At 43.6% G+C, this 72,089-nt stretch overlaps 3 protein-coding genes across 3 annotated transcripts in view; 1 reads left to right on the top strand and 2 right to left on the bottom strand.

The window, feature by feature from the left end:
- Positions 1–13,757: 13,757 nt before the first annotated feature.
- znf330 (zinc finger protein 330) lies at positions 13,758–25,085 on the bottom strand. The gene is made up of 10 exons (XM_041843244.2): positions 24,985–25,085; positions 24,406–24,551; positions 24,262–24,281; positions 24,013–24,083; positions 23,717–23,793; positions 23,126–23,252; positions 22,879–22,983; positions 22,587–22,633; positions 14,713–14,830; positions 13,758–14,394 (listed from the first exon to the last, which is right to left on the bottom strand). The coding sequence occupies exons 2-10, from the start codon at positions 24,523–24,525 to the stop codon at positions 14,123–14,125; spliced, it is 957 nt and encodes a 318-aa protein (XP_041699178.2). The 5' UTR covers positions 24,526–24,551; positions 24,985–25,085; the 3' UTR covers positions 13,758–14,122.
- A 7,592-nt stretch (positions 25,086–32,677) lies between these two features.
- rnf150a (ring finger protein 150a) lies at positions 32,678–51,991 on the bottom strand. Its single transcript, XM_041843242.2, has 7 exons — positions 51,263–51,991; positions 41,345–41,595; positions 39,423–39,494; positions 38,880–38,962; positions 38,489–38,585; positions 38,131–38,356; positions 32,678–34,029 (listed from the first exon to the last, which is right to left on the bottom strand). Exons 1-7 carry the CDS (start codon positions 51,714–51,716, stop codon positions 33,911–33,913), a joined length of 1,302 nt encoding a protein of 433 aa, XP_041699176.1. The 5' UTR covers positions 51,717–51,991; the 3' UTR covers positions 32,678–33,910.
- Positions 51,992–65,840: 13,849 nt separating this feature from the next.
- tbc1d9 (TBC1 domain family, member 9 (with GRAM domain)) overlaps positions 65,841–72,089 on the top strand; it is a 37,651-nt gene continuing 31,402 nt past the window's right edge. Inside the window, exon 1 of the mRNA XM_041843241.2 lies at positions 65,841–66,669. Coding sequence (XP_041699175.2) covers positions 66,549–66,669 — 121 coding nt within the window. The 5' untranslated portion in view covers positions 65,841–66,548. The remainder of the gene's footprint in view (positions 66,670–72,089) is intronic.

The following is a 72,089-nucleotide window of genomic DNA, read 5'->3' as shown; positions in this document are numbered from 1 at the left end:
GCCAGTGGCCGTTGTTCCCTTCTCCCTGAGTGCTGCGTGCTTGGAAGCACCTCTCACACACATGGCTCTCCATCACGTGATCAGGTCTTTCTCACAGGCTACAAGTGAAGACAGACACTTTGGGGGACGCAACTGCTTGCGTCCTTATCCAATTCCGAGGTGCATATTGAAGATATTGGAAGAACTGTCCACATTTACTTTTCGTCAGCCGACAAGATGTGTAGGCCTAACGAACAGCAAAAGCAGTAGCCTATGTCAATCTACTATCCCCCATAGTACAAAAGTTGACCTATTCTATTCTGTACAATAAATAAATATTTCAAACATAGATCACAAATTAATACAACCACTAGCATCAAAAAAACGTTTTTAAGCAATGAGGCTGAGGCCAAACAGATCAGAAAGTTTAGCTTAAAATGTAATAAACTATTATGCTATTTCTTCACATTATAAGCGTGAAGCGTGAATGTTCCATTAGCGGGAAAACACCATTATCAAAAGTGACCACAATTGCGATTATGCATGTGATGCTTATATTATAAAGGTGCATTTTTATGGTGAAAATTATCTTCCCAAACTTGAAACTCACGCGCTGCTTATGTATGCCAGTTAGGCTCTACACCCCTTGTAAAGCAGATTCATGTGCTTAATTTTAAGAAGTTATTTGGCCACTTTAGTTGTGATACAAACCTTATCAAAACATATAGACCTATGGGCTAGGCTACATGAGGTGTGCGACTATGATTAGAAAAAAAATCGCCCAAAAAAGGCATTGTTTCTTGCCTTACGCAGGGCATCATTCACAAGTGATAATATATCATTCACAAGTGATAGGCTAATATTGTCTTGATTTAATCTTGTCTTTACATATACTAAATAATATACAGTACCAGTCAAAAGTTTGGACACATTGTAGAATAATAGTGAAGACATCAAAATTATGTGGTCCTCTGTAGCTCAGCTGGTAGAGCACGGCGCTTGTAACGCCAGGGTAGTGGGTTCGATCCCCGGGACCACCCATACACAAAAAAAATATAATGTATGCACGCATGACTGTAAGTCGCTTTGGATAAAAGTGTATGCTAAATGGCATATATTATTATATGAAATAACACATATGAAATCATGTACCAACCAAAAAAGTGTTAAATAAATTAAAATATATTTTATATTTGAGATTCTTCAAAGTAGCCACCCTTTGCCTTGATGACAGCTTTGCACACTCTTGGCATTCTCTGTCAACCAGCTTCATGAGGTAGTCACCTGGAATGCATTTCAAAGTTAATTTGTGGAATTTCTTTCCTTAATGCGTTTGAGCCAATCAGTTGTGTTGTGACAAGATACAGGTGGTATACAGAAGATAGCCCTATTTGGTAAAAGACCAAGTCCATATTATGGCAAGAACAGCTCAAAAAAGCAAAGAGAAACGACAGTCCATCATTACTTTAAGACATGAATGTCAGTCAATCCGGAAAATTTCAAGAACTTTGTAAGTTACTTCAAGTGTAGTCGCAAAAACCATCAAGCGCTATGATGAAACTGGCTCTCATGAGGACCGCCACAGGAAAGGAAGACCCAGTTACCTCTGCTGCAGAGGATGAGTTCATTAGAGTTAACTGCACCTCAGATTGCAGCCCAAATAAATGCTTCACAGAGTTCAAGTAACAGACACATCTCAACATCAACTGTTCAGATGAGATTGCGTGAATCAGGCCTTCATGGTCGAATTGCTGCAAAGAAACCACTACTGAAGGACACCAATAAGAAGAGACTTGCTTGGGCCAAGAAACACGAGCAATGGACATTAGGCCGGTGAAAATCTGTCCTTTGGTCTGATGAGTCCAAATTTGAGATTTTTGGTTCCAACCGCCGTGTGGATGATCTCCGCATATGTGTTATTTCATAGTATTGATGTCTTCACTATTATTATGTAGAAAATAGTAAAAATAAAGAAAAAACATTTTATGAGTAGGTGTGTCCAAACTTTTGACTGGTACTGTATGTGTGAAATTTGTTTTGATTTAGAATTAACAATTATCATGCACCTGTCTCGAAACAGGGACAGGGGGAAAAATACATGTAATCTATGCACTTAAATAGCAAATGGAGGACGCTTTTCCTGTGGTTCATTTTCATGTCAGCCAGGTCGGCTATAATCCTGTTGTAAAGATAAGCAATGTCCTTAATATTAGGAAAGTTGAGAAATAAATATAGTATGCCTAGCCTATAGAAAGCTGATGGGATCCTCTTTTTAATAGAGGCCATCACTCTGTTTTCTCTCGCAATTGCATAGCCTATAGAAATGTTGCGCAACATGAGCTCATGGGCTCTCATGAAGTGTTTGATTAGATTCTTGATTACATTTGCATTGATGTCAGAGTGATTAGAGGGACAATAGAGTGCTGAGTACCAGGCAGTTAGCAAGTTTGGTAGGCTACTAATGACCATCAGCAGCATCAGAGCTTGGAGAAGCCTAATTACCGTGACTAAACGGTCATGTGGAATTTGACTGCCTTCATGAATCGTGACCGCAGGTGTGGCGGAAATACGGTCACTGCAACAGCCCTAGGAAACCCCATATCACCCAATACCCCTCCCTATGACCATATCCTCCTCCTTCCTTAGGCTGATGGTATCTGTGCCCTGTTGATTGACACTATGCCCCCAGATGCAGAGAAGAGGGATCAACAGCTCAGCTCATCAAACTGTCCAATCTCTGGAGGGGCCAACAGACATTGCTCAATCTGTGCTTGATTGGGCCCATGTGCCACCCAGCCAAAATGGACTAATGCATAAATCCTTTAGCTATTGTATTTTAACATTGTGTGTATTTTATACAAGTTTGCAGGTTATGATATTACTGCTTTGCAACTCTCAGACAAATCTGTAATCATATCCTGTAATCGTGTCCCTCTGGGCTACAATGTTAAACATCAAACTCAATTATCTTATACGCTGAGGTGAACTGATGGACAGTGGCCCAGCAGCAGTCGGTATGTAACGACCAAGCTTTAACTTCCTGACTGATGTCTTGAGATGTTGCTTCAATATATCCACATAATTTTCCTTCCTCATGATGCAATCTACATTTTTAGAAGTGCACCAGTCCCTCCTGCAGCAAAGCACCCCCACAGCATGATGCTGCCACCCCCGTGCTTCACAGTTGGGATGGTGTTCTTCGGCTTGAAAATCCCCCCCTTTTCCTCCAAACATGACGATGGTCATTATGGCCAAACAGTTCTATTTTTGTTTCATCAGACCAGAGGACATTTCTCCAAAAAGTACGATCTTTGTCCCCATGTGCAGTTGCAAACTGTAGTCTGGCTTTTTTATGGCGGTTTTGGAGCAGTGGCTTCTTCCTTGCTGAGCAGCCTTTCAGGTTACGTCCATATAGGACTCGTTTTACTGTGGATATAGATAATTTTGTACCTGTTTCCTGCAGCATCTTCACAGGGTCCTTTGCTGTTGTTCTGGGACTGATTTGCACCAAAGTATGTTCATCTCTAGGAGACAGAACGCGTCTCCTTCCTGAGCGGTATGACGGCTGCGTGGTCCATTGGTGTTTATACTTGTGGACGTCTACCATTTTTTTTATGAGGTCTTGGCTGATTTATTTTGGTTTTCCCATGATGTCAAGCAAAGAGGCACTAAGTTTGAAGGTAGGCCTTGAAATACATCCACAGGTACACCTCCAATTGACTCAAATGATGTCAATTAGCCTATCAGAAGCTTCTAAAGCCATGACATCATTTTCTGGAATTTTCCAAGCTGTTTAAAGGCACAGTCAATTTAGTGTATGTAAACTTCTGACCCACTGGAATTGTGATACAGTGAATTATAAGTGAAATAATCTGCCTGTAAACCATTGTTGGAAAAATTACTTGTGTCATGCACAAAGTAGATGTCCTAACCGACTTGCCGACTTGTGGTTGAAAAACAAGTTTTAATGACTACAACCTAAGTGTATGTAAACTTCCGACTTCATCTGTATATAGAGAGAAGCACATCATAGACTATATGTTTTATGTGAGGATGCGGGATGTTTTGATTTTTTCTCTCCATTTAATTTCATTACATTTCTTACATAGTTGTTCTTAGTTAAAATATTCCTTTTGACATAAATATTGTTTGAAACGATCTTACTCTGATTAAGCAATTTTTGATTTGTGGAATAGCAGGACATAAAGTAGATCATTGTGTACTCATGTTGAAGAGACAGGTTGACCAGATCTGGCGGGGGTTAGAGAGGATGGTCCCCATGTAGTCACAGAAAACCGTCTATCAGACACCTAATATTGGTTTGACGTCACTCACAATGTCCATGGCTATACATAATGTTGTTGTGAGCGTCTTATACAATCCTGGTGGAGTTGATAAACCAATAGTACAAAAAACTCACTGTTTATTATCTATACATAGTCACTTTACCCCAACCTACATGTACAAATGACCTTGACTAACCTGTACCCCCACACATTGACTCGGTACCAGTACCCCCTGTATATAGCCTCTGTATTGATATTTTGTGTTATTTTTTATTTTATTTTTTACTTTAGTTTATTTAGTAAATCTTTTCTTAACTCTATCTTGAACTGTATTGTTGATTAAGGGCTTGTAAGTAATTTCACGGTACTATACCTGTTGTATTCGGCGCATGTGACAAACAAAATCTGATTTGATTTGAAATGTTCTTCATGTTTCCAGTGGTTGTGTGAGGGTTGTGTGGTGTTGCTTTGTGCCTGCAGATGTCCCCTCCCCCACTAATCCAGATCCACGACCCCGCTCTTAGCTCTCGCATACGTCCATGCTCCTGCACGCGCTTGGCTCAGGCTGTGGTCGGCTGAGCTCCAGTGCTAGTGAGCATGTACTAATGGGCTCCTGAAACCAGAACTAGCAAGATGTCAGCCCCCACGAATCGGCATGGTAGATTTCGTTGAAAATAACGGTTGACCATTTTGGTGGCTGCCTCTAGTTCTTATTTTAGCTCAATGAGAGCTACACTGCCAATAAATCAATCAGGAACATCACTTGCAGCTTGGGTCAAAGCAGACAGGCCTTATGGGGAGTGGAGTTTTTATTCAATCAGATCCGCATGGCGGTGTCGGAGGTGGAGCTGTCAAATCCACAAGCGGCTCCTGGCATTACACCTAAAGTGGACATTGCCATTGGCTGCACGGAGTTGCATTAAGAGCAATCCCATGCAGAAATCCCTGAACACTGGAATATGAGATGTAATCTACACCTCGATTAGTCTGATAGAAATCCTCATTTAGTTTAAAGCCCCCGTGGTCTTTGTAAATTTACATTAAAATCATCACTGTATGTCTAATAAATCACTGTGTGTGTTTATTTAAGAAAAATAACCCAACATTTATTTTTTATAATTTATTTCCCTGAGCCTCCTTTGGCCTTTGAAATGTTCAGTCTGGTTGTGTGGGCATTAGGAAACAAATTTGAAGATACAGTGCCTTGCAAAAGTATTCATCCCCCTTGGCGTTACTCCTATTTTGTTACATTACAACCTGTAATTTAAATTGATTTTTATTTGAATTTCATGTAATGGACATACACAAAATAGACCAAATTGTTTCAAAAAATTCTCTAAAATAAATAACGGAAAGGCGGTGCGTGCATATGTATTCACCCCCTTTGCTATGAAGCCCCTAAATAAGATCTGGTGCAACCTATTATCTTCAGAAGTCACATAATTAGTTAAATAAAGTCCACCTGTGTGCAATCTAAGTGTCACATGATCTCAGTATATATACACCTGCTCTGAAAGGCCCAAGAGTCTGCAACATCACTAAGCAAGGGGCACCACCAAGAAAGCGGCACCATGAAGACCAAGGAGCTCTCCAAACAGGTCAGGGACAACGTTGTGGAGAAGTACAGATCAGGGTTGGGTTATAAAAAAATATCAGAAACTTTTAACATCCCACAGAGCACCATTAAATCCATTAATACAAAATTGAAAGAATATGGCACCACAACAAACCTGCCAAAACTAGAGATAGGTAGCAATGGTAAACGTTCATTAAGATGGCAGAATTTAGATATGACATCATTGTTTTAGCACTATCCACACTGACTTTTATTTTTTTAAATATGGCGTTTCTAGAGTGTTGAAAGTTTCCAAGAGCATCATTGGGAAAATGAAAAACAGATGGAACTACCCTGACTCTGCCTAAAGCTGACCAAACTGGGCAAGAAGGACCGTGGTCAGGGAGGTAACCAAGAACCCAATGACCACTCTGACAGAACTACAGAGTTCCTTAGCTGAGATGGGAGAACCTGCCAGAAGGACAAAAGTCTCTACAGCACTTTACCAATCTGGGCTTTATGGGAGGGTGGCCTACTCCTGAGAAAAAGGCACATGAAAGACTGATCATAAGGCAAAAGATTCTATGGCCTGATGAGACAAAAATTAAACTCTTTGGCTTGAATGCAAAGCGCTACGTCTGGAAAAGTCTAACACCATCCCTACCGTGGAGCATGGTGGTGGCAGCATCATGCTATGGGGATGCTTTTCGGCAGCAGGGACTGGGAGACTGGTACGGATAGAGGGAACAATGAATGGAGCCAAATACAGGCAAATCTGCTTCAGAGTGCAAATGACCTCAGACTCAGCGAAGATTTACTTTCCAACAGGACAATGATCCCAAGCATACAGCTAAAGCAACACTGGAATGGCTTCAGAACAAGAATGTGAGTCATCAAGTGGCCCAGCCAAAGCCCAGAATAGAATCTCATTGCCATTCGTATAACTTAACAGAGCTTGAGAAAGTCTGAAAGGAAGAATGTGGAAAAAAATCCCCAAATCCAAATGTGGAAAACTGATACAGACATACCCAAAATGACTCAAAGACGTAATTGCCGCCAAAGGTGCTTCTACAAAGTATTGATTCAGGGGTGTGAATCCTTATGTAAATGAGAGATCTGTATTTCATTTTCAATACCTTTGCTAAAATTTCAAGAAACATTTTCTCTGTCATTATGGGGTACTGTGTGTAGATGGGTTAGGAAAAAAATCAATTGAATCCATTTTGAATTCAGACTGTAATAACGAAACGTGGAATAAGTCAAAGGCTATGAATACTTTCTGAAGGCACTGAATACTCTGCTAATGACCATAGAAAAAGAGTAATGTCATTGATCATAACCTATTGCTAAATAAACGTAGGCGTTATGGATTTGCATCCTCTGCCTTATTATGGATTGAGAGTTACCTTTCAAATGAACACAAAGGGTTTGTGTTAATGGCATCCTCTCTCATGCAAATTAAGTTGAGTGTGGTGTACCGCAGGGCAGCCGGCTAGGGACATTGTTTACTGTTTTTACAAATGACCTTCCACTGACCTTGAACAAAGCCTATGTGTCTATGTACGCTGACGACTCAACAGTATACACGTCTGCTGCAACAGTAAAATAAATTACTGAGACACTTAACATAGAGCTCCAGTCAGTTGTAGAATGGGTAACTAGTAATAGGCTGGTGCTAAATATCTCAAACTAAAAGCATAATTTTAGGGTCAAATCACTCGCTCAACGCTAAACCTCATTTAGATCTATTATTGAATAATGTCGCTATTGAGTAAGTTGAGGAGACTAAAATGCTACGTGTAACCCTAGACAGCGAGCTTTCATGGTCAAAACATATAGACTCAACTGTTGCTAAAATGGGAAGAGGTCTGTCCATGATAGGGTGTTGCTCTGCCTTCTTGACATCTCAGTCAACCAGACAGGTCCTACAGGCACCAGTTTTGTTGCACCTGGACTACTGCCCAGCTGTGTGGTCATGTGCGGCAAAGAACGACATAGTTGTCCAGAACAAAGAAGCACGTATCGCACTTAGATGTCTGTTCAAGCAGTTGGCACACAGTTCGGACACTCATCGGTACAACACAAGACATGCAACCAGGGGTCTCTTCACAGTCCCGAGGTCCAGAACAGAGGCTTGGAAACGCATAGTATTAAATAGAGCCATGACTACATGCTAGGGCTGTTATGGTGACTGCCACACCTGCAGTCACCAGTCATGATGGCTGTCAAATTCCACGTGACTGTTTAGTCATGGTAATTAGGCTTCTCTAAGCTCTGATGCTGCTGATGGTCATTAGTAGCCTACCAAACTTGCTAACTGCCTCTTACTCTATTGTCCCTCTAATCACTCTGACATCAATGCAAATGTCATCAAAAATCACATCAAACACATAATCAAAACAGACTATCATACTTTTAAAACTCACCTCACTGTGATGATCAATTTAAAGAAAGAAGTTCAACAGCAGGTTGAAACAGTGTAAACGAAATGGACAGCGCTTTCTAAGGTGATGATTAAATCAAAACACCATATGCATATTAGTTTATGCCATTATACAATACCGCATATTATGCATGGCAGAAAAACTGATTTAAGATGCATTTGATACATAATTGGTCTAGCCTTTGAGTGTGGACTGTATTATTATGCATACTGGATGGACTGGTTACCTTATGCTACGCTCCAAAATGTATATCCATGAGTCTGGGAGAGAACATATAGCCCTAGGCAATGTTGTTGGTTCATTGGTTGTGCAGGTCTGCTTACAGTTAGCCTACAATTAGTGAATTTGTGTTTGATTTTGAATAGCCTAGTAATAGGGAATGTTTTACATTTCATATTTAAATTGAGTGACATATTACCTTTAGCTATGCAGAATATTTCATCACCGTGCAGAAGGGCTGTCAACAGTTAAGTGAAATGAGAAAACATGTTACTATCAATGATTGCCGAACAGATTTTAACTTTTCACAAATTAAGCACTGCGTAGCTGCAGGAACAAGGTTGGAGAGCCCATGGCATACTGTCGGGCAGCGAGAGCACACTCCTCAAACAGTGGTTGATGCGTGGAGTGAAATAACTGCTCTTGTATTGATTTCTCAGCTGCTCATATTACGCTCTGCTATAAAACCGAAGTAGCTTACAAAACGGACTCAATTCCCTAATTGAGTGCATACAGATCACATGCCTTTTTCCCCCTGCCATTTGATAATGGCCCATTCTAAATCGAAACTAACTTTACCTATTAGTAAAGACAAGATTAAATTGAGATTGTCTGATGGGTGAAAATCACTTCGTGAGAGAACAGCTGTGCAGCCTGAGGCAAGAAACAGAGCGCAAGCTTTTTGGCTTTTTTGCTTCTTTCTCAAATCGTCATAGCCTATAGTCACACCATGCAGCTCATTCGTAAAATATTCAGACCCCTTGACTTTTTCCACATTTTGTTACGTTACAGCCTTATTGTAAAATGGATAAAATTGTTTTCCCCCCCTCATCAATCTACACACAAAACCCCATAATGACAAAGCGAAAACAGGTTTTCCGAAATTTTTGCAAATGTATTACAAATCAATCTTGGTTTCATCAGACCAGAGAATCTTGTTTCTCATGGTCTGAGAGTCCTTTAGGTGCCTTTTGGCAAACTCCAAGTGGGCTGTCATGTGCCTTTTACTGAGGAGTGGCTTCCGTCTGGCCACTCTACCATAAAGACCTGATTTGTGGAGTGCTGCAGAGATTTTTGTCCTTCTGGAAGGTTCTCCCATCTCCATAGAGGAACAATGGAGTTTTGTTAGAGTGACCATCGTGTTCTTGGTCACCTCCCTGACCAAGGCCCTTCTCCCCCGATTGCTCAGTTTGGCCGGGCGGCGAGCTCTAGGAAGAGTCTTGGTGGTTCCAAACTTGGAGGCCACTGTGTTCTTGGGGGACCTTCAATGCTGCAGACATTTTTTGGTATCCTTCCCCAGATCTGTGCCTCGACACAATCCTGGCGCTCAACGGACAATTCCTTCGACCTCATGGCTTGGTTTTTGCTCTGACATCCACTGTCAACTGTGGAACCTTACATAGACAGGTGTGTGCCTTTCCAAATCATGTCCAATCAATGTAATTTACCACAGGTGGCCTCCAATCAAGTTGTAGAAACATCTCAAGGATGATAAATGGAAACAGGATGCACCTGAGCTCAATTTCGAGTCTCATAGCAAAGGGTCTGAATACTTATGTAAATAAGGTATTTCTGTTTTTTTTAAACAGAAATGTCTAAAAACCTGTTTTCAGTGTCATGATGGGGTATTGTGTGTCAAGATTGAGGAAAAAGGTGTATTTAATCAATTTTAGATTAAGGCTGTAACGTAACAAAATGTGGCAAAAGTCAAGGGGTCGGAATACTTTCCGAATGCACTGTATATGTTTTGATTTCTAAGACATTCTAAGGTTTGTATCATTCACAACTAAAGTTGCCAAATAACTTTAAATTTAACATATAGGACCTGTTTCAAGTGATCCATTTTATTCTCAATTTTGCCAAGTCGTAAGCGCACTCGCTCCATAATGGGAAAAATATCCTTTCTATTTTTTTCAGCTAAGTTCAATTATATTCTTCTTACTATAAAATCATATTAAATAGAATAATGACACAGGACTTATCGCAAGCAAGCAAGTTTATTTATATAGCACAATTCATACATCGAAGCAATTCAATGTGCTTTACAAAGATATTTATCAAAAATAATGAAAACATCATAATAAAAATACAATAAGATACAAAGATTAAAAATTAAAACATAGGAAGCTATAAGGCTAAACAGTGTGGTTAAGTTTAAGTGCTCAGTCGTAGGCACGTGAAAATAAGTGTTTTTAACCTGGATTTAAAAATGGATACGTTTGGGGCACATCTAAGATCTTCTGGTAGTTTGTTCCAGTTGTGTACAGCATCAGTGCTAAACGCAGCTTCTCCATGTTTAGTTTGGGCTCTGGGCTCTACTAGCTGACCTGTGTTCATGGATCTAAGAGCCCTGCTCGGTTTATATTCTTCAAACATATCAGACATGTACTCGGGTCCTAAACCAAAGATTTATAAACTAAAAGCACCACTTTGAAATCAATTCTGTAACTGACTGGAAGCCAATGTAAAGATTTAAGAACCGGAGTGATGTGCTCCGTTCTCTTGGTCCTGGTTAACATTCTAGCAGCTGCATTCTGAATGAGCTGCAGCTTTTTTTTTTACAGATATAAGCATATCTTGTCAGCTAAATGAACAAGCCTACAGTCTTTGGCAAGGAGCATAGCCAGATAACATAGGGCAGGTCAACTCATATTCTGTTCTTCTGAAATACATTTTCTTCATATCATAATATGTATTTGTATTTGCTCTGGATAAGAGCGTCTGCTAAATGACGTAAAATGTAAATGTAAATGTATTTATACCTGACTAAAATACATAATGGTTTTATTTTGATGGTGTGTATATATATATATATATATATATAGACAGGTGTGTGCCTGTATATATATATATATATATACTTTTTTTTCTTTTTTCTAGTAAATCAATTTATGTAGATGTTCCAAAGGCGCACATCAGCGGCTTGTATGTGTGGAGGCCTGGAGATGCTAAATGTGTTTATGGTAATTTAGGTCAATTACCGTGAGACAGGCAGTCTTTTGCATGACAATAACTGGCTGACAAAATGTCATGACCGCAACTACTCTCTGCCACCCCAGGTAACTCAAGCTAGCAATAAAACCAGTTTTTTTTAAAAACTGATAAAATAACACCTTCCTGCACAAAGGGGACTTTGAAGAGACACAGCCATTTTATATATATATATATTGTATTGTAATTTGCACTGTACTATGTATTAGACCTAGATATTGTGTGTATGTACTGATATGTAGGCTGTGTGACGTTTTAAAATGTATGCATTTCAGTCCTTGACTAATAATGTTCTGGACTATACATTATGTCATGTTTCATGTAGACCTCAGTAAGAGTAGCTGATGCTTTTGCAGCGGCTAATGGGGATCCTAATATATACCAAATGTACGATACAGTGAACTTAGCAAAATGTGGAATTTGTGGTAAGTGCATGGGGGCCGCCATCTTGATGCACCTCCACTAATCATCTAATGTCACATAATAGTTTGCAGTGGAATGTGGAGATATCGTCACCATCAGGATCATCATATACAGTATCTTAAACCCATCATACTGAGGTAAAGCCACGACCTGCAATCTTGAGTCTGCGAAGCGCCAGTACTGAAATCCTCCAATCATGGCACGCTATATGTCCGACCCCAACCGTATTGTGCTCAGATATTTTATTTTCAAACATTAATTTAAACTGGATTTAAAAAATATATATCTATAATCCCCAAATATACGTTTGGATAAATTGAAATAAATCTCCATAAACAAGACAGATTAATAATCTCTTTATTTGAGTTCTTAGGCAATAACAAAATAGACCATTAGTCTTCAAACAATTTGTCGTAGATAGATTATCCTGATTATTATTGATATGACCACAGACCTCTAGAACATTCCCACAGTTCTGGATGCAACAGCTTGACCTGCAGTAGCAGTGCATGGGTAAAATCACTGAGGAAGCCAAGCCAAGCCAGTCAAAAAAGCCATATTAAAACCTGTTGTGATAATTGCATTGTTTGCTCTATAACCCATTCGTTCATACGCCACCGTGATATACAATAAGGCTGTGACAACAAAAAGGCAACAGTCACACAGTGGCGGAATAAATTCAACTACACATACGTTTGTTTCATCACAAAACCGGAGAGCAACATCTGTTCGGTGAAGTCCACAAAGCAAATATTGCACGTAACAAACAGTTCTATCACCTGCAGCATGGTCAAGCAAGGTAATGTTTGACAGTTTATTAAACAACTACTGATTTAGAACCAGGAAGTTACCGCAAGTCAGCACAAAGACAACAGGAGCACTGCCACAGCTATTCCAGCACCATTTCAACTTAAACATTTAAACATCATCATTTAATACACTGAAAACAAACTTAACAGATAACAAAAAATATTTAGTCCAATCAATGTTGCTAAATATCATGTGGCTGTCCATACTGATTTCTGTGTGTGTGTGTGCGTGCGCAAGTAAAACAACACATTTTGACTCACCCACTTGTAGACTAGTTGAACGTCAATGCCATCCTCATCTTTTCCATGTTGGCAAAACGGTCTATGGCTCTGTCATACAGTACACTTTTAGTTGTTGTTGTCATAGGCTACCTAGCGAAAATGCTTGCTAGCCTAACTTCCTCGCATGGGCAACAATGAAGCAGCTAATTTAGCTAGCTAGTTAACGTGAGCCTACATCTAGGCTACATATTGAACTTCAATCATCTCAGGTCATTGGCACAACATTAATTTATGGTTAGATCAGAATCGCTGTCATAATCATTGGCCTGTATAGAGAATTAAGTCAAAACCACAAATCCAAATCCCCATCTCCATCCATGGCTTAGGAAAGGGACAATTTAGCAAGCTAATTACTGCAGGACATCAACACAAGCAGACCAGAAACAGACATGTTTTTCTGAAAATGACGTTTTTCTTAGAAAGTGATTTGATTGGTATGAAGCCAAATCCAAACTGGCCTCCCTTGGGGGGCGTTTTGCTGCACCTGGACAACCCACAGTTGAGCTCAGCTCAACGCTGATTGGCAATTTATTTAATTTGTTTTTTTATCAAGGGAGGCCAAACGCTTGCTTGCATCAATCAATCAAATGCTACGGCGGCAACATGTCATACTCTTTTGGTCCAGACAGCATCAGATACATGGGCTACACATACTGAGAAAGAGGGGTGCTGTTTCCCTCGCTCAGATGATTTCTATGGTGAGATTCTGCCCCTTAGGAATTGACAGAAAATTATGAAAACACAGAGAGACGAAAGATAAATAATTGTATAATTGTTCATTTTTTATTGGTCAAATATTTGGGGAAGCCTGGCTTCCCTCGGCATCCATGAATACACGCCACTGTTGACCTGTCTGATAAGTTACATTATTTCAGCCTAAAACTTTAAAAGGATATTTCACCATTGTTAGGCAAGAGCCATACAGAAGTTCTGGATTACCGACCGTCTTTTTTCAATGCGCTAATGTCCAAGTACAGAAACAATCAAGCAGTTCACATATGGTGATGAACTATCACTTTAAACATCTTATTACAGTGTACTGCAATGCATTGCACACAACTCCTTGTATATATCTAGTCCCCTCTCCTTTGGGAAGCGGAGAGGTGGAGAGACATGATGGGAACCAACCTCCTTCTAGGGGACTGCTTCAGTCACGGGGGTCCCTTCAATTTTAAGACCGGCCAGAGAGTCAGCTACCTCTTCCTCCTCCTCCTCATCATCCTCCTCTTCCTCATCATCCTCCTCTTCCTCATCATCATCTCCATCAACGTCCTCCTGGTCTCCCTCCCCTCCTCCGGAGGACGACACGTTCTTCCAGTAGGAGTCGTAGCCAGACGCCCCATAACCTCCATAGCCGTAGCTATCCTCGTCAGCACCACTCTGTCGGCCAAACTTCGTCGTACGGGCTGCAGGGCGAATACAGGAATACAGATATGAGCTGAGAATCTTGAGTATTAATACCGATCCGGTGAGTGCACATACACAACAATAAAAGGTGTTGAATGTGGCGGGATAGAGGTTTAAGATCTGACATCTGCTACAAGAAAATATTACGAAAACAAGTGATTTGTAACTATACACAAATTATATTCAATAAAAAAAAAATAAAAGGTGATTACAGTATACATACAACTGCACTGCACTTAGTTTTCCTCTTTATGACTGAAAAAGTTTAAATCCACGATTGACTTAAGCACTGATTAGATGCTAGATGGTGGACTCACTGGACATGCTGAGGTCCTTAGTCTCCTGGGTCTCATGGCCACACTTGGGGCAGGGAGGATTTTTACCCTTGTCCTGTTTGAACACCTTACTCTTCACATGGTCGTCACAGAAACAGGCCTGCGGAGGGAGAGACACAGTTCACCACAAATGGGCCTGGTTACTATAGGTTACAGTCATGCGTCAAATCCAGGAAATGTATTCCCTGTACCACTGGTAAATGTAACTAGAGGGAATACAGCCATGACCAGGTTAGGAGATTATTATATTTTAGCTAACCCTAACCCTTTTTCTAACCTTAACCTGATTCTCCTAACCTGCTGCGTAAGTTCTCCTAACCTGTTCGAAAAAGTAACCTCTGGTCGTAGCTGTATTCCACCCAGTCAGAAGCCTGTTAAATGGGTACTTATTTACTGTAAAATCTACTGAATCTACACATTTCCCTCTGAATTAACACCCTTGTCTTTCTTGCACTAACACTCACTTCTCTTTTCTTACTAGCAGTGACTTTGCTGAAAGCTGCTTTATTGAGGAAAAGTTTTACTTACTACGACTGTGATATGTGGTTCTCTCACCTAGTTACCTTAAGATGAATGCACTAACTGCAATGTTGGGCGTACACTACACGACTTTCAAAACCCTAACAACGCTGAGCTGCTAGCATTAAAACAACCGTCTTTCCTGTCGTTTTTTTGTCTTGCCAAAGTAGTGGGGCGCACACTAAACAATCTGGCACAGACACTTCATGATTCTTTACCTGGTCGTGAGGATTCTTGATACCACGCTGTCTCGCCAAAACAATGTGATTTAGATTGTTAACGTAGCTAGCTACAACGAGCTGTGGCTCAAAGCAGCCTCATAAACGTTCAGGCAGACATTCACATTTGCCATACAGAGTTGAAATATCTTGCCAATACATTTAGGATTGAATAACGTTGCATGTGAACTTCAGAGCTGTAACAAGTTTACCTTTAGGCTTTGGTTAAAGGCAAGTACAAACGCATACTACTAGTAGTAGTCCTGGCTCCTGCACGAGAGAGTACACATTCTGGGTGATGTGAATCAAGGTCATGATCTTGGCCTTCTTCTCTGGCGAGCTCTCATTGGCTATCGCTGATCGCCGTTCTCAAAACTGGTCGTTGCACATATCACACTACAAGAGCATTGCAGATTTTGTGCCAATAAAATCAAACACGGGATTGGTAGCCCTCAGATTGCGTCTCTGACGTGCTCACATTAAATGAGCTTCGGTGACGGCTGCGAGTAGGCAACGACGTGGGGATTTTGTCTCAGATCTCAAAAACGTGTCTGGGGCAGCTAAATCAGGGACAGAAATCGTGTAGTGTACGCACGGCTTAAATCGCTCTGGATAAGAGCGTCTGCTAAATGACTCAAATGTAAATCTCTCAGTCAATGTGTATAGAGAGGCATTTTGAACAGCGGTAACATAAACACAACTAAAAAGTACACTGGTGTTTCAATATGCTTTGTGTTGTTGTCAAACAAAGATGCAGTGCATTCGGAAAGTATTCAGACCCCTTGCCCTTTTTGTTACGTTACAGCCTTATTCTTAAATGGATAAAAAAATAATATATATATCCTCATCAATCTACACACAATACTCCATAATGCCAAAGTGAAAACAGATACCTTATTTACATAGGTATTCAGACCCTTTGCTATGAGATTTGAAATTGAGCTCAGGTGCATCCTGTTTCCATTGATCATCCTTGATGTTTCTACAACGTGATTGGAGTCCACCTGTGATAAATTCAATTGATTAATTTTATACACGTCTATATAGGTCCCACAGTTGGTGCATGTGACAACAAGCATGATCGAAGTCCAAGCTCTGAGATTTTCGAGGCACAGATGTGGGGAAGGGTACCAAAATATTTCTGCATCATTGAAGGTACCCAAGAACACAGTGGCCTCCATCATTCTTAAATGGAAGAAGCTTGGAACCACCAAGACTCTTCCTAGAGCTGGCCACCCAGCCAAACTGAGCAATTGGGGGAGACGGGCCTTGGTCAGGGAGGTGACCAAGAACCTTATGGTCACTCTGACAAAGCTCCAGAGTTCATCTGTGGAGATGGGAAAACCTTCCAGAAAGACAACCATCTTTGCAGCACTCCACCAATCAGGCCTTTATGGTAGAGTGGCCAGACGGAAGCCACTCCTCAGTAAAAGGCACATGACAGCCCGCTTGGAGTTTGCCAAAGGGCACCTAAAGGACTCTCAGACCATGAGAAACAAGATTCTCTGGTCTGATGAAACCAAGATTGAACTCTTTGGCCTGAATGCCAAGCGTCACGTCTGGAGGAAACCTGGCACCATCCCTACGGTGAAGCATGGTGGTGGCAGCATCATGTGTGGGGATGTTTTTCAGCGGCAGGGACTGGGAGACTAGTCAGGATCGAGGGAAAGATGAACGGATCAAAGTACAGAGAGATCCTTGATGAAAACCTGCTCCAGAGCGCTCAGGACCTCAGACTGGGGCGACAGTTCACCTTCCAACAGGACAACGACCCTAAGCACACAGCCAAGACAACGCAGGAGTGGCTTCGGGACAAATCTCTGAATGTCCTTGAGTGGCCCAGCCAGAGTCCGGACTTGAACCAGATCGAACATCTCTGGAAAGACCTGAAAATAGGTGTGCAGTGACGCTCCCCATCCAACCTGACAGAGCTTGAGAGGATCTGCAGAGAAGAATGGGAGAAACTCCCCAAATACAGGTGTGCCAAGCTTGTAGCGTCATACCCAAGAAGACTCGAGTCTATAATCGCTTTACTGAGTAAAGGGTCTGAATACTTATGTAAATGTGATATTTCCGTTTTTTTATTTTAATACATATGCAAAAATGTCTACCTGTTTTTGCTTTGTCATTATGGGGTAGTGTCTAGATTGAGGGGGGAAAAAACTTTTTAATCAATTTTAGAATAAGGCTGTAGCGTAACAAAATGTGGAAAAAGTCAAGGGGTCTGAATACTTTCCCGAATGCACTGTACATAGTTAAGCAAACTTTACTATGCATGTTGTTAACCAGCACATCAAGTACATGAAGACTAAGTAACAATTGGTTTCCGTTTCCCATGCAACATCAATGAGTAACATCAATATTGCTACATGTTTTTGTTTTTTTTATACAACAAAGGCGGATTCCACCTAACTTAGTCTTGTAGTCCACATCTGCAATAAACTTGAATGTGAACTGAATGTTTGTTTAATGCCTATTCACACAATTTACATTCACACAGACTTTCAGGTGTGTAGGTCTTCGGATGGCCCTACCAGACCTTGTTTGGGGAGTGTTGATTACATCTGGAGATGCTTGACCTGAGATGTTTGGATCTTCTTGTTGAGGTGCAGCTTCCACCTCTAGGTTGTGTTCCGCACCCTGCTGGGCGTCAGCTGGTGCTCTGTTTATTGGCTCTATTTCTCTGCTCTTTTCCCAGGGACGCTTTGGTGCTTTGTGTGGCCTCAGCGTCCCTTTCCGCTGCTTCACACCCCATGCAGTGCAGGTGCTACATTGTTCTATGTATGTTCTGAGTTGTGCATTCATGCCCGGCCAGTAGACACACTCGGGAGTTCTTCTCAGACATCCCTCGATTCCTATGTGTGAGGATTGGATTCTCTGCATTCTCTGACCTGAGGGCAGCAGGCACAACGACTCGCTCACCTCTGAATATAACTCAATTTTGCACACTCAGCTCATCTCTGTTGTGAAAATACATGGCTACCTCCAAGGGTACATGTTCTTTCACTTCAGGTCACCCCTGCAGGATCACATTTTTCAGTGTCTGGAGCTCCCGGCCCAGCTTAGTGGCTCTGGATGGCCTTTAGTCTCTCGCTTGACACAGGCAGGTAGTGTATCGTGTTGATTGATTCCACCTCGACCTCCACAGGGCCTCTATTTTCTTGTTCTGCGAGGTACGTCCTGCTCAGGGTGTCGGCCAGCACCCAGGAACGTATTGGAGACTGACCTTGTAGTTTTGGAGTCTCATGATCATGTGTTGTAGTCAGCTTCTCCGGATTCAGCTTGATATTGAGCTTCCTGCATCTGTCCAGGAGCATTCTCAGGTTCCTTTCATGGTCCAGAGTCGCTGCTTCGTAGTTGTCTCCTTCTCCCACAATCAGGATGTCATCTGCAATGATTTTGACTCCTGGAAGAGGACTCCTTAAGACCTTCCATTGCCTTGTTCAACTTCCTCTGAAAGATCTCCAGGGCTGGACTGATTCACATTGGCATGCACAGCCACCTGTAGCGTCCCATGGGAGTAGAGAACGTGGTGAGAGCTGGATTCCTCCTCCAGTTCCACATGCCAAAATCTGTTTTTTACATCACAAACAGAGAACATGCGTGGTCTGTTCAGGTCTGGCAGCACGTCTTCAATAGTGTGAAGTGGGTAATGGCTCCTCTTGAACGCCTTCTTGAGAGGTTTTGGATCAATACACACTTAGTTTTCCAGACGGTTTCTGCACTACGATCAGGCTGCTAATCAGTGGTTTTTTCAACTGCTTTTATCATCCATTTCTCTAGACCACTGAGCTCCTCTTTGAGTGGTTTATATAGTGCTACTGGCACTCTTCCCTTTGGCAGCTGGACAGGCTCCACTCGCTCATCCACTTCCAGCTTCAGTTTGCCTGGTAAGCATGTCTCCCATCAGCGTACTCCTGTTTTATTTGCTCTTTAGTCCAGGATCATGTTGCTTTCTTTTCAGGATGTTGTAATGCTGCACAGTAATCAACTCCATTTGCTGGATAGCCTTACTGCCTAGAATGGGCCTCTGCACGTTCTTGTTGAGTACGATGAATTCAACTTTGTAGGTTTTCATATTGCGTGGATTGATTACTTTGTGTGCACTTCCCCAGTGGCATCAGAGTACTCTTGTTATACATTTACATTTACATTTAGTCATACAAGTAAGCGAACTGGGTTGTGCCTTGCTTGCATTTTTCACCTAGTCGGCTTGATTAAACCATTACTGCCACACACCAATACCTGACTGCAGGGCTCTAGGTGACTGTCTTTTGTGAGGTTTGCAGGGATAACATTACAACTAGCACCACAATCTAGCTGAAATCTGACAGACTTTTTGTTGACCAGCATGGTTGCAAAGAGAGCTGCATTGGGGCCTGTGGTTTTCTCCTGTACCACGTTGATGCTCTCGGACATTGGCCCTAGTGTGATGCAGAGAACATCCTCACCGCTCTCTGAGTCAGCTGACACATTTTCCATCGCCAGGACTCTGTTTCTCTTGCTGGTCCCTGCACTTTTGCAAACCGTAGAGAAGTGATTGTTCTTTCCACAGGATTTACATGTTTATTTTTTTCTCTCATGTGTCGTCCACAGTATCTGCATTGTATAATGCTCTGTCCCTCTGTAGGGTCTCCTCTCCCTCTCGGACTCTCTTTCTGTGTGACTGCATGCATTGCTACAGGGCCATACACATTTAGGACTTTAGCTCTCTGTCTGGACAGTTCTGCAGCTCTTCCAATCTGTATGCATTTCTCTAAACTGAGATCAGTCTCTCGGAGTAAGCGCTCTCTTAAGTGTGGGTCACAGGTGCCACACACAATCCTGTCCCTGATAAGAGAGTCTGTGATTACTCCAAAGTTGCAGGTGGCCACTGGAGTCCTCAATTCAGTGAGATATTTATCTAAACTCTCATCTTGGCCTTGACTGCGCATGGAAAAATGATATCTCTCAATCGTTTCATTTTTCTTGGGATCACAAAATGCATTGAGTGCTGCAATTACTTCAACAAAGAGATTGTCTTTTGTACTGCCCAAATGGACAGTCTCACAAATCTCTCTGTCTTTTTCCCAAATGAGATAATACAGTAGCTTCACTTTGTAGTCATCAGGTTTTTCCTCCCATTGTACAAATTGAATTCCAATGTACAAATTGAATTCCTCTTTCCATCTTTTCCAGGTCAGTGCTGAATTACAATCATCAAAGTCTATTTTTCAAGGAGGTTTCAGTGCATTTTCCATGGCGATTTATTTGTAGAATGGAATGTTACCTACTCACAAATCTGCTTATGTCCAATAGCCAGTTAGCTTTTAGCATAGAGTCACTCACGATAGCCAGCTAGCGTTGACTTTCGGTTTACAACATAACACATTGTGTTGATTTAGTGCCTTAAAGTGTTCATACCCCTTGGATTTCTTCACATTTTACTGTGTTACAAAGTGGGACTAAAATGGATTAATTGTAATTTTTTGTCAACAGCCAACACAAAATACTCTGTCAAAGTGGAAGAAATGTGTAAAATGTAAGATGAATAGAAATTAAATAACTAAGATATAGTTGTTGCATAAGTATTCAGCTCCCCAAGTCAATACATGTTAGAATCACCTTTGGCAGCAATTACAGCTGTGAGTATTCTTGGGTAAGTCTCTAAGAGCTTTACACACCTGGATTGTGCAATGTTAGCACATTATTATTTTCATAATTATTCAAGCTCTGTCAAGATGTTGAGGATCATGTCTAGACAGCAGTTTTCAAGTCATCATAGATTTTCAAGCAGATTTAAGTCAAAACTGTAACTTGGCCACTCAGGAACATTCACTGTCTTCTTGGTAAGCAACTCCAGTGTAGATTTGGCCTTGTCTTGTAGGCTATTGTCCTGCTGAAAGGTGAATTCGTCTCCCAGTGTCTTTTGTAAAGCAGACTGAACCAGGTTTTCCTCTAGGATTTTGTATGTGCTTAGATCAGTGGTTCTCAATCCTGGTCCTGGGGACCCAAAGAGGTGTACATTTTAGTTTATGCCTTAGTACTCCACACCTGACTCAAATGATCAAAGCTTGATGATGAGTTGATCATTTGAATCTGCTGTTTAGTGCTAAGGCAAAAACGAAAATGTGCTCCCGTTTGGGTCCCCAGGACCAGGATTGAGAGCTTAGAGCCATCCCGTTTCTTTTCATCCTGAAAAACTCCCTGGTATTTGCCGATGTCAAGCATACCCATACCACGATGCAGCCACCAGCATGCTTGAAAATAAGGAGGCAGTTACTCAGTGATGTGTTGGATTTGCGCCAAACATAAGGCTTTGCATTTAGGCCCCCAAAAAATATTCCTTTGCCTTGTTTTAGTTTTTTCAGTATTAATTTAGTGCCTTGTTGCATGCAAGATTCATGTTTTGTAAATATTTTTTATTCTGTATATTTGTATTCTTCTTTTCACTCTTTAATTTAGGTCATTATTGTGGAGTCACTACAATGTTGTTGATTCATCCTCAGTTCTTCCATCACAGCCATTGAACTCTGTAACTATTTTAAATCACGAATGGCCTCATGGTAACACCCTGTCCTGCAGCTCAGTTCAGAGGGATGACTGTATATTTGATGTGTCTGAGTGATTTAATACATCACCCACAGCATAATTATTAACTTGACCATTCTTAAAGAGATATACAAAGTCTGATTTGTTATTGTTACCCATCTATCAATCACTGCCCTTCTTTATGAGGCTTTCAAAAAGCTCCATGGTCTTTGTAGTTGAATATGTGCTTGAAATTTGACTGAGGGACCTTATAGATGGTGGACAGAGGAATGGTTAGTCGTCCAAAAATCATGTCAACCCCTATTATTTCACACAGAGTGAGTCCATGTAACTTATTATGTGATTTGTTAAGCCAAATGTTACTCCTGAACTCATTTAGGCTTGCCTGAACAAAGGGGCTGAATACTTATGCAAACTAAAATGTACTTTCCTAATTTGTATTAATCTTTAAATAAGGTTAGAATTTTTCTTCCACTGACATTACAGAGTATTGACTAGATTGTTGACAAAAAAATTACAATTAAATCAGAACATTTTTAAGGAAGAAATCCAAGGGGTATGAATACTTGGAACTCCATTTTCCATTACCTTGCAGCGCAGGCAGGAGTGTTGCCCCAGTCTGTTGCAGGAAGCACCTGAAATGAACATGGGGGAAAATACAGCATGTATTAACACATTGAAAATGATTATTTCATCAGTATTGCTAGGGGTTAACCTTTCTCTAAACTTTCAATTGGCAGAATGCCTACTTTTGTCTAATCATTGCACGGTGTGCCTCATACCTGCCAAAGTATGCCCTAAGGACTGAAAGCTCTTGATTTCTCATAATCCAACACAATGTGGATGATTGACGGGTGAGAAAGACACCCTAATAGCTCACATTTGTAAGTCTCCGCCTCCAGGACCTGGCAACTGGCTTGGTGCTCAAACTGGTCATCCTCACACAGGAAGTTGTGGCAGAAGGAGCAACGGTATACCCTTCCCCCTGTGTCAGATAGGAAAAAAGGGGAATGATTACAAAATAGACAAGGTGGATGGCAACCAGCATTTAGGTGCATGTATTAACAATTTTATAGGCCTTGTTTATGTTTTGCAGACCAGGCAGGTTTATAAATGGCATAATTTACCATGGTCCCACACACAGCGTTCACACTCAATACAGTCGGCATCCATGAGAGGACATGTGCAAGCATGGGTACTGAGGCACTTTCTCCCGTGGCACACCCAGGCCTCACAGAAGTCACACACCGCCCCCTTGTGGACAGAGACAACATTTCACATTACACATATGAATATCCAATGATAAATGAATGACTGGACAATCTGGGCACATATGACAATGTTAAATAGATGCAGGCCTACACCAGGGGTGTATTCATTACGTCTTGCAATGGAAACCATTTAAGAACCAAACGAAAGCAAACGAAACGGGGAGGGACCTACCTTCAATTTGTCCAATAGAACAAAACACTTTTCATTTGGAGTAAACAGTTACAAAACGTTTTACAACAGAATCAGCATAATGAATACACCCCAGGGTCATATTCACTAGAAACCAAAAGAGGCAAACTATTGGGGACTACCTGAATTTGACCGATAAGAAACACTTGTTTTCGTTTTGCTATGTTTTTCTATGGTGTGCACTAATGATTACTACTCAGTATTATCTACATCTCAATGGGAATAATAACGTTTTTCAAACTGCTCTCATCTCTTACCACCATGCCCATTCCTGTAGCGTGGATCCCTGGATGCTTGATGACACAGTCTGAGGACTTCATGCATTTGGTTTTGCCTTTAGTTGGAATACAGGAAGACAGTCTCACACCACAACATAACATTATACATGGTCCTTGCACTCCTATACAAATATCTTATGTGTAATATTGTGCAATATCTTTCTTTGCCACCTGAGGGGATAAATCAAGTTGTATTGAATGAAGTTGGGCTCAAAGAGCTCAAGGGGTTTTAAAATCAGAAACATGCCATGCATCACAATTTATCTTAGACTCACCACATTGACCGCACTGGGGCAGCTTCTGAACGTTGGCACAGAAGTAGCAGAAAGCTCTGTTCTTCTGCCGTCTTGGGTGTCATTGAAACAGGGGAACAAAGTGTCAAAGCCTCCATCACCTGTAGATTATAGTTGCTAATAAAGAAATAATGTATCTTGTTCACATAGTTGAATTGTGTTTACACAGACCAATGTTAGGTAGTTAAGTTATCCATTAAGATGAATGTAAAAATATTGAAGATGTCTTACCTCTGGCATTTGTCACATTCCTGCAACACAAGATGAGGACTACAGTAAGTCCTAGGGAAATAATCATGATTTTCAGTAATCGTTAACTATCCAGTTGATATTTTCCTTTGATGAGAACATGTATATTATTCCATCATTCCATACCATTGCTGAATTGCAAGGGGACTTCGCAACGTCAACAAAGCCCTTGTTGGCGCGAGTCTGTTTCTCCCGTTCCTTGCGGTTCTCTGCCTTCTTGCGGGCACCGGTCTTCTTTTTCGGCATCTTTCAGTTTCTGTAGCTGGCTTCACCTGGGAAGGCATGTGGTGGATTAGCAAGCTAGCTAGCATTCCATAGCTAGCTAACATGCCATAGCTAGTTAACTAACCAAGCCAGCTCAATCAATGGCATTACATCTTGACAGACTGGACACACATCATTCTTCTGGGTCCTTACGAAAATATACATGTTGTAAAACTGTATTAGCTAACGTTAATTAGTTAGGTATCTACGTAAGAAAGAAATAAAACAAGTAGGCATTTAGCAATCTATCTACTTACTGTACGTGTGCTGAGCAACACAGTTCACACACGAGCTAGCTAGCTTGACTTCATGGAAATACCAAATGCAGCAACGAATGTAATATAAAGTAATTTTATAATTAACAGATAAAAGCCTTAACCGATATGTGCTGTTTATATATTTTTTAACACATGATAACCCAAAATGTAACGATAAACTTACCAGGAATGTTACAATCCACGGCTGGCTCAGCTGTGACAGGAAGTTACAGAACAGATCTTTAGTCCGACTGAATATTCTTCTCGACTAAATTGTGATCCGCCTTTTCGTTCCTATGTGAGTTCCTATATTTCTACTGTACATTAATTTTCCTTGCGCGCAATGAAATGTTATATTAAAGTATGAATGTTATATTACATCATGGTTTGACCAATTAAGGCTGTTATTATCAAATGTTAAATTGTATCACGCTAGTTCAAAAATACATACTTTTTGTATTTATATTTTATTCTAATCACTTCAGTCACCTGCCACGATGACCCATGAATGTTGTTAAAATTAACAGGGCTTTACCAAAGAAGCCTTTGCAATGTTTCTTTCTGTATGAAAATTGTATGCACTCACTAAATGTAAGTCGCTCTGGATAAGAGCGTCTGCTAAATGACTAAAATGTAAAAAATGTAACGTAAACTACGGCGAGTTGGTACACAATGCCCCAGCAGATGGCAGTAAACCATTATTTTCATCACATACTCGAGGTCTTGGTGGTTTCAATCAGTGTAGGCTGGTGGGAGGAGCTATAGGAGGACGGGCTCATTGTAATGGCTGGAATGAAATGAAACGGTATCAAACACATCACACATATGGAAACCACGTTTGACTCCGTTCCATTTATTCCATTCCAGCAATTACAATGAGCCCATCCTCCTATAGCTCTTCCCACCAGCCTCCACTGATGTCAATGTTTTACGCCAGTAGTTCTCTGTACGCCCCCAACCACATTTTGTGCCTAGATATTATCTGATGGGGGGACAGACAAACATTGATGGCTGATGGTGGAACAGTATCTGCTAAAGAACCATACAGGGGAATGTGTGATGGAGGCGCTAACCTCTGTTCTGCAGCCAGGAATGAGTGAAAGTTTCACTGTATCCAGGACAACATAGGCTAACTGCAGTGGTCAAAAAACAAGATCTCACCATTATAACACAATGGGTCAGCAAGGCCCTTGGAACTTAAGTCTACACCTTGTCTGCAGAACACAGGCCTAACACACCTTCGCATCAAAGGAAATAGGCTACAGTAGTTGGCTACTACATGTCTGTAAATGTATACTAGCCAAAAATATAGATGCAACAAATTCAAAGATTTTACTGAGTTACAGTTCATATAAGGAAATCAGTCAATTAAAATAAATAAATTCGGCCCTAATCTATGGATTCACATAACTGGGAATGCAGATATGCATCTGTTGGTCACAGATAGCGTTTTTAAAAAGGTAGGGGCGTGGATCAGAAAACCAGTCAGTATCTGGTGTGACCAACATTTGCCTAATGCAGCGTGACACATCTCCTTGGCATAGAGTTGATCAGGCTGTTGATTGTGGCCTGTGGAATGTTGCCCCACTCCTCTTCAATGGCTGTGCAAAGTTGCTGGATATTGGAGGGAACTGGAACGCGCTGTCGTACACGTCGATCCAGAGCATCCCAAACATGCTCAATGGGTAACATTGTCCGCAGCACAAGGTGCACCTGTGTAATGATCATGCTGTTTATTCAATAAAATGAGCTTTTTGTGCATTTGGAACATTTATGGGATCTTTTATTTCAGCTCATGAAACATGGGACCAACACTTTACATGTTGGGTTTATAGTTTTGTTCAGTGTAATCGCTTACACATGTATGAGCTTTAGCAGTGTTCCCATGTAAGCTAAGTAGTTCTAAAATGTCATTCTCTCTCATTCTTCCATTAGAAGTATCCCTCTCCTCCCATGAGTGCCCTCAAATTTCCCAGCTGGTACTCCTTTCCAGAGAGCCATTCTTATGTAACTAACTGTATTTGGTGGCTCCAAATTACAATAATATGTGAGTGGGCGCGAACCTGCTAAGTCATCCCCAGTGAAACTGAACCAGGTGGCCTGTGGATCCGCCAGCCATTGTAATAAAACCCTGGTGTCTGGGTAATGATGATGATGTTCTGTGACAGCTGTGTTGTGCTCACAGGGGATGACTCGATGGCGATACACCCTGGTTGCATCACAACCAGCTGTTTCGGGTGAGGTGGGCGACAGACAGAGGGAGAGAGGTGTACATACAGCAGACATTACATATTGTGACATTGTGCAGACAGTTGAATGAGTACTCATAGGCCTCTATACTCTACGGCTTCAATGACATTCATTTACTCCTGAGTGGCGCAGTGGTCTAAGGCACTGCATCGCAGTGCTAACTGTGCCACTAGAGATCCTGGTTCGAATCCAGGCTCTGTCGCAGCCGGCCGCGACCGGGAGACTCATGGGCGACGCACAATTGGCCCAGCGTTGTCCAGGGTAGGGGAGGGAATGGCCGGCAGGGATGTAGCTCAGTTGATAGAGCATGGCGTTTGCAACGCCAGGGTTGTGGGTTTGATTCCCACGGGGGGCCAGTATAAAAAAAATATGTATTCACTAACTGTAAGTCGCTCTGGATAAGAGTGTCTGCTAAATGACTAAAATGTAATGTAAATGTAATTTACTGTTGATTTGTTTGTTGAATGTAGGCCTATATGGACTCATATCTTGGGTTGGACTGACATGAAATGAACCAGCTGCTATGAGTAGTTATCTTTCCTATATCCACACTAGTACTCAGGATGGAACAATGTATTTGGAATGCATTCTAGATACACTACATGGACAAAAGTACCTGGACACCTGCCCGTCGAACATCTCATTCTAAAATCATGGGCATTAATATGGAGTTGGTCCCCCCTTTGCTGCTATAACAGACTTGCTTCCATTCAGCCAAAAGAGCATTAGTGAGGTCGGGCATTGATGTTGAGCGATTAGGCCTGGCTCGTAGTCGGCGTTCCAATTCATCCCAAAGGTGTTTGATGGGGTTGAGGTCAGAGCTCTGTGCAGGCCAGTCAAGTTCTTCCACACCGATATCGACAAACCTCGCTTTGTGCACAGGGGCATTGTCATGCTGAAACAGGAAAGGGCCTTCCCCAAACTGTTGCCACAAAGTTGGAAGCACAGAATCGTCTAGAATGTCATTGTATGCTGTAGCGTTAAGATTTCCCTTCACTGGAACTAAAGGGCCTGGCCGGAACCATGAAAAACAGCCCCATTATTCCTCCTCCACCAAACTTTACAGTTGGCACTATACATCGGGGCAAGTAGCGTTCTCCTGGAATCCGCCAAACCCAGATTTGTCCGTCGGACTGCCAGATGGTGAAGTATAATTAATCACTCCAGAGAACGCGTTTCTACTCCTCCAGAGTCCAATGGCGGCAAGCTTTACACCACTCCAGCCGACGCTCAGCATTGCGACCTTAGGCTTGTGTGCGGCTGCTCGGCCATGGAAACCCATTTCATGAAGCTCCCGATGAACAGTTCTTGTGCTGACGTTGCGTCCAGAGGCAGTTTGGAACTCGGTAGTGAGTGTTGCAACTGAGGACAGGCGATTTTAACGTGCTGCACGCTTCAGCACTTGGCGGTCCCGGGCCACTTCGCAGCTGAGCCGTTGTTGCTCCTAGACGTATCCACTCCACAATAACAGCACTTACAGTTGACGGGGGCAGCTCTACCAGGGCATAAATTTTACGAACTGACTTGTTGGAAAGCTGGTATCCTATGATGGTGCCACATTGGAACATATGATGGTAATTTACATATTTTATATTGGCCAATGAATCATGTCAGAATAAATCATTTCAATAGCATTGGCTAACCCTGATGGTATCAGAGAGGGTTAACATAAACATTAATGACAATAATGAAATAGAAACCAGACAGCTTCACCGCAGTTGGAAAAAACTTGCAATAAAATGTATTGTACCTCACAATCATTGACTCACACACGTGCAACATTGTACCATAGAACTGTACTGTATATCATTAACACTACCAAAAATATTTACATATTCCTCTATATAACAAAATAGCAATACTGTAGAGTTCTGCTGGATATAGCATACAACATATTTGTAACAATCCCCAAACCCACAGCTGGTATACAGGTCTAAATAAAATAACCCAGACTAACAAACAGCACATATAGTGACAATTAAGTAATGTACCATTTCCAATACTGTAGCCCTCTTTCTTAAAAACATGGTCATGTCAACTGTCAACCGCATTCAAGGTCAGCCGTATTCAAAAGACCCTTTGTGTCATTTCAATGTAGTATACAGAACTCTCCTTCAAGTGATAAAGTGCATTCTAGGTAGGGTGGGTTCACAACCAGTTAAAGAAAGACAATAAGAAAGAGAACTAAAAGCAAAATGGAAATGATGAGGAGTTTCTATTATGTAATTTGATGTATACCTGAAATAATTATACCATCATTGGAGTAAACAAGAATCTACTATAACATTATAATATGTGCATTCATTACTTTATACTTGGGAGAACATCCCGGTTTCTATAAGTGTCCATTACGAACTAATATAACGGATATTCATTTGAATTCTCTGTTCAAATCAAGGCCAGTGCTTCTTCATGGTCATTAAAGAGAATAAGTGGATGTAAGAGTTTGCTGTGAATGGAGAGAATATGAGAGAATGACCTTTTAGGAAATGAAGTCAATTAAACACCACCCCTTACATGAAACAGGAAGCAATTAAAGGCTTTTAAATGTTCTGGCTTCACACAAGTGAAGATGTCAGACACGCATACACACACACTACAATCAGGATCTATCAAAACCCTCCTCTGGTACAAAAAGGCAAACGCTCCCCAAGCTTAACTGCTTCGTCTTATCTTGTCCCCCTGTGCAATACAAACAAATGGGCAGATGGAAACTGTGTGGTGTGTGGTGTGTGTGTGTGTGTGTGTCCCCCAAGAGGGAACTCAATGCTGTTAGGTGTTTCTAGGGCCCTCAGCCCATAGTAACATCTGTAGAGCTGTGTGTGGAGAGGCTAGATGAGACTACCATATTTGAATGGATCTCTAGTATTCTGGCCTGGGATGTCATGAGTTATGGTGGTGCACTTAACAACACTTCCACGACTCCATCCCCATTCTCACCCCTTCTCCCATACTGTGCTGCTCCCATCACTGATTTAAAAGCACTGGATTGGTGTAAACATTGGCTGGAGGGCATTTCCACCATTATAAAATCCATTACGTGACGTGTGCACACTTGTGGAGAATCGGAACGCAAAAAGTAACCATAACTGGGAAGAATATGCTTTTAACTGAGCCATGTTCAATGCATGACCCAACCACCCTTCAGTCTTCATTCAATCGATTGATCAAATATACATTTATAACGCTTATACAATACTAATCACACAAATGTAGTGTATTTCACAAACTGCTACTGCAAAACAAAGCCACACATAATGAGTCTGACACAGTAGGAGGGCAGATGTACCTAATACATAAGCTTTGGAGATTTCAACATTCTCCCATAGATTCTGTAATCCTTCTCTGATTGACAAGGACAGGGGGGATTATGGGTAATATGAGCTTCTTACATAACTGGGAGTTGATTGGTTGGCGACCTAAAGGGACCAATGATTAAATGAACGAACACATAGTAAGGAAGAGAAACCCAGTATCAAATTGTAGATAGTCAATGAAAACAGTGATCTTGTGCTTTTTCATGCAGATTTTAGCCTGAAAATCTAATCTAAATGGCATATTAAAGCAATTTAAGATGATCAGCTGTTGGGGAGAAAGTACACATTTGTAAATAAATCAATGTGTTGAAAACCTTGAGGGGACTCCAAAGGAAAGAGGAATCAAACTCTAATAAAAAATGGCCTTTGATACAATTACAGTGCAGCAATCAAAATCAGGGGAGGAAGGACATAAACCATGAGTTAATAAATCAAATTCAAAATGCATCAGCATTACCAGTGAGCTCTTGAAACCAGGCAACTATTCGCTCTACTCCATTTCTCCTGGACTGTAAACATTTCCTCCATTTTCTTTTTCTTACAAAAAATAAACTTATTTTCATATTAAAATAAATGCCGTTCAGACGACTTTCGTTTCCCTACACGGATGTACAAAAAAACAGCCATTTTGAAATTCATCATAGGAAGAAAAAAATAGTTTTATCCTCAGAAGAAATGACTAAGAGGTACAAACTATCTGCAACAGGGTTTAGTCAACTCTTTCATAATGAATTCACAGTCAACCAAAGCCATAACCAATGCATGGTATTCCTTTGCCAGGAGCTATTGCTCTCCATGGACCGGTTGCCTCCCACAATGTACCAATGTTCCAGCATACCAGGGCTGTTGCCCTAGGTCTGGGATTTCCGAGACTAAGGTCTATCTAATACACCGACTTCAGATATACACTACCGTTCAAAAGTTTGGTGTCACTTAGAAATGTCCTTGTTTTCAAAAGAAAAGCAATATTTTTGTCCATTACAATAACATCAAATTGATCAGAAATACAGTGTAGACATTGTTAATGTTGTAAATGGCTATTGTAGCTGGAAACGGCTGATTTTTTTATGGAATATCTACACAGGCGTACAGAGGCCCATTATCAGCAACCATCAGTCCTGTGTTCCAATGGCACGTTGTGTTTGCAAATCCAAGTTTATCATTTTAAAAGGCTAATTGATCATTAGAAAACCCTTTTGCAATTATGTTAGCATAGCTGAAAACTGTTGTGCTGATTAAAGAAGCAATAAAACTGGCCTTCTTGAGACTAGTTGAGTATCTGGAGCATCAGCAATTGTGGGTTCGATTACTGGCTCAAAACGGCCAAAAACAAATAACTTTCTTCTGAAACTCGTCAGTCTATTCTTGTTCTGAGAAATGAAGGCTATTCCATGCGAGAAATTGCCAAGAAACTGAAGATCTCGGACAACGCTGTGTATTACTCCCTTCACAGAACAGCGCAAACTGGCTCTAACCAGAATAGAAAGAGGAGTGGGAGGCCCCGGTGCACAACTGAGCAAGAGGACAAATACCTTAGAGTGTCTAGTTTGTCATATCTCAGACTGCCCATCTTAATCTTTTCTTTTGGCCAGTCTGAGATATGGCTTTTTCTTTGCAACTCTGCCTAGAAGGTCAGCATCCCGGAGTCGCCTCTTCACTGTTGACGTTGAGACTGTTGTTTTGCGGGTACTATTTAATGAAGCTGCCAGTTGAGGACCTGTGAGGCATCTGTTTCTCAAACTAGACACTAATGTATTTGTCCTCTTGCTCAGTTGTGCACTGGGGCCTCCCACTCCTCTTTCTATTCTGGTTAGAGCCAGTTTGCGCTGTTCTGTGAAGGGATTATTACACAGCGTTGTACGAGATCTTCAGTTTCTTGGCAATTTCTCATATGGAATAGCCTTCATTTCTCAGAACAAGAATAGACTGACGAGTTTCAGAAGAAAGTTATTTGTTTATGGCCATTTTGATCCCGTAATCGAACCCACAATTGCTGATGCTCCAGATACTCAACTAGTCTCAAGAAGGCCAGTTTTATTGCTTCTTTAAATCAGCACAACAGTTTTCAGCTGTGCTAACATAATTGCAAAAGGGTTTTCTAATGATCAGTTAGCATTTTAAAATGATAAACTTGGATTTGCAAACACAACGTGCCATTGGAACACAGGACTGATGGTTGCTGATAATGGGCCTCTGTACGCCTATATAGATATTCCATTAAAAATCAGCCGTTTCCAGCTACAATAGCCATTTACAACATTAACAATGTCTACACTGTATTTCGGATCAATTTGATGTTATTTTAATGGACAAAAAAATTGCTTTTCTTTCAAAAACAAGGACAGACATTTCTAAGTGACCCCAACTTTTTAAACGGTAGTGTAGCAAAATGTTATTTACTTTTAAATCGACAGACAACTTCGATGTGATTTTCACTACCCAACCAATGGGTGAAATCAACACACCCACAATGCCATCTCGCTTTGTCTTCTAGAAACAGAAGCAACATCAATACAAAAAAACTAAACTGCAAGAGCTTGGCACAGCACTGCAGACACATTATGTTAGGTAACAGACGATTTCACCACATGCTATTGGGTGGCTCGACTGGGAGATGACATGACATTAAAATTGAATTAAATTCCCATCAGCCACTACAATAGCCTCCTGTGTTGAGTTACTGGTGGTGCTAATAAAGCGATGAAACAGGACAGTAGCTGACTGGCTGACATCATCACTACAAATCTCCATTACTGTGGGCTGTGACTGTCGACTGGTGGGGTAAAACAAACTCTTGGTTGTTTAGATTGTCTCCACAACACATGGTGTACAGTACTTCAGAAGTGGAAAAAACTATAGTCCCTAAATGAAGGATAAGGATGCAATTTAACAATCTGATATTTAGAAATGCTTGACAATATGTGCATAATGTAAATGCTACAATACCAACAATGTTGAATGTTATTGAAATTATTTCAAGCAGAGATGGTGAAAAAACATCTGCTTCAAGTTTACCACAAGTAAATGCTGGTCACTCAAAACACGCACTAACTGTTTTTGACACTCAAAGCCCATGCTGCAGGAGGCTTATATTGACCATATATAGATAGATAGATATTCCTATAACTAGATGTAAAGATTTCCGTGTTTCATTCTGGAATACGTTGGCAGTGATGATCTCGTAGAAAGAAATCAAAATGTCACAGAGTCAATAAAGTGATGGTGACATGGAGACAACTAACAGAGGTGCCCCCAGTCCAGAGGCTAATAACAAGAGCTGTGATTGGCTGCCTGGTTTCCATGGCTACTGAACGTGACTGTAGTCAGAAAAGTGAGGCAGGACAGGAGGAACCATAGTTGGGAGTAGATGAGGCAGTGGGGACAGATAGGTGTGTTGCACTGCTATGGGTTCTATTGCTTGGTTGTCTCTTATTTATTTGGAGCCACTACCTCCCATCAGGGGGACAGGCGCTGCACCTTCGGTCTCGTTTCTCATCTCCATGGCAACCCTGTGAGCTTCCTTCCTGCTTGGCTCTGATTGGCTCAGGACTTGGCCTCGTCACGGTCGTGCCCGAGGGAGAGCTCCATGTCAGACAGACCCACCTCCACAGCCAGGATGAGGGAGGTGTCCGAGTCGCTGCTCAGTGGGGGCTGGTGCTCACCTGCAGGGAGAGAGAGACCGGTCAGCACAGACACAACATGGTGGTCACCTTTAAAGAGACGGAGATACAGGTAAACCTGAATGGACCCAAAATGGCAATTAATTTGCAGCAGCAGAGACAAGATGAGGCTACTGATGAGGGCTTATCGCAGGGAACCTGACAAGAGATGTAAACTGCTCTGTAAATGCTGTGATGTCCACTTGACCAAAGACACACTGCACTACACAGGGTCTTAGGAGATAGTTGTTGTCATGTGGTGTTGCTACCATGCTGTGTTGTCGTGTTGCTGCCATGCTGTGTTGTTGTCTTAGGTCTCTCTTTGTGTAGTGTTGTGGTGTCTCTTGTCATGATGTGTGTTTTGTCCTATATTTATATTTTAATCCCAGCCCTCATCCCCGCAGGAGGCCTTTCGCCTTTTGGTAGGCCGTCATTGTAAATAAGAATTTGTTCTTAACTGACTTGCCTAGTTAAATAAAGGTTAAATAAAAATGAATAGCAGTACTACACAGTCAGATGAATAGAAAACAACTAGAGAAGTACATGGGACCATCAATCTACTTCCAGCGACTAGTAGTCCCACTCCCACTCTGACACAACATGGAAACAACTCACAGATGCTCTCTATGGACTAACACCACTCCTGTCCCACTTTACAGCAGCAAATCAAGCCTTGCTGTAGCACGGTCCAAAGTGAAGGATAACCGTAATAAGTTAACAGACAGCGGTCGTTGTTCACGCTGGCGGGCATAGCGTGCACAGCGATCTGTCACTGCAACACGGCAATTCAGCAGAACCCTGATAGATCAGCTCGTTCATCTCGGGGCGGTTGTCTGGCGGCGCCGTTAGCTGGTTAGCGCCACGACAAACAAACAACAGAACTCCCATTAACTCCGAGCTAATTGATGCAGGAAGAACACAGACTGTGTGACGGGCTGATAATGAGTCTCGCTTGACAACCAACACAACAGAACTAAACAGTGTGTGTGTGTGTGTGTGTGTGTGTGTGTGTTAATTACACATCATCCATTTCCAAATGCACTGGCAGAAGCTATTTGAATTATTTAGTAAAAGTGGAACTAATTTTACAACCATACAAGTTGTAAGCAGGCACCAAACATGAGCTGCATCCTCAAGGAGGTAATGACAAGGCCAACATAATACTAATATATAACGGTTAAATCCTGTCTGTCCATGGCTCCATTTTGTCATGGTTCCATAAAGGCTTGGAGGGGGAGAGAGGGCAGGGAGTCTGGGAGCGTGTCCTGAAACAGAGAGAGACTGGTGAGGAACAGAGAGAGACTGGTGAGGAACAGAGAGAGACTGGTGAGGAACAGAGAGAGACTGGTGAGCAACAGAGAGAGACTGGTGAGGAACAGAGAGAGACTGGCGAGCAACAGAGAGAGACTGGTGAGGAACAGAGAGAGACTGGTGAGCAACAGAGAGAGACTGGTGAGGAACAGAGAGAGACTGGTGAGGAACAGAGAGAGACTGGTGAGGAACAGAGAGAGACTGGTGAGGAACAGAGAGAGAGACTGGTGAGGAACAGAGAGAGACTGGTGAGGAACAGAGAGAGACTGGTGAGAGGAGGAGAGGTTAAGGCTTGTGTTAGACAAGAGCTACTGACACTCTCCTAAGGTAGAGAGAGAGGAGAGAGAGAGGGAGAGAGAGAGACAAGAGAGAGCGACAAGAAAGAAAGAGAGGGAGACTGATAAAGAGAGAAACTGACAGTCTGAATGTTATTGGGAGAGAGAGGAAGAAGCAGAAGGGAGGAGAGAGAGGCAGGGAGGGGAAGAAAGTGTGTCTCTGAGTGTGTGCCCGCCCCTGTAACCATGACAACCCCTCCAGATGGCCAGGGTTGATGTGTGTCCAGTGGGGGTCAGCTATCACCGGGAGGAGCCAGAACCCTGTCTCAGCACTGCAGACTGGCTCTAGCTCTGGCAGACAGGCGAACACAGACACACATCTCATCATCTATTCTCCACAGACACACACACCTCATCATAATCCTCTTAAAAGCCAGGAGCCTCTGTTAGCAACGCTACCTAACTATAATAACATCACTAGGGAGATCAGGTAGGAAAGACCAGGAGCGTTGGTATGACTCAGCTACTTGGAGGCTTTATTGTCCTGTATGACTCAACATGAACAGATCTGCTGGTTGTCACTACAAAGCAGGTTCAAGGAGTTAACCAGCTAACTGCCTGAATATTCTAAAATATTTTTTTTGTTTGTTTATAAAGATAAGCTTGAAATGGGCATGGTCTAATTGATTCAACAACTAGAAACACATATCTAAAACGTAGCTTTCTTAATGAACCAGAAAATAAAAACTGTTATTTCTGGTTATTTATCAAAGTTAGCTGGCTAACTCGTCCTACTTTGTAGTATACCCCTCAGACATGCTACGTTACTCTTCGAGGGGAGTGCTGATCTAGGATCAGTTTTGCAGTTTCGATCATAGTAAATCCAATGATATGTACTGCCCTCCTATTCTGAGACACTGTGAATATGGGCCCTGCGCTTTTTTTCTCCCTACACCAACATTCCCCTCCCTTTACTGCCTATACTGCAGTAAGCTATCGTGCTGGTGACAGCCAGGCTACAATAAGGCTAATGTGGCGCCTTACGATAAATAGGCCTTGAGTGGCAGTACTGCCATGCCATTCCATAAGCAATGACTCAGCCAGATTGGGCTCTGCGTTTTGCGCAACCCACAAATCATTCCCCCTGACAACGCATATCCATTCAGGGGCTTACAATAAACAGCAGGTGGGGAATTTTGAATACGCACCGGGATGGAACCGAGAAAGCTAATATTTAACACAAGGTAGGTGTGACAGAAATGCCAAGGCTCAAAAAGGGAACAAGCTGTTCACAGTTGAAAGACATACAGGCATGTAAACTCAGTGTAAAAAGGGTTCAACTACCTTGAAGGTAGAACATTGACTGGCATTCATGGGTGCGCAAGAAGTCAGCTTGTGTTATGGGAATGAGGTTTCTAATGTTTTGAATGGGCTTAGCAACTTGACGCTGCCCAAAGTGTTTAACAGGTCTTTAAGGTACAGTAGAGGCCTCTGGAAGCTAATAAGACGCTGTCACAAAGGCAGCATTAACTTGTTCCATTGGCACGAGAGGCGAGCGTTTTGGTCGGCAGCCGTGCCAACTGCAGGTGGAATTTCAGCACGGTGGGCAGGACCGGAAGTGGGCCGTGCCAGCGTCAACACACTCCTGCGCCACTCTCCGGGCCGACACACACGTGCGCACACACACACACACTAACAAGTGCCATATGCTAACCAGCTGTTCGCAAACAAGCTAACTCAATAAACACAATGTGCCTATCAACGGCTCAGTGCTGTACTGCCTTTATGCTAGGAACTTGCTAATAGCAAGCACGGCAACCTTAAAACATACTCCGATGCTACGTATGTAAACCATGCCAATGCATTTGGGTTAGCTTGTGACTTTGAAAAGAAGGGAGCACTATTCCTTCTCTCCTGCTCCGGCCAGGGACTGGATTCAGGGAACAGTAAAGCAGGTGGCTGATGGCCTAGTTTCGGCCCTGGTCTAGCTACGCCAGTACAGGGCTGCATTTGAAATGGTACCCTATTCCCTATATAGTGCACTACTTTTGACCAGAGCCCTATGACCCCTGGCCAGAAATAGTGCGCTATATAGGGAATACGGTGCCATTTCAACACACGTGTGAAGAACCAGGACATTGTGCTCTGTTAGAGAGAGCAACTACTCTCTGTTCTGGTGGATACAGAGGGGACACTGTGGTCTATTTCAGAATACAGTGCTCCTTTTACATCCCACCATAGCACAACTCTGAACATGACAGGTATGGGGGAGTGTTCTGGTGTGAGTTCACTGGTCTGTGTTGAGGAAGTACAGGTTAGTTGAAGAAGTTCTGTTAGTGCGGGGATGGAACCAAAGCATAGGCGTGAGTGTGTGTGTGTGAGAGTGTGTTACATGTATATGCGTATATCTGTGTGTGTGTGTGTGTGTATGCGCATATGTTTGAATGCATTTGTGTGTGTGTGTGTGTGTGTGTGTGTGTGTGCGCGCGCAGGTGCATAGGTGTGTGTCTATACTCACTGCTGGCGATGTGTCGGCTGTCCCCGGCCTGTGGTAGTGTCTCGTGGGCGTCGTGGTAGACCTGTGGCAGCCCTATCGTCCTTTCCATGTCCATGGGGTCCAGCACCACCGAGCTCTCCTCCCCGTTCACCGTGATGTCACTGGCCCCTGTGATGGGGTTGGTGGGCGGGCCTCCCACTGACATCTCATAGTCTGGCGGAATGTCATCCCCACAGTCAAAGTTGGGCTGGGGGAAATCAATCAATCAAATATAAATAAAAACCTCACTTTCCAAAAATAGAATCTCTCCAGGACCAGTGTTGGGAATGAAAGAGAGACGGATAGATTTTGAAACTGGAAAGAAATAAAGACTCCTTACAGGTATCCCCAGTGCTTTGAGGATGTTCATTTTACACATGGGACAGGTCCGGTGGTCCAGAAGCCAGGGGTCCACACAGCTTTTATGGAAGACGTGCCTGAGGACAGAGTCACACACACAAATACGCACACACAGAAACACACACACACACACACATATATCAAATCAACCAGCCTTGATGATGTGATCCATAGTCACAGTCTCCTTGGTAACATAGCATCACTCATCATCTTCTCCTTATCCTCTCAGTTACAGAACAGTATATTATTGTAGCATATTAAATGACTGCCAATCATTCCCAATAGACCTACTGCAACACATGATCTATAGGAGACAATGATAGTAATGTGTGTCAATGTGTCTGCTCTCTCTATAGGAGAGGCTGTCGTACCTGCATGGCAATATCCTTACAACATCATTCGCTTTATAGCCCTCGATGCACACAGCACAGTTGTCAAAGTCAGACTCCGTTTCCTAGAACACCAAACACACAGGAGACATTTGGTTGGTTGTCTAGCCTCATTTTCATTTCCTGGAAGGTGAATAAAGTGGAGCGGATCAAAAGCCATGCAGCGTGTATAATTAATTACAATTAAAAACACACACACACGCCAAAACACACACACAAAATTAAAATGAGTCAGTCATTATCATTGGGCTGATGGAAGTTCATTATCAAATGCTGTGGTTAGCAGGAGCGTGGGGAAACGGTTCCCTTCGGTTTAAAACCCTACAATCAAGGTCATATCTACTTAAATAGTTCGTTTTGGTAACACTTTACATGCGTGGGGTCTAAACATAAGGTATTCACACCCCCTTTATGAAACCAGTCATGAAACCTTTAGGAGTTTGGCAGGTATCATTCATAACAACCTTCGTAACACATTTATCCAACATCATAGAAGGGGTTAGTAAAGTATGCAGCCAGGTCTACCTTGTCTCCTTTCCTGATGGTTCGTACTTGGAGCTTACTGATGGCCTTCTTGGCTGCGTCTCCGAGACGTCTCTGCTCATAGAAGATCAAAGAACAACAAAGAAGGTGGGGGAAAGATAAGCAACTGAACCTGGCAACCCAAAAGAGAGAAAAGAATGTCTGGAATTGTTGAGAGATAGAGAGCTAAAGGCATGACGGAGAGAGAGAGAGAGATTGAGTGGATGATAGATAGATACTAAGAGACACTGAGAGAAAGGTAGGCTGCTAACCCTCGCTATCTAGGTTTACTCTCACAGTGGAAAAAAAACGCATTAGATCAGGCCACTGCCCACAGCTGCTCTCAATCAATCTTCAAGGAAAGTCGTTGTGACATCAACAGAGAACAGATTTGTGGTTTCAGGCCTGGCGAGTTCTTGGAGTGAACCACAATTCAACTCCAGCAGGTACAAAAAACAAAAAAATATCACCATGGCGCCCATTCCCCTTGACAACCCATGTGGTCATCTATAACGGTTGTGTCAACATCGTCCAGGGAGACGGTGCACTATTAGAAGGGTCCCAATAGGGTTTGTCGGCTGTCCCCAAAGGAAAACCCTTTTTGGTTCCAGGTAGAACCTTTTTGGTTCCAGGTAGGACCCTTTTTGGTTCCAGGTAGGACCCTTTTTGGTTCCAGGTAGGACCCTTTTTGGTTCCAGGTAGGACCCTTTTTGGTTCCAGGTAGGACCCTTTTTGGTTCCAGGTAGGACCCTTTTTGGTTCCAGGTAGGACCCTTTTTGGTTCCAGGTAGGACCCTTTTTGGTTCCAGGTAGGACCCTTTTTGGTTCCAGGTAGGACCCTTTTTGGTTCCAGGTAGGACCCTTTTTGGTTCCAGGTAGAACCCTTTTTGGTTCCAAGTAGGACCCTTTTTGATTCCAAGTAGGACCCTTTTTGGTTCCAAGTAGGACCCTTTTTGGTTCCAAGTAGGACCCTTTTTGGTTCCAGGTAGAACCCTTTTTTCCTTTTTACCCCCTTTTTCTCCCCAATTTCGTGATATCCAATTGGTAGTTACAGTCTTGTCCCATCGCTGCAACTCCCGTACGGACACGGGAGAGGCGAAGGTCGAGAGTCATGCATCCTCCGAAACAGAACCCAACCGAGCCGCATTGCTTCTTGACACAGTGCCCGCTTAACCCGGAAGCCAGCCGCACCAATGTGCCGGAGGAAACACCGTACACCTGGCGACCGAGTCAGCGTGCACTGCGCCCGGCCCGCCACAGGAGTCGCTAGTGCGCGATGGGACAAGAACATCCCTGCCGGCCAAACCTTCCCCTACCCTGGACGGCGCTGGGCCAATTGTGCGCCACCCCATAGGTCTCCCGGTTGCGGCCGGCTGCAGTAGAACCCTTTTTGGTTCCACTTAGACCACTCTGTAGAATAGAAAAGGTTCTACATGCAACCAAAAGGGTTCTACCTGGAACCAAAAGGGTTCTCCCTGCAACCAAAAAGGGTTCTTCAAAGGGTTCTCCTATGGGGACAGCCGAAGAACCCTTTAAGGTTCTAGATAGCACCTTTTTCTCTAAGAGTGTGGGCCACGGTGTGTGCATTGACTACACTGTCTAAGTGGCAGACCCGGCTCGGTTGACGGTCCAACAGGTTTCCGCTAGCTAACCCAGCTGTCGGGCTATTTTTAATTTTGGCCTTCATTTCTGGAAGGAACAACCAGGGAAAGGTTTAGAGAAGATGAATCAGATGATTCACCTCAGGGAAAGCAAATGCTCTACATATAGACATAGAAAAAGTATGTTCATACTGTGGTCAAACTGCTAGTTTACGCTGTCATTACAGTCATATCGTAACTGGTAGCGGTCGCGAGCATTGTGTGTGTGTGTGTGTGTGTGTGTGTACAAATGTGTACATTCATGCGTCTGTACAGTGAACCATACCTGGTTGCGGTCCCGAGCGTTGGCATATCTGAACCGCTGTATATAGTAGAAGATGAGCCATGCCAGGGAGATAATCATCAGGACGATGAAGGAGATGGAGACGAACACCACCGACGTTCTGCTCACGTACTTCTGAAGGTTCCTCGTTCCTATGGTGATGTGCATGGTCACCGTGACGTTGCGTTGTAGTAGAGCGGCGATCTCCCGACCTTTGGGTTCCGGAATCATGATCGCCACGATATCCCCCGTACCTGTTGGAATTTCCAGGTGAACCAAAAGGAGAGGAGTCGTTGGTAAAGTCAATCAAATATCTATCCGGTTTATTACAAGTTGCAAAAGGGCGATATCTCCAGGACAGAGCAGAGAAAATGTCTAACTGGCCTCTTGGAGACAGGCACTTATATTCTAAATCACACAGCACCAAATGTTGTGTGAACACCAGGTGGGTAGAAAGTCAAGACAAACAGGCTGGGACTTTGTCAGCTGCTACAGATTACACGGTGTCCACAAAATGTATACAACCAACTATTGTAAATATGTTGTAGGTCATTGGAAATAAACTTACGGTAATAAAGGATTTGTTGCAACAACCTACACTTCAATATTCATGTGCCAATTATTTTATTTTTTTGGTATGGGACAGAGATCTACAACCGCATATGGCTCTTTAATTGATCCTTTGTGGCTTCATTTGATCCTATTCATTTGTATATGGTATTTGAAACCCCTCTGTGGAGGTATCAGACCCCTATTGTGTATCAGGGTTGAGCAGAACTATAAATAACCTGTATTCACAGAACACTGTCTGTAGAACACAGTGAGTAATTAGCATTAGGCTAGCCTACTGGGAGTTAATTCAGGCAGAGACAGGATGCAGCGCTAACAAAACAAACCCCTGACTCTCCATGTTTGGGTCAGAGCCCTGGGGTCCTGTTCAGAAGGGAGAAACGTTACAGATCTAGAACAAATCTGTGCCTGTCACCGAGTAAGGAATTATATCAGCTCTATTCACTAGCTGACATTTCTATCAGCAACGTTTTGAACATTTCACGTCACTGGTGTCACAATACCAGACCGCACTGATAACACAGTCCAATTGACAATTAGGTCAGGCCCAGCTGCCACTAAAAAGGTTTGATCGGTAACTCAAACACCATTTAGGGTCAAGCAAAGTACACCCCCCCCCCACCCCACCCCGGCACTCTACAAGGGAACATAATTTCATAGCAAAGCCATTAGTTCACACCACCAGACAGTCAACAGAGCGGAAAACCAAGGATCTTTCAACACTTTCACAACTGAGTTGAAGGTTGTTGAGTTGGATGTTATCAATGTCATGAACAACAGAGGTGTCACTTTAACACTTTGTGTCTTAACACTATGTCCCCTTCAGTTAACCCCTTTCAGAGTTGAAACCAACAAGTCCAGACAGGGCCTCCCACCAGAGATTGCCCTCATCCTCACCTCTCAGCTAGCCCCTCTCCCTCTGGCCTTTGACCAGACACCTCACACAATCACCAACCGTCACACCAAAAGTTACTTCAGCTTCGATATACCCTTTCTCCACACATAAAATAATAATTACAGTGATAGAATATCCTTCAAGTAGGCTAAGTCCTAAGTCAACACACTAAATAACACAATCGATTCCCCTCAAGATTTCAAAATGGCCGCCATTCATGTTCATAAGAAGCAGGCCAAAAAGCTTCAGCGAGGCAAGACTCGGAGTGACATAACGTGCAGCTATGTACTGCCTGCCTGTCTATCGAACACGGACACACTTTAACCACTGTGTGAAGCATTGGGAAGTGAGGTGAGAGAGTGGTAGATAGGCTATCCTTCCTATCAGATGTGTCTGAGTGCTTTAAAAACCCTGACAAGAGATTGCACTCCATGGACACTCCATCTGCAGCCACACATTGAGGTGGGATGATGTTTGTGTGAAGGGCATTAGTGACTCAATAGCCTTTGGAACTCGGTGACATAATTTCCTATAGGACTCTGCGGCCTTGTTACCGTGGCGTCTGTGTGGAGCCACAGGAACACAGAAGCCCCAGGGTGCTTCACTTCTTCACTCCATCTATCAGTCATTTCTAAAAGGAGAGGCTCATTCACTCTGCCACCACCGCCGCCCGGGCAGCCCGCCAGCCACAGGGCATTGTGGGATACCCTCCCTCGGCACCCGACGGAGGTCTGAGAGTGGACAAGGCCATTATATCACCATACCCTGGGGATGGATAGAGAGAGAAAGAAAGAAAAAGAGAAAAAGAGAGAGAAAGAGAGAGAGAGAAGGAGCGCTGGTGCCTAGCAGGTGGCGACACCATATTATCACTGCAGAATAGACAAAAACAGGTTGGAAAAAGCTGACTGAAGAAAGAAAAGTAGCTGCAAAACTTTTAACCCAAGAAAGACACAGCAAGCAGCAAGGCATCCAAAAATTGATGACTCAGTCAACCCACTCACTAATGAATCCCGGTTTAGAAAAGAACATTGGACTTTAATCCAGAGACTAAAATATATTCACTAACAAATGCGGACTTAAAACCGCCAAAAGATTGGATACGACATAGTCGGCGCGTCCATAAGGCTAGGAGAAGCTAAGCTTCCTCTAAAGTAAATTGAATGAAATTGCCAAAATTATATAGCCTAATTAGCTTACTCCTGTCTATACAGAAATACATAAAATCATTCAAAATATGCTACTATACCAGAAACTATGATTTGGCCACAGAGGATCATTAGCTTTAAAAAAATATATAAACTGTGGATTGTTTTAAACCGCATTGCCTACAGTCAGAAGGGCCCGCAATTTGGGCAGCGCGCCTGGCAAATACCACATAGATGATTGTTGAGTTGCGAATGCCAGTGAAAAGTAGAAGCCCAGCCAGGCATATTGCAATATTTCAAAATACAATTGAAGGAAAACATAGTTTGGAAAGCAAATGGCTATTGCTGTAAAGAGAAGACAATGAAAATACTAATCTGTCATTTAGTTATCAAAATACTCAATTTAATTGAGTGAACAGTATAGCCTATCTTATTGGTATCAGCGGAGAGCATCGGCCATATTCCCGGTGAGTGTGCATATTCACTCTATCGTGGTTGGGTCAGTGCCACTTGAAAGTTTGTGTTTGGACAATAATTTCCTCCTCCAGGTTAGATGGACGTCATGTATGCGTCTCTCCTTCTCATAGGCCGATTAGATGGATCAGACAACATTGTTTTTATTGATCGGTTTGTCAGTGTCAGCAGAGTAGGCTACCCTGCTAATGTCTCCAGTCATATAAAGTGTAGTAGAATTGCATGAAATGTGTTCATAAAAGGCCAACATTTTCCCATGCAAAGAAGAAACATATCTGATATAGCCTATAGCCAAGATCTACTCTAAAGCCCACGCTATACACGCTCAACAGTGATTGAGTTATATTATTAGCCTAAATTATGACTATCCAATCTAATCTAATATAATACGCCATTTAGCAGACGCTTTGATCCAAAGCGACTTACAGTCATGTGTGCATACATTTTTACGTATGGGTGGTCCCGGGGATCGAACCCACTACCCTGGCGTTACAAGCGCCATGCTCTACCAATTGAGGTACAGAGGACCATCACATTAGGAATAGTAGGCTATCTTACATTAGTATGCAAATATGATGATGCACGGAATGCTTTATAAAGGTGCATTTTTATGGTGAAAATTTGCTTCCCCAAACTTGAAACTCACACGCTGCCTATGGGATACGGCATGCACGGTATGCTAATTTTCCTTGGCAGAGTTGCATGACTCACATCTGTACGGGTCTAGCTAACAGTGAAAATAGGTAAAAATAGAGTGGGTGAAAAAGGGTGGTCAGAGGAGAGAGAAGAGATGGAGAGAGAGAATAAAACTCTGTTTCTCTGTTGGTCGCCATGGCGCCCAGGTTCATGATGCGGTCCTGAAAATGTATAAACCTAGAGGGGTGTGTGTGTGTGTGTGTGTGTGTGTGTGTGTGACGCAGGGACTGATCCCCCATGAACACCACACATTTCATATGGGAAAGGCGCAATGCATTATTATGCTCAGAAATCTCCATATGTAACGAGCTGGTCGTTTTTTGGCTTCAGATTTGCCAAATTGTTTCCCAAAAAACAAAACGACTAGACTAAATCTAATTTGGGGGGTTAAACAGCATTCTAATGAAATAAGCGCATCAGGACCGAAGAGCTCTGGAGCCAGTGTCCTGGCATAGACGGGGCCTAAATCACATTGTGATGTAACAATGAACAATGGGTAGTAGGCTGGAGGTTACTGTGTTATCCTGCATATAGGGTTTACATACAGCAAGGCACAATGCATTAGGTCCAAGGACTTGACATATAGGCCTATATGCAAGCACTCACACACACACAGTTGGCTGAATTAGCAACGACCAGAGCAGCAGCACCATGGTTTGTTTATACATAACTTAACGGTAGCCACTACAGAGTGCGTTTGTGTCAGAGCTCCTAATGCAATCACCGTCTCAATCACCGGCAGAAAAACAAGGCTGTGTGTGCACGGTAAACGGATCTCACGGCTGCTAATACTATTCCGTTAACGCTGAGCCCTACACACTGTCAAACACTACACAGCTTCAAAAAAAACATAATGGGCTTGCTAACCTAAAGACTTTTCACCCCAGATACCCTTCAACTGATATGCATGAAAAGCTGTCTGGACATGAGGGCACAATCCAACATGGATGCCGAAAGTTTAGTAGCAACACATGGCCTCAAGGAGTGGATTAACTTCTTCACCTCTATGAGCCTTGAGAACGATATGATGACCAAGGTAAGGGAACACATTGACAAAGTTCTGCGGTCTGCAAAGTTGCTTTTGCACACTGGCCATGCTTCAGCTGTTAAGTATGAGATCTTAAGTAGGTAGTGCAGAGTAGACTCAATGTTTTAGCCATCTTGACCATCTGGGTGGGCTTTGGGATTACATAGACTGGTCCCTGATCTGTTTGTGCTGTCTTGCCAACTCCTATGGTCATCGTCACGTCAATAACCATAAGAGTTGGCAAGACAGTACAAACAGATCTGGGACCAGGCTAGAAATTACAACCCAGATGAAGGAGACCAGAATACAGACACAAAGATATTCCACAAGGGGCAAGATGACATACACATTTTTTCACCACTGTCTGCAACTAGTAGGCGATTCCATTTCATTTAGAGAGCGAGAGAGAGAGAGAGAGAGAGAGAGAGAGAGAGAGAGAGAGAGAGAGAGAGAAACGATAGAACCAAAATAGCTGCTTCTAAAAATCAAAGCAGTGTGTTATATCAACCGATGGCCCGACAAGAGGCTGAACTGGACCACAATCTCTCCTCTTTGAGGACACCCTTTAGCAAGGATGGTGCATAATAAGGCAGGATGGAGCATAATAAACCAGGATGGTGCATAATATACCAGGATGGTGCATAATAAGGCAAGCCAGGGGGAATAGAGAGTGAGTGAGCAGTTTATTTTTGGAGGAAGGCGCTAACCTGTTTAGTGCTGCTGAGGATTAGCTTTTGCTAGCAGCCTTGAGGGCAGCAGAACCTGCTGTGTAGTGGATAATAGTATCTGGTTAGCTGGAATTAAACAGGCAAATGCTTGTTCAATATCAACGGTGTTAGCCTATCCAGTGAACATTTGCATAAAAATATCAAATAATGAATACATGTAGCAACCAACATTTGCATAGCCAAGATGGCCGACAAAACTGCCTAAAAAAACAAGGCCAGGAAAGAAAAACTGAAAAGATCTGACAGAGGGAGGGAGCCACGTCATATAGTAATCTAGTGATTAATTCCAGCTCTCAGAAAATGTCCTCCACATGTTCATTGCTCTCCCTCGATATTAAAGCCAGACTGCAAATGTCAAGTCTTTCATAAAGATCAGCCCTGATAGGATTCATATGTGTTCTGTCCACACAGAGGTCTGAGTGTTCTCATACAAAAAGGCCTTGTATGCTTTCTTTGTCACAGGTGGGGCCAACCAAATTAAGATGAGAGAGAGAGAGAGAACGAGAGACAAATTCTTGGCTCTCGAGTACCCTGGCCGATACAGTCCACTTCTGTTGGCTCACCGAGAGGAGGACTGTTCTTTCTCTTGCTTTCTTTTTGTCCCCCTTTCCCTCATCGTTGCACTCTTTCGTCGGTGTCCATCTCTCAATCTCGTTTTCTCTTCTCCCTCGCTTCTTTCTCTCTCTCCCGCAGTCTTGCTCTCTCCCTCCCTCCGTCTCTCTCGCCCTCCGTCTCTCCCTCCCTCCCTCCCTCCCTCCCACCCTCCGTCTCTCTCTCCCTCCCTCCCTCCGTCTCTCTCTCCCCCCTCCATCTCTCCCTCCCTCCCTCCCTCCGTCTCTCTCTCCCTCCCTCCCTCCCTCCGTCTCTCTCTCCCCTATCTCCTCTCCCTCCCTCCTCTCCCTCCGTCTCTCTCTCCCTCCCTCCCTCCGTCTCTCTCTCCCCCCTCCATCTCCAGCTCTCCCTCCCTCCATCTCTCCCTCCATCTCTCCCTCCCTCCCTCCATCTCCCTCTCTCTCTCTCCCTCCCTCCCTCCATCTCTCTCTCTCCCTCCCTCCCTCCATCTCTCTCTCTCCCTCCCTCCATCTCTCCCTCTCCCTCCATCTCTCTCTCTCCCTCCCTCCATCTCTCCCTCCATCTCTCTCTCTCTCTCTCTCTCCCTCCCTCCCTCCGTCTCGGTCTCTCTCTCAGTCTGTTCGTCTCAGGGCTGGGAGAATGAGTCGTAGCAGCCCCAGAAATAGCAGTCTCCTCTTTTCCGTAGGGACCGCCGGCCTGCTGTACCCTCTCAGTAGGTGTCCTCATGCTTCCCAGACTAAATAATTCGGAAGAGTTAGTGCATATATTATGACAACTTTTTGTGACGTTTTTGTTCACTTTGGACTTTGGTAAGGGTTTTCTCGGCTGTTCAGGCACACAAAAAATGTTCTCGAGGCAAGCCGAAGTCAGTACGCGAAGTCTACGCCCCTTCATCGGTGATTGGTCATTAGTAGGGATTCTTCAATAAAGTCTTTGTCGTCATTCAACGAGAGACGACTCATTGTCATAAAATAAAAAAAGAGACAAATACTTCACCAAACATCTTAGTTAGATGTAAAATTCAGAGACTAAGATCTCCTCAGCAAAAACTTCAAAATTAATGACAGATTTCTTGAATTAGCTTAGATTAATTCTGACTATTTTGAGGAAGTGTATACTGGCTCTGGCGTCTCAAAATGGACAAGCAGTACTATTGCCGCTTTTCTCGTTTTTCAAGCGAGGGTCTTTTAAGAGAGTTTGCAAGCACACTTGTTTGGTTCGCCTAGCCAAACTGAAGAATGCTGATGCCTTAACAGACACATCTCCTGGGCCTGTGCCAGGCAAGCAGGGAGGGCCCCAATGGGGTTCTCAGCGAGCTCGCCAGAGGTGGCCACACACCCCCCTCCTCCCTCCCCGGCTGGCCCCGTGTGTCTGAGGCGTCTGGTAGGGCCTTCCGTCGTCTCTCCTCACTTCCCCATTAGTAGCCAGCATGCTGGCACTCCACTGTCTTCCCTGTGGACGCAGATAGATTCCAAGCCCTGTACTGTCAGAGACTGCCAGTGAATGTGAACAAAGGGGTTTATATGAATGTAATTACCTGTTGTGGTCCACATGGAGTAATCGTCAGTTAAAGAGGCCAAAACGTCAACAATGGTAACCATTCCATTGACGCCAACCCTCATGGCAACCCTATCACCTGCACAGCTTGGATGCCCATACAGACACACACCACTCTGTATTGGTTGGAGGAGGTGTGTCAGTGCTGTTGCAGCAGGCTAATGCCGTTTGGCAGTGTGCTAACAGGGTGATAGGTTATGCACTGCCTGTCAGCCTATTGTGAAGGAGGGTGCTACATTTTACAGCACATCGTCAAACCAGTCGCACAGTCATGTGGTGTTATAAACACAGACATGGTTAGTTTCATTTCAATCCATTAATATGATTTGTCCCAGTAAACCGAGAGCTACAGTTTGGACAAAGGAGCATAGTCGAGCTCAAAGCGCAGGCGGGCAACCGCGCTGACACACACACACAAGTCGGAGTCATATATTAAGACTTGACTGCGTGTGAAAATATAAGGAATGTGGAGAGAAAGTATGGATCATGGATCATCAGGGATGGAGAGGAGAGGAGGTGGGTGTTTTGTGTAAGACTCATAAGATGGCCTAACCCTAGGTTTCTCCTAAGACCTTTTCCTTTGCAGCGATGGTGCAAGTTTAGTGGCCAGAGCCCACCACCATCACTACCACCAAACGGTCACTTGCAGAGGTATGGGGGCCTACCCGGCTTACATATGAAAGAGAGTGGTCTACAGTGGAAACTTGGCAGCCAGTTACCACCAGTTTTGTCTATTAAAGCCTTCTCTGTTAGCTCCAGTATTGGACCCGGGCCAGACGGAAACACCTCTGACTGAGGGATAACATACCCAACTGATTAAAATGCCCATTGGATGTGCTTGGGGGGAAACGACTGCCTCAGATATTCCCATGGACTGACTCTCCTAGCTGGCTCGTCTTAAACATGTCCACCCAACACTAAGCTGTGATAGTTAAATTAAACGCACACCATGAAATCAGATGTCTAAGAAAAGTTGTCATATTAACCGCCGCTTTCTGTAGATGTTCAAGCCAAGGCTAAACAGAGATTACTCAATTAGTACGTTTGAATTAGTCTGTCTGTCTGTCGACCCCATTAATACACTAAGTGTATTTATGGTATTTCAGTGTCACCATTGAATTGGATAGGTTTTATGAAAACAAACAAACACTCTTCCACATGCACACACTAAGTTGACAGGAGCTGTACAAATATGGATTGTCATTTGGATCTCTTGCAAAGCAGGACTCAGCTTTACAACCCAAATATGGAAATCATTTTGGGAGGAAATCTTAACTGTGCTAAATCCTTCTTCCATTAATATTGATGTCCACCTAAAACTAAAATCCTCCTACTTCCTGTCCCCTCTGCTCCTCTTTGTCCTTGATTCTTTCCTGCATGGCTCAGAGGGAGAGCAGGAGATCGACAGGCTCTAAATTGTCCCCCCAAAAAAATCTGTCTCTTCATCTCCCTCAGTTCCCTTCATCTGCACTGATTGGAACATACTTGACAAGTAAAAACAATATGGTGGAAGCTCACCATTAGGCTGGCTTTCACCTGGTCAGTTATCAGTGCTGAAGAAGGAGACGGAGCGAGGTGAGGTCAGACTTTGAGACGGTTAAGAATGAGCCGGAGAGAGAAATTACACGAGAACTAACTTACACAACAGCCTCAGCCTGGGTCTGAGCCAGTACCATGCCAAATGGTGACTCAACCTTTGGCCCAGTTCATAATCAGAATCAGCAAGAATTAGATATGGATTACAATTAGATATAGGCTAAAATGTATAGGGAATGTGTAGGACATGACAGCCTGACTGATGATCTATCCCAATGCAGTCAGGGAAACATGCATCAACAGTTTATACGAGCTGGGTGGAGACAACTCCCAGTGTCATGGTGAGTTCATGCATGGGCTATGCATCATAGTATCACCATATATATTTTACACAAGGGGCCCATTCCATTAAAAAGTAGGCCTGCATTCCAAAATCAAGTTTTGTGGAGAAAAGTTGTTCATTGATAATTATCACACAGCTAGGAGGAATGAGGAGTGATGCAGGTTTACTACTGAAAGTTTTGAGTTTGTAGCCTACTGACATGAATGCCTGGCCAGTATCCAACAGCCTAAAACAATGTGTGCCATTGCCATAACAACATGATAAGAGAGCAGAGCACTCTTAGCACAGTGATATTGTACAGTGTATCTCATACAAGAGATACAGTGCATCACAGCTTGATGAGTATGATGCATTGCTCCCCTGAAAGTGTAGTTTACCTTGATGGGGCATTGTTATGGTATCGTTGACATTAGTGGAGCCCACGTTATAAATGATGACTGCAGAAGCGTTGAGTGCAGCGACGTTGCGAATTTTATCTCTGAATGTACAATTCCCTGCAGCTATTAACGCCACCCAAGCATTGTTTTGATAAGGCAGGGGATACTTAGCGTTTGGGTCGCAAGCTTGTCTTTCTTGCAAGAGCAAAGGCATCAACACTTGCCCTCTTGCTTCTTTCTTGGGGGAGTGCTCGCCATATCTTCCACACTCAGTCTTCTCTGTTTTGATTTCTGAAGTCACGGGATCCAGATAAGTAATGTTGACAAACGCGGTGTACCATTCTTCTTTCTCCGCCACCGTAAAGTCCAGGCACAGCAAATGCACGAAGCAAAAGGATAGCAGCCATGTTGAGAGAGCTAGACTGCGGCAGGCTTGGATTAGGGACATTGTCATGTTCAGTCCGAGGATATACCGAGTGTTCCCCTCTCCACCAAGCCTAAAAGCTGCCTCTCGCTAGTAGTTTCCCCCTCTTTCCAAGCTCGACGACTACAATTTCGGACTACCCTGAAGTTGAAATACTTGAAAAGTGACTCAGCAAACCAACTGGTTAAATGTTGTTACTGGTTGTTGACAGACATCTTTTTAAACAGTTGGTTGTAACCGTGCTTCTCCGCCCTACCTTCACTACTGCTACCTAAGCGACTGGCCTGCAATGTTGTTGTCCGTCAGCTGTGCGCGCTGGACAAGCTTTCTAAACATGTGACCTGGGCGGGGCTCACGAAGAGAGTCGAAGATACTCGAACCTGTCCCCCATAATAAAGGCTAGTGTTCACCTATACAGGGATCGGCAACACGCGTCCCGCAGGCCAAAACCGGACCGTGAATGATTTTTTTTCGCCCACAAAAGTTGTTAGTAAAAAAAACACATATACATATATATATACAACTTTTGTGGGCGAAAAAAAATAAATATATATATATACACACTTTTGTTGTGGGAGATTTTAGCTATGGGTAAAAAAAGACTAAAATCATCAGGAATTCAGCAAAGATTTAGTTTAATTTAGAAAATATCTTCCCAAGTATTCCAACAAATAAAAAAAGAGACATGTGATCATGTCTCAACGTAATCAAGGTATGAAATGATTGTTATTTTCAAATACATCCTCTTCAAATACAACCGCCCCCACCACCACACAATTTACATTGGGGGTTTCAAATTACAGGTTAATATTGTCAAGACACATTGCAGAAAAATAACATGATCATAGCCGTGGGTCTGTGACCTGTAATCAAGTAAACAACATTGCCCTCTGCTGGGAAAATATTGTGATTACATATTGCAAGCATATCGTACTGAGTTCTAAAAAGTTATTCAAGTGACCTAAAGAGAGCACTGTATCCTACACCATGTCCATCATGCCAGCCTTTGGATGAGAGAATACAGGATGAGGGCATCATAGGCCCTTCGGAAAGTATTCAGACCTCTTGACCTTTTCCACATTTTGTTACCTTACAGCCTTATTCTAAAACGGATTAAAAAAATTAACAAATCTCAGCAATCTACACACAATACTCCATAATGAAGAAGCAAAAACTGGTTTTTAGAATTTCTTGCAAATGTATTAAAAATAAAAACAGAAAAACCTTATTTACATAAGTATTCCCAAGGGGGGCCAGTATGAAAAAACTCACTAACTGTAAGTCGCTCTGGATAAGAGCGTCTGCTAAATGACTAAAATGTAAATGTATTCAGACCCTTTGCTATGAGACTCGAAATTGAGTTCAGGTACATCCTGTTTCCATTGATCATCCTTGAGATGTTTCTACAACTTCATTGAGTCCACCTGTGGTAAATTCTATTGATTGGACATGATTTGGAAAGGCACTCACCTGTCTATATAAGGTCCCACAGTTGACAGTGCATGTCAGAGCAAAAACCAAGCCATGAGGTCGAAGGAATGGTCCGTAGAGCACCGAGACAGGATTGTGACGAGGCACAGATCTGGGGAAGGGTACCAAAACTGCAGCAATTTCTGCAGCATTGAAGGTCCCCAAGAATACAGTGGCCTCCATCATTCTTAAAATGGAAGAAGTTTGGAACCACCAAGACTCTTCCTAGAGCTTGCCGCCCGGCCAAACTGAGCAATCGTGGGAGAAGGGCCTTGGTCAGGGAGGTGACCAAGAACCCGATGGTCACTCTGATAGAGCTCTAGAGTTCCTCTGTGGAGATGGGAGAACCTTCCAGAAGGACAACAATCTCTGCAGCACTCCACCAATCAGGCCTTTATGGTAGAGTGGCCAGACGGAAGCCACTCCTCAGTAAAAGGCACATGACAGGCCGCTTGGAGTTTGCCAAAAGGCACCTAAAGACTCTCAGACCATGAGAAAAGATTCTCTGGTCTGATGAAACCAAGATTGAACTCTTTGGCCTGAATGACTGTGATGCGTGATTTGAAGGAGTCAGGCGCAGGAGGGTAAATCACAGTATACAGAGTTTATTCCGTAATCCAGCGTAAACAGTCCAGTACGCAAAACAGGCGCACTGGAACAAACATGCACACAGGGAAAATACCCCGGCAATACAAAATACTGAGCTCAACCGAGCTACTAATCCTCACAATGAACAATCACCCACAAGGACAAAGGGGGCAGAGGGAACACTTAAACACGTACTAATGAGGGGAATATGAACCAGGTGTGTGTAATAGACAAGACAAGACAAATGGAATGATGAGATATGGAGCGGCAGTGGCTAGAAGGCCAGTGATGACGAACGCCGAAGCCTGCCCGAACAAGGAGGGGAGGCAGCTTCGGAGGAAGTCGTGACAATGACAAACGTCAAGTCTGGAGGAAATCTGGCACCATCCCTACGGTGAAGCATGGTTGTGGCAGAATCATGCTGTGGGGATGTTTTTCAGCGGCAGGGACTGGGAGACTAGTCAGGGTCGAGGCAAAGATGAACGGAGTAAAGTACAGAGAGATCCTTGATGAAAACCTGCTCCAGAGCTCTCAGGACCTCAGACTGGGGCGAAGGTTCACCTTCCAACAGAACAACGCAGGAGTGGCTTCGGGACAAGTCTCTGAATGTCCTTGAGTGGCCCAGCCAGAGCCCGGACTTAAACCTGATCAAACATCTCTGGAGAGACCTTAAAATAGCTGTGCAGCAACACTCCCCATCCAACCTGACAGAGCTTGAGAGGATCTGCAGAGAAGAATGGGAGAAACTCCCCAAATACAGGTGTGCCAAGCTTCTAGCATCATACCCAAGAAGACTCGAGGCTGTAATCGCTGCCAAAGGTGCTTCAACAAAGTACTGAGTAAAGGGTCTGAATACTTATGTAAATGTGATATTTCAGTTTTTTATTTTTAATAAATTAGCAAACATTTCAAAAAAACTATTTTTGCTTTGTCATTATGGGGTATTGTGTGTAGATTGATGAGGGAAAAAAACAATTTAATCAATTTTAGAATAAGGCTGTAACCCAACAAAATGTGGGAAAAGTCAAGGGGTCTGAATACTTTCCAAAGGCACTGTACGTCCCAATTAATCACATTCTTTCCAATGAAAGGAAGTCTAGATAGAATGTCACAGAATGCACCAAATTTAAATGCAGTCTAAAAATATAGTCACGACTTCCTCCGAAGCTGCCTCCCCTCCTTGCTCGGGCAGGCTTTGGCATTCGTCGTCACCGGAGTTCTAGCTACTGCCGATCCATGTGTCTATGTTCGACTTGTTTTGTCTTTATTGGTCACACCTGTTTCCCATCATGTAATTATGTCTTCCCTATTTAACCCTCTGTCTCACACTGTGTGTTGTGCGTGTTTGTTCATGTTTTGGTTGTCGTTAGTGTGCGGGTTTGTTCCTCCCTGCGTGGAGGTTTTGTTCATTCATTTACTCACGAGTAAAGTATGTTTTTTCGATTAGCTCTGTGTCCTGCGCCTGACTTCGTCTACCGCATTACACTGATGCCTTGACAGAAACACACACCAAAATATGGAGTCAGCAGGTACAGCAATGCCAGCAGGATCGATGGAGGAACGCGTCCAACAACAAGCGGCCATGATCCAGGCTCTCGGCACCGCTATGGAACGAGTGGTGAATACCATGGAGCGATGGGAGAGAGGAGGTATCCCCTATACCTCCTCCATTACACCATAATCTACACCGCTGTCCACCTCTTCACCATCTGGGTCCAGTGGGATTCGGCTCTCGCTCCCGAGGGCATATGACGGTACAGCTGCCGGGTGTCAGAGTTTTCTGCTCCAGGTAGAGCTCTACCTGGCAACCATCCACCCGGTTCCCTCGGGATATGAGAGCGTGACCGCCCTCATCTCCTGTCTGTCTGGTAAAGCGCTCGAGTGGGTCAACGCCGAGTGGGGGGGAATAGACGCCAAACTGTAAGTTATGCAGAGTTTACCCGCCGCTTCAGGGCGGTATTCGATCATCCACCAGAGGGGAGAGCGGCGGGTGAGCGTCTATTACACCTCAGACAGGGGAAGAGGAGCGCGCAGGAGTTTGCACTGGACTTTCGGACTCTGGCTGCCAGCGCAGGATGGAATGAGAGGGCCCTCACCGACCACTACCGTTGCAGCTTAAGGGAGGACGTTCGTCGGGAACTGGCCTGCAGGGACACCAACCTTAACCTGGACCAACTGGTGGATATGTCAATCCGACTGGATAACCTGTTGGCCACCCGCGGACGTCCGGTTCAGGGGCCGTCCATTCCATCCCCCAGCACTTCCGACCCTACCCCTATGGAGCTCGGAGGTGCTGCTCTGAGGGAGACTGGTAGAGGGGCCGTCCCCTGCACCAACTGTGGCCGCAGAGGACACACTGCTGGTCGGTGCTGGGGAGGGTCTTCAAGGAGTCGAGGCAGTAGGCAGAGCACTGGTGGACCGTTTCAGGTGAGTAGGCACCCAGAGCTCCCTGTTGCGCATATATGTATAGATGTTGTATTTCCAGAGTTTTCTTCCCATTCCCAGCATAAGGCGCTAGTAGATTCAGGCGCAGCTGGGAACTTTATTGATCGTCAGTTTACCCGTAGGTTAGGGATTCCTATTGTGCAAGTTGATGTGCCCTTCCCTATACATGCCCTAGATAGTCACCCTTTAGGGTCAGGTCTGATTAGGGAGGTCACAGCTCCACTCTGGATGAAGACGCAGGAGGGGCATGAGGAAACAATTAGTCTCTATCTGATTGATTCTCCTGCGTTTCCAGTGGTGTTGGGGCTTCCCTGGTTAACCTCTCATGACCCCACTATTTCATGGCAACAGAGGGCTCTCAAGGGATGGTCAAGTCAGTGCTCGGGGAGGTGTGTAGGTGTTTCCATAGGGGCAACTACGGTGGAAAGTCCAAACCAGGTTTCCACCATGCACATTCCGCCTGAATATGCCGATTTGGCTCTCGCCTTCTGTAAAAAGAAGGCGACTCAATTACCACCCCATCAACAGGGGGATTGTGCGATAAACCTCCAGGTAGGCGCTGCGCTTCCCCGGAGTCACGTGTATCCTCTGTCACAGGAAGAGACGGCGGCTATGGAAACATATGTCACCGAATCTCTGAGGCAAGGATACATTCGGCCTTCCACTTCCCCTGTGTCATCAAGTTTATTTTTTGTGAAGAAGAAGGATGGTGGTTTACGCCTGTGCATTGACTACCGTGGTCTTAATCAGATCACTGTGAAATACAGCTACCCACTACCTCTGATTGCTAGTATGACGGAGTCATTGCACGGGGCGCACTTCTTCACGAAATTAGATCTCAGGAGCGCATACAACCTGGTGCGTATCCAGGAGGGAGATGAGTGGAAGACAGCATTTAGTACCACCTCTGGGCACTAAGAGTACCTCGTCATGCCATACGGTTTGATGAATGCTCCATCAGTCTTCCAATCTTTTGTTGATGAGATTTTCAGGGACCTGCATGGACAGGGTGTAGTGGTGTATATTGATGACATTCTCATATACTCCGCTTTACGGGCCGAGTATGGGTCCCTGGTGCGTCAGGTGCTTGGTCGACTGTTGGCGCATGACCTGTATATGAAGGCGGAGAAATGTCTGTTCTTCCAAGAGTCCATCTCCTTCCTAGGACACCGCCTGTCCGCGTCAGGTGTGGAGATGGAGATTGACAGCATTTCGGCCGTGCGTAATTGGCCGACTCCAACCACGGTGAAGGAGGTGCAGCGATTCTTGGGTTTTGCCAACTACTACCGGAGATTTATCCGGGGCTTTGGTCAGGTAGCAGCTCCCATTACCTCCTTGCTGAAGGGAGGCCCGGTGCGTCTACAGTGGTCAGCTGAGGCGGACAGGGCTTTTGGTCATCTGAAGGACCTGTTTACTTCGGCTCCGGTGCTGGCTCATCCGGATCCTTCCTTGGCATTCCAGGTTGAGGTGGACGCGTCCGAGGCTGGGATTGGAGCTGTACTGTCTCAGCGCTCGGGTACGCCACCAAAACTCCGCCCCTGTGCTCTCTTTTCTAAGAAGCTCAGTCCGGCGGAGCGCAACTATGATGTGGGGGACCGGGAGCTGTTAGCTGTGGTTAAAGCTCTGAAAGTGTGGAGGCATTGGCTTGAGGGGGCTAAACATCCTTTTCTCATTTTGACTGACCGCAATCTGGAGTACATCCGGGCGGCGAGCAGGTTGAACCCTCGCCAGGCAAGGTGGGCCATGTTCTTCACTCGTTTTGTGTTTACTCTTACTTACAGACCAGGTTCCCAGAACGCTAAGGCAGACACCCTGTCCCGACTGTATGACACAGAGGAGAGGTCCATTGAGCCCACTCCCATACTTCCGGCGTCGTGTCTGGTGGCACCGGTGGTGTGGGAGGTTGACGCGGGCGTTACGTACCAAGCCCACTCCCCCCCATTTGTGCAGAGGGTCGAATGTATGTGCTGTTCGAGGTTCGCGATCGATTGATCTATTGGGCTCACACGTCACCCTCCTCTGGTCATCCTGGAATCGGTCGGACAGTGCACTGTCTTAGTGGGAAGTACTGGTGGCCCACTTTAGCCAAGGACGTGATGGTTTATGTTTCCTCCTGCTCGGTGTGCGCCCAGTGTAAGGCACCTAGACACCTGCCCTGTGGGAAATTACAACCCCTACCCGTTCCACAACAGCCGTGGTCCCACCTATCGGTGGATTTTGTTACGGACCTTCCCCACTCACAAGGGAACACCACGATCCTGGTCGTTGTGGATCGGTTTTCTAAGTCCTGCCGTCTCATTCCTATGCCAGGTCTCCCTACAGCCCTACAAACTGCTGAGGCCCTGTTTACACACGTCTTCCAGCACTATGGGGTACCTGAGGATATTGTGTCGGATCGGGGTCCCCAGTTCACCTCAAGGGTCTGGAGGGCGTTCATGGAACGTCTGGGGGTCTCGATCAGCCTTACCTCAGGTTTTCACCCCGAGAGTAACGGGCAGGTGGAGAGAGTTAACCAGGATGTGGGTAGGTTGCTGTGGTCCTATTGCCAGGACCGGCAGGGGGAGTGGTCGGGTTTTATCCCCTGGGCAGAGATGGCCCAAAACTCACTCCGCCACTCCTCTACTAACCTTACTCCTTTCCAGTGTGTGTTCTGGCACCTTGGCATTAGAGCCAGATCGAGGCTCCTGCGGTGGATGAGTGGTTTCGGCGCTCGGAAGAGACCTGGAACGCTGCTCATGTACACCTGCAGCGGGCCATCAGGCGACAAAAGGCGAGCGCCGATCGCCACCGCAGTGAGGCCCCGGTGTATGCACCGGGGGACCGGGTCTGTCTCTCGACCCGAAACCTGCCCCTTCACCTGCCCTGCCGGAAGCTGGGTCGGCGGTTTGTGGGGCCATTGAAAGTCCTGAGGAGATTGAACAAGGTTTGTTATAGGTTACAGCTTCCTCTTAATTACCGTATTAACCCCTCAATCCATGTGTCTCTCCTCAGGCCGGTAGTAGCTGGTCCACTCCAGGAGTCTGAGGTACGGGAGGTTCCTCCGCCCCCACTGGACATCGAGGGGGCACCGGCGTACTCGGTCCGTTCCATCTTGGATTCGAGGCGTCGGGTGGGGGGCCTGCAGTATCTCGTGGGAGGAACGGTGGGAGGAGTACGGTCCGGAGGAACGGTGCTGGGTCCCTAGGAAGGACATCCTCGATCCCTCCATGTTGAGGGATTTCAACCGTAGTCATCCGACTCGCCCTGCTCCGTGTCCTCCTGGCCATCCCCGAGGCCGGGGTCGGCGCACGGCTGGAGCCGCGTGTCAAGGGGGGGGGGGGTACTGTCACGAATTCAGCCGAGGCTGCCCCTCCTCCTTGCTCGGGCAGGCTTCGGCGTTCGTCGTCACCGGAGTACTAGCTACTACCGATCCATGTGTCTATGTTTGACTTGTTTTGTCTTTATTGGTCACACCTGTTTCCCCATCATGTATTTATGTCCTCCCTATTTAACCCTCTGTCTCACACTGTGTGTTGTGCGTGTTTGTTCATGTTTTGGTTGTCGTTATTGTGCGGGTTTGTTCCTCCCTGCGTGGAGGTTTTGTTCATTGATTTACTCACGAGAAAAGTACGTTTTTTCGATTAGCTCTGTGTCCTGCAAATTTGGTTAGTAACACGCTTTGTGAACAACAGGTGTAGACTAACAGTGAAATGCTTACTTACGGGCGCTTCACTTAGCAACAATGCAGAAAGAAAGAAAATAGAGAAATAATAGAAAAGTAAAACACGTAAGAATAAAACTGATAATAAATACACAATGAGTAATGATATACACTGGCTACCAGTACCGAGTCCATGTGCAGGGGTACGATGTAATTGAGGTAGATATGTACATATAACTAGGAATAAAGTGACAGATAATAAACAGCAGTATATACTACACGTACTTACAGTGTGTGTGTGTGATAGCCAGCTATAATTAGACCCTGGAACATGTACAATACGCGACGAGGGCTAACAGATATCACACACAAGTACACACACACACACAAACTGTGAATAAGAAACCCTGCTATATGTATTATAGTGTAAACAGCAACCCCATGAGCAGAGACAGTATATTATTATTATATGCATTTAACTGTATTCTGGAAGGTTCGATAAGTATTTATAAGTGTCAAGCTTATCATGTCAGGGCATCTGACCAACCTGTGGGACTAAACCAGCATTGGGAGGGTAAATCTAAGTGTCTGCATTAGCATACCAGTTAAATGCTTGCCTAATATTGCTTCATGCTAAGTGATATGTTAGTGTGGATATTGGAACCGAGCCATACAGTCTTGGGCTTGTTGCATAGCCACTATTGATGTGTAATTATTCTGAATACCCAAAACACAGCAAGTTATCAATATGAATGTATGTTAGATTTTAACACAAGACTCATAACACACGTTGTATTAACCATGGAGAAATGGAGCCATAATGTAGCCATAAAACAACAACATGTGCTTCTGTGAAAAATCTGATTGACCACAGATGTCGTGGACACGTTTCTGGACATGAAGCTGGATACCAGGAGGGTGTGAGGGTAACAGACTGTTGTGTAGTACAGTAGCCTACACACACACCCTTGTGTTCATATAGACAGATGATGGAGATAGATACAGTAAACATACATGAGGTCAGATGACATGGTATATTTCCTCTAGGGTATTTTTACACACTAATAATGTGACAGGTTGTTGCATTTCCACAGCACAGCCTTGGGAAGGGAGATTTCTCTGGACATTTCGGGGACATAGCTAGGCCATGTCTCCGTCTAATCACTTTCCTTACCGTTTTCAAGTAGGACACCAAAAGTATTTTATGCCATTGCCAACACATATGAAATGACAAAATTTATTCCATTTGATCTGGATTTGCCAAGACGTAAAACTATTGACATAATACTGTTGGATTCAATTCAATCAAACCCACAGTACAGTATTTGCGCAAGACCGTATCAATTTGGCCTTCAGTCAGTGGTCAGGTGCTTTGTTATTAGTAAACAAATTGCAAAATAGTAGCTGACAGCTAGCTAACATTCATAATGTTGGTATCAGAGACGTGGGGGAAGTTTAAGGAAATGACTCAGAACTCAGAATGACACAGAACGCATCAACAACAGAACAGTTGAAGGGGAGGCAGAGTTTCTGTTTGAGTCATCTCATGATACTTTGTGGTGGTGTACAGAGCCTACACAAAATACCCCATAATGTCAAAGTGGAATTAGATTTTTCTCAATTATTACAAATTGATAAAAAATGAAAAGGTGAAATGTCTTGAGTCAATAAGTATTCAACCCCTTTGTTATGGCAAGCCTAAATAAGTTCAGGAGTAAAAATGTGCTTAACAAGTCCCATAATAGGTTGTATGGACTCACTCTGTGTGCAATAATAGTGTTCAATACTGCAGTGGGCTAAATCAGGGTCACACAGTGATTCTTGATAGTCTTAAACAAATCTACTTTGAAACAAAAGTATACAACTCATATACATGGTTATGGACTTTAAAAAAAGAAGACACCTGTACCATGTCCGATATAGAGTTGAAATGTATTCAATTTTGAGTTTGCATCCCAATATTACACTTTATATACATCACAGAAGACTGAAATATAACAAAACTGTTTGACATAAATTAGTAACACCGGATTTGTCTGTTTAAAAAATATATATATATTAATGAAATTATGAAAAATATTAATAACATTCCACCCATGAGGCCAAATAGGGCGCTTTTGGTCATTGACTGCAGGAAAGGGCTACAATGATTTTTGAATGACTACCTCATCTCTGTACCCCACACATACAATTATCTGTAAGGTCTCTCAGTCGAACAGTGAATTTCAAACACAAATTCAACCACAAAGACCAGGGAGGTTTTCCAATGCCTCGCAAAGAAGGGCACCTATTGGTAGACGGGTACAATTTTAAAAAGCAGACATTGAATATCCCTTTGAGCATGGTGAAGATATTCATTACACTTTGGAGGGTGTATCAATACACTCAGTCACTACAAAGATACAGGCGTCCTTCCTAACTCAGTTGCCCGAGAGGAAGGAAACCGCTCAGGGGGCCAATGGTGACTTAAAAACTGTTACAAAGTTGAATGGCTGTGATAGGAGAAAACTGAGGATGGATCAACAACATTGTAGTTACTCCACAATACTAACCTAAATGACAGAGTGAAAAGAAAGAAGCCTGTACAGAATAAAAAATATTCCAAAACATGCATCCTGTTTGCAATATGGCAGTTAAGTAAAACTGCAAAAAATGTGGCAAAGAAATTAACTTTATGTCCTGAATACAAAGCATTATGTTTAGGGAAAATCCAACACAATACATCACTGAGTACCACTCTTCATATTTTCAAGCATGGTGGTGGCTGCATCATGTTGTGGGTATGCTTGTCATCGGCAAGGACTAAGGAGTTTTTTAGGATAAAAAGAAAAGGAATAGAGCTAAGCACAAGCAACATGCTAGAGGAAAACCTGCTTCAATCTGCTTTCCAACAGACACTGGGAGACAAATTCACCTTTCAGCAGGACAATAACCTAAAACACAAGACCAAATATACACTAGAGTTACTTACCAAGACAATATTGAATGCTCCTGAGTTTTGACTTCAATCGGCTTGAAAATCTATGGCAAGACTTGAAAATGGCAGTCTAGCAATGATCAATAACCAACTTGACAGCGCTTGAATAATGTTTTTTTATATATTTTTTATATTGTACAATCCAGGTGTGAAAAGCTCTCAGAGACTTACCAAGAAATATTCACAACTGTAATCACTGCCAAAGGGTATTCTAACATGTATTGACTCAGGGGTGTGGATACTTATGTAGATTCAATATGTGTATTTAATTTTCAATAAATCTGTAAATTTTCTAAAAACATGTTTTCATCCCTACTGCCTCTGATCTGGCGGACACACATGCTTCGTTTGTAAATTATGTCTGATTGTTGGAGTGTGCCCCTAGCTATCCGTAAATAAAAATAAATTTAAAAAATGGTGCAGTCTGGTTTGCTTAATATAAATAATTTTCTATTATGGTATCTTTACTTTTACTCAAGTATGACAATTCGGTACTTTTTCCACACTGGGTAAGGTAATAATACAGACAACAACAACAAGAACAACACATCATCTTCAAACAGGCTGACTGTTCTGAAAGCTTCTTGCTTCAAGGCTTCACTATTTGACCCGTTTGATCTGTATGTGCTCTTTTCCATTTCTCAAAAGTCCCCTTTCATTCCTTGAATGTGGAACGAATCTGTCAATGACCAATAATACACTGCCCTTTTTGATTTAGGGTCCCTACATCCTAGAAGTAGCCAAAATATGACATACACTAACTATGCTATTCAGGGGTGCCCGGGTAGCCTAGCAGTTAAGCGTGTTTGGCCAGTAACTGAAAGGTCGCTGGTTCAAATCCCAGAGTCGGCAAGATGGGAAAATCTGCTGTTCTGCCCTTAAGCAAGGCAGTTCAACAACTGCGCCGATGACGTCAATTAAGGCAGCCCCTTGCACCTCTCTGATTCAGAGCGGTTGGGTTAAATGCGGGAGACTCATTTCGGTTTAATGTATTCAGTTGTGCAGCTGACTTGGTATCCTCCTTTACTTATTCAGTTATATACTGGGGAAATCCTTCATTTTGGGTGTTTTCTCCTTGTACAATTCTAGGAGTGTTTATTGTAGTGCCACTGTCTTGATTTCGGTGTTTTGGCAGCTCACAACAGAACATTTCCTTAGAATGGGAACCCTTGCTTCAGTTCTGCTTCCGGTTTTTTTAAGGGACTCGCTGCTTCTAAAATGGGGATGTGAGGATGTGTCAAATCACTGCTTCTAAAATGGGGATGTGAGGATGTGTCAGAAGCAAAGCTATGGAACAGATAGTTCTGTTTTGGTTCTGTGATGGTAAGAGAAGGCAGGGAGGAAGGCCCTCCAGCCAAGCAGAAAGCAGCTCTCCACGATCAACTCAACCAAGAAGGGTTTAACTTGACTGGGACAGAGAGAGGAGAAGCATGAAAGCCTCAATCCCTGATGTCTTCCTTGCAGTAAAAAACATTGACGAAATCCCCTCTCTGTCAGGAGAGCTTGTCTCAGTAGGAGATGGTAGTCTAAGCCATTAAAACTGCAACAACCATTTCAGTAATGGGTTTAAAAAATCGAACTAACTGATTGGATTAGTTTAGAAAAATGTGTTATTTATTTTTGTGTAGCATAAGATTTAATCGACCCTACACATAACCCCAATCCAATTATGAATTAATTTGCCCCTCTGCCCACTAAATGGCAGAAAGATAGGCCTCGCTTGAAGCCTGCCCTAGAGTTAAGGTGCTTTTGAGTGACATCGGAAGAACGTTTCAGTCTAGAAACACAAAACGTTTTGTAGATGAGACAGGGCGAAACTAAAAGGGACTTTTTGATTGTGTGGAAGAGTGTAAAAGGTATCTTTGGGAAAGAAAAGAGAACAGAGTAAACTTCAGTTGGTAAGAAATTGGATCTTGTGAACTCAATTACACGTCTTTAGGTCTTTATGGGGTCCCTTTGTTTCGGCATTTGTCAGTGGGTTTGTTTGTTAGTCCTAAATGTCAAGTTTCCATCCCCCACATTGTCTGTATTGCCCCCACAGTGTATCTGTGGATGAAACTGTTCCTCCAGACTGTGTACACAAACACTGACTGATCAGAGCCCCTAACACAGCCCCACTGTGGTTACTGGTGAATAGGTGGAGGGTAAAAAAGAGTGCGCTACGCACATCTGCTTGGCCCTACCTTCAGCCTCAGTCTAAACTGACAAAAACAGAAAACGTAGCGACATCGGTCTCGTCTCTGCAGCTCAGACACCCTTTTACTTAATGTGGTCTGTTGAGGGAAAGTTGAGCAACCTCACACGGGGTCTCCCACGCGTTGATGGAAGCTGTGAAACCTAAAGTGCGGTCAGTTTAGCTAAGCTAAACCCACATATATAAAAAAACAAGCACATTTAAGTATAGGCCTTTAGCAGACCAGGGACCACATACTGTAGACAGAGACATGTTGTGGAATATAGTCAATGTCTATCTCCATCAACTCCCACATATTTACCCAACATGTTGACACACACAAACATTTGTTGACTCCAGTCTGACAGGTGTGTGGGTCTATGGTGTCGAAGGAACTGACGCATGTGGTGTCTAGTTTGAAACGGGATTTTCGTGTACCTTTTCAGCCCTCTGACTGACTGGCCATTTACAAATTCAAAGTGTGTGGCGTGTCATTGTAAAGACCTCTATAGGCTACCCACTGGACATAGGTGTAAGTTATGGCAATTTTAATTGCTTATGAAATTGCTTTGATTATATTACCATTAAAGAATAAAGTACAGATGAACGAAACCATGGAATCCATTATAATTGATCCACTAATTGGTACCAGGTGGCAAAAACAGCAAGCACCAGCAGTGACAGCTTTGCACCTGAAAACAGCTTCGACACCTGCTATTTGTAAACAGTAGCCAAGTCATATCGATGGACCACTTTAATAATTTTATTCATATTTTATTACCACTTAGGGCCTAGGCTATAATTATGCAACCACCTCCCACAAAGGTGACGTAACGATGTGGCCACTCCATGACGCGCGTTGTTGATACGGAGCTGTGCGGAAGCGGCGCTAGAGAGTGGGTTGCATTAAATTACATTGTTGTTCGATGTGGAGGCAGGCAGCATATATATGTTGGATAGTAGGTTGCAAATAGCCTAATGGACATATAACGCGCTTGTGGGCACATCATTTAGCGTCCAACCATCGCTCATTCTGAAATATCTGACGGCCGAGGAACGAGGAAGCGTCGATGGCATCGATTTGCACCTGACAGCGGTTACAACACAGATGATGAACAACAAAGACTGAACCGAAGTGTCGCGCTCAGATCCATCCCTGCAAAAATGTGTCAGATTCCGTTGTTTTAATGCGAACACCGCTTTATTGTGCCACCTAGTAATTGAGTTCCACTGAATCTATTGCACACAATTTGTGGCGTCTTTGGCGTGCACGGCTGGAATCTAATCACCTTAACGCACGCCGCCGTGCATGGAAGTTTGGAGCGCGTATTTTAGTGATGAAATCTTTTCTATTTTTGCGTGTTTTTAGCGGATAAATAGGGTCCTTATGCTGTCATAGTTCTATACCTACACCGCAACCAAGCTGTCCTTGTCCAATTGTACGTGTTATTCGGCGGACCTGCATCGAGCCTCAGCCACTGGACAGACCGAACCAGCATTCCAGTTCATTTGACAGGCACAGCCTGAATCAGCTGGATTTGATGTGCTCTTAGAATCAACTGGACGAAGATGTGGGTCCACCCTGAAGAGGTGTTGCAGGCGGGAGCGTTGTGGATAACCGAGCGAGCAAATCCCTATTTCATCCTCCAGAAACGCAAGGGCCACGGGGACAGCGGAGGAGGACTAGCGGGTGAGATGCATAGAACTGTCTCTGCTCTGCGTCTCTCTATCTGTTTCTCTAAATCATGGATTATTTTAGCCAAGCATAGCTCAACTCCACGGATGTTCTATAGTCGAGTTCAGATATTATTGGCTAGGATTATTTCATGCTTGCTGTGATGCAAGCAATGCCAAGCCAAATTATTGTCCCCTGGCCCTGTCTCTCGCTTGGCTGGGGAGATTATTCATGCCTCACAGATGTTTAGGGATGGAGAGGAGATTGGGTGACTGACAACTATGGTTGCATGCATAGTGAGGGGTAGGGGGTCAGGTCACTCAGGTATCAAAGGGGATGGAGACCTGTATGGATGACTAGACCCTAATAGCCTCTACTACTATAACTAGACAAATGCAGGTGTGATTTTATCTGAATGATTCTTGAGGCTCAGAATAGTCACATGACCACTGTTGTGTTGATGGTACAGTATGTAACCTCACCAGGACAGTAGTGTACACTTATGGACCCCCCCGTAGAACTCCATACAATGGAGCTGGTGGGCATTCAACAGCTAATATACCCTATTGATCAGCATCTCAAGATCTGTGCTATTGGAGTAGGCCTTATACTTTAGGTGATCTCGGAAAATTCTAACCAATATTGTTGCAAAGAGTAAGCCTTCTATATACCCTTTTAAACTATTAACAAAACAAGGAAAGAAATGCATATATTTGATAAATAGATAATCATTGACTGTGCTTAGTTCACTCCAATCATAATATCATTAGGCTACTAGCTAGCTAACGTAAGGCTGGACTATCTCCCCTGACAGGGAAGACACATTCCAGCACTTGGGACCATTAAAAGGCTCAGATCAATTGAAGTGAACCTGCGATTGATTAGAGCCCAGCACACTCGGGGAATGTTAAAATGGCTGGTGATGTGTCATTCCCCTTACTGAATTCTGAACGCCACAGAGACAACACACACACGGAGACACGCAGAGCAAAGTCACACGTTCTTCCCGGCAGGAGTAGTACATGCTGAATCATCTCTCCCTCTCCTCTTGTCCTTCACTCACTCCATCCAAATTAGGCCACAGTCACTAGGAGGTCCAGGGCTCTGGTCAAAAGGAGTGCACTATGTAGGGAATAGGGTGCCATCCCATTCAGGCTGACCTGGATTCAGTCTGTCAATGTTTAATTCATTGCAAGTCTGAGAATCCGGAAAGATGAAAAATGAGTTACGAATTATGTAAAAAACAAACAAAAAAAACGTTGGTTGAATAAAGATAGAACGTGATCATTTGAAAAGTCAGTCATGTTCATTATAGGTACGGTAGATTCAGTCCAAGTCTTTGACACCGAGCCATAGAGATGGCTCTGTATAGATATATCTATATCTATATAGCCCTGCTTTGACTAGTCTGACCGTCACAGTCATGATGGGGCAAAGAGAGTTGAACCATGTTGTCATCCCCTGCTGTGTGCTGCTGTCCTCAGTGCCAGTCAGTCACTGCCTCTTCAGTGTCAGCCAGCCAGTAACGAATATGACAAGGGGAGCTAAAATGGCCTGCTAGTATCTCACTTCATTGGTCAGCAACAAGACATTTCGCTGAAGGACGGAGCCGTTACTTTTCCCGCATTCCAGCGACTGAAAGTTAGGCCCCGAACCAACATTCTGCCTCTCCCTATTGTGTCTCTGTCGGGGAAGTGATAATAGCAACACAAAGTGTGCTGTGGCGATATGTGATGATGTCATTGTTATGTGAATACTGAGCAGACCATGTGGTGTGCCAGTTGGCCTGCTGAGGAGAGGAGAGGAGAGAGCCCGGGCACACTGACTGGCACTGCCCAGTAAACATCCCCCTTTCAGCGAGCAGGGAAAGCCAAGCGAGCACCTGGTCCTCCTAGGGCATATGGAAGGCCACAAGGGCCAACGCTCTTTGATTTATAGCCATATTTATGAGGCTACTTTACATGAGAACAAATCAACATTGACATTTTTTTTGTAACTTGATTTATAGAGACTTGCGAAATAGAACAAACAGTACAGTTTCATTATAGACGACTAGTTCCCATCAATCAATCTTAAGTCATAAGACTTGGAAAAATGGCAAGCTTCAATTGTGAAATGTTGATAATAATTAGGTGGGTGCTTGTATTTGTTATATTTCACTCGTACAAGTGTGTAATACACATGTGAATTGAAAATGTGTGTTTTGCATATCCCAACTCTCCCTGAGACACCCTCGGGAAAGTGGGGTCACGGCCAGGGTCTGCCATCTACGGCAACCCTGGAGAAATTTGGGTTAAGTGCCTTGCTCAAGGGCACATCGGCAGATTTTTCACTTTGTCAGCTCGGGAGTATGTCCTAGCGACCTTTCGGGTACTGGTCCAATGCTCTAACCGCTAGGCTACCTTCCGCCCCAAATGTTGGATTGTAGCTTATTCACCATATGATACTATCAATGCAAAAGGACACTATCCAAGAGTCAATAAGCTAACCTAATATTACCTAACGTTTCACAATAGAGTGTGACATTTTGAAGTCAGTATGACCTAAAACTAAACTAGGCTTACATATATATGTTGGGTGACTGACATCACGTACACATGATGATATCGCCCTAGATAGACACTTGGCCTAGACTTCTATCCATCGACCTCTTTAACCTTTGTCCGTATCCCCCCCACCCCATTACCCACAATCATCTGCTACTTTACTTCACCTATCTATCTTATCTGGTGACCTCTGACATGGAGGTACACATAGAGGCTTGGGAAATAAAAGGAAAAACACTAGAGCTGTGTTACAAGGGGTTGGGTTGGAGAAACATGACTTAAAATAACATGTATGGTGTTACTTCGTATCAGGTTCTTGTTATTTGAAACAATATTGATTCTCAGCCAGTGGGGTGAAAAGGTGCTGTGTCAGTACTTGAGAGAAAATAGGCCAGTGTTTGCGCTGCAGTCGTTTTGCTATGGCGCTGCTCCACAGCAAAATCATTGCCGCCACGTCAAAAAAATATGGAATGGGGGGGAAGAAAATAAAATCTGCCGAGGCGCACTTTGAAGATGCTAGAACAGTCCACATTTACTTTTCCTCTGCAAATAAAACGAGCAATGAATAGAAAAATCTGATAACCCCATAGTAGAATAGTTTAACTATTATAGTCGGCTTCTTCTTGTGTGTTCTATGCGAGATAAATATTGTTCTCGTGGCACATTCAAGTTACAAGTGCCATAAGAAGGGAAAAATGCATTCTGACAAGCAGTCAATGAACAACAATTCTTGCAAAACAGCAGTTTTAATGGACTTTGTTAAAAAGGATAAAATAGTATACTAACTAGTTAAAAGAACTGGCTAATGATTAGCCCAATAGGGTAACTGCAGACGGGCAGCCTCATGCTTCAGCCTATTTATTTTCTGCGACAGTTGGGCTACAGGTGATAATGTTTATTGCTAATAGCATACCTGATAATATGGACCATGCATAGACTATATGCATTGTCCGATATGTAAAAATATTTTTTACAAAATATTTTTACAAATGTGTTATTGGGCTCATTTCTGGAGGTGGAAATTATATTTTCGATGGTGTCAGCATAATTGTATTTTCATTCATTTTGGAGTAGAAAGTCCTTTTAAAAAATTCACCAGAACTGAGCTTCTCAGTCCTTCTACATAAAAATGATCTGGGAGGGACAAGGGGGGTTGGGAGGGACCCTCCCTTCAATACCCCTCTGAACTTGTCTCCCGAGTGGCGCAGTGGTCTAAGGCACTGCATCGCAGTGCTAGCTGTGCCACTAGAGATCCTGGTTCGAATCCAGGCTCTGTCGTATCCGGCCGCGACCGGGAGACCCATGGGGCGGCGCACAATTGGCCCAGCGTCGTCCAGGGTAGGGGAGGGAATGGCCGGCAGGGATGTAGCTCAGTTGGTAGAGCATGGCGTTTGCAACGCCAGAGTTGTGGGTTCGATTCCCACGGGGAGCCAGTAAGAATAAAATAAAATGTAATGTACTCACTAACTGTAAGTCGCTCTGGATAAGAGCGTCTGCTAAATGACGTAAATGTAAAATGTAATGTAACTTTCCTCCCACTGCTACACATCTTTCCAAATGAAACACTGAAAGAGACCCTACAGTTTCCAACAGAAAGCAGGTTGGAGACCGATGAAAAGGAGAGGAGAAAACGATTGCTTTTTGCTCTAAACTGTGTTTTATTTTCCAATCTTGAATGGAAAGAAGGAACTAGCCGTCTCGACTGAACAGAGAATGGAGCTTTGCTGAGTAACAAAAGGCGGCCCAGCTGCTGACCTTGTTTCCTAGCTTCTCCAATCTCTAAAAGTACAAAACATCACATGATGCTGGTCTGTGTTCCACTGTACTGTATGTAGACTCAGGCTCGTTTCTTTCCATCCTCCCACAACAAAGGAAGCATTTCTCATCGTTGGAGATTAGTTTCTGTACGTCTTGTTTTTCTTTGGTTGTGTGTGTTACATGCAGGGAGGGGGAGAGGGAGGGGGGGTCAAAGTAAATAAAATGTATAGGAACATATAGTCACATGGACAATGGTGTGGTTTTCCAGAGTTCATGTTATGGATTAAAGGGTCAACACTAGGCTATAGGTCTGGGGTCTGCCCTCTCCTCACCATATACAAAACATACACCACAGTACCTCATGTTAACTCTTGTTGTCATGGTGTAGGATCATGAGTTCTTAGGGGGACAGAGGGGAAAGTAGCCCTCTGATCAAAACAAAGAACATTAGTGATGTTGTAGGGTGCATTAATTCATTCGTCATAAAATGCCATGCATACTAGTCCTCTCCATTGCGGTTGATATCTAGCTGTATAGATTCATTGGAGTGAGCGGTTTGATGAGCTGTAAGTTGCATGCAGTCAAAGAAGTCACAGGAGGTTGTGGGTGTCGTCCTTCCGTAAGTCTCACTTTTCAGTGTTCTCCTTTGTTGTGCTTGACACCTGCGCTTCCTGTGCTAACCTCTAACACGCATCCCCTCAACACAGCTAGCTTCAGGTCATGCCCTGTCTATCCATCAGAGATGGTTCACAGGTATTTGTTCAGTGTTCTGCAACTCCAGTCCTGAGGTAACCCCCATGGTTGCACATTTTCGTTCCTGCCCAGCACTACCACACTCAATTCAACTACTCAACTCATTGCTCTTGATTAGTTGAATGTGGTGTTAATGCTGGGCTAGACCAAAAATGTGCAACCCTGGGGGTGCAGAACTGGAGTTAACGCTGTTCAACAGGAACAACAGGTTGAACCTTGTGACAGGGTTTGAAACTGGACAAAGTCATTTTATGCCCACAACATGTTTGTCAGAAAGGCCCAGATCGTGTATCCTTGCATTAGCCAGCCCCAAGTAACAACAACAGCTTCGGGGTCTATGCTAACCCTTTGAAATGGAAATAGGCTTACACACAATCC

Source organism: Coregonus clupeaformis, chromosome 22 (assembly GCF_020615455.1).
Source record: "Coregonus clupeaformis isolate EN_2021a chromosome 22, ASM2061545v1, whole genome shotgun sequence".
Taxonomy (NCBI): domain Eukaryota; kingdom Metazoa; phylum Chordata; class Actinopteri; order Salmoniformes; family Salmonidae; genus Coregonus; species Coregonus clupeaformis.
The sequence above is the reverse complement of the archived record's forward strand: the minus strand, read 5'-3'. Positions and strand labels throughout refer to the sequence as shown.

Excerpts from the sequence above, each read along its gene's own strand:
- znf330 (XM_041843244.2), bottom strand. The coding sequence starts at position 24,525 with ATGCCGAAAAAGAAGACCGGTGCCCGCAAGAAGGCAGAGAACCGCAAG. Across the intron at positions 24,084-24,261 it reads GAATGTGACAAATGCCAGAG|ACGGCAGAAGAACAGAGCTT; the intron begins GTAAGACATCTT and ends ATGACACCCAAG. Across the intron at positions 23,253-23,716 it reads CTACAGGAATGGGCATGGTG|GGGGCGGTGTGTGACTTCTG; the intron begins GTAAGAGATGAG and ends TCTGTCCACAAG.
- rnf150a (XM_041843242.2), bottom strand. The coding sequence starts at position 51,716 with ATGACAATGTCCCTAATCCAAGCCTGCCGCAGTCTAGCTCTCTCAACA. Across the intron at positions 38,963-39,422 it reads CCATCAGGAAAGGAGACAAG|GAAACGGAGTCTGACTTTGA; the intron begins GTAGACCTGGCT and ends TTGGTGTTCTAG. Across the intron at positions 34,030-38,130 it reads CAGCCGACACATCGCCAGCA|GTGAGCACCAGCCCCCACTG; the intron begins GTGAGTATAGAC and ends CTCTCCCTGCAG.